This window comes from Argiope bruennichi, chromosome 6 (assembly GCF_947563725.1).
Source record: "Argiope bruennichi chromosome 6, qqArgBrue1.1, whole genome shotgun sequence".
Classification (NCBI taxonomy): domain Eukaryota; kingdom Metazoa; phylum Arthropoda; class Arachnida; order Araneae; family Araneidae; genus Argiope; species Argiope bruennichi.
Genome location: NC_079156.1, coordinates 116,252,285 through 116,324,373, shown reverse-complemented (window position 1 = coordinate 116,324,373; position 72,089 = coordinate 116,252,285). Strand labels below are relative to the sequence as shown.

The window sequence follows — 72,089 nt, the reverse complement described above, 5'->3', positions numbered from 1 at the left end:
ATTTGATACCTTATAGAAATCGGAAAAGATTTATATCTTCTATATGAATTAATTTTTGACCCGAGACGGTCCTCTTGTAAACTATGTTCCAGCAAACAATCTCAGTCCACGAGTCGTGAACATAAAAAAAATATCCCAAAAAATAAAGATGGATATAATTGCAACAAGTGGATTATTCTCCTTAAAACTATCTCTCATCCTTTTGATTAAAGGTGTTATCTCTCCTCTCCTTGCATAAAATTGTCGACTTTGAGCAATCCCATAAAGGCCAAGAGGACTTAAAATTTTAGTTCGATATACCTCAAGCTTGATAGTTGCAGGCTTCGTAATGTAGTAAAGAAAAACAAATATATATTTAACACCTACTTTTTCGACCAATTAAAACCAAAATTTGAAATCGACTTACAACTAGAGCATAACCCCGGGGGGGGGGTACCTTGAAAAGAGGAATGAGAAGTTTCCGGTATGATGTTTGGATCACCCCACCCTGGAGGGTACACAAAAAGGTGGGGGATCTGGCTCCTCCTATCGATGACGGGACGTACTTTCTTCAGGAAGGGTTGTACCGTGGCCGGTGATGGCCCTTACGATTCAACCACAGTTCCCGCTTTTGTTGCTGTTGCAGCTGTCCGGTCATTCAGCTTTCTTTATCCGTGTGCTTTCGGGCGAGGCAGAGTCAGTGATATGAACTTACAACTACAGCATCAAAATGAAATATAAATTTAAATTATTGAAGTCGTTGTATTTTTGAGTTATCACGAAAATAGACTGATAGACAATAAATTCTTTGACGGATATACTTTGATGCTGTTGGGTATCTGAAATATGATAAGAAAGTTTATTTTACAGTCTAAAACTGTGTATCAAATTTTATTTAACCAAGTTGTTGTAGTTTCTAATTAGAGGTCGGTTTTACATATATGTAAAAGTACAAACCCACACACTGTCAATACTTTTAGGAATGTGGTTCCAAATTTGAGGCGAAATTATATATTAAATACTAAATTAGCAAATTTTATTCATTAGGATCTTTACATTTTGTATTTTTTTGTGATCTCTATTGAGCTAGCAGACACACATACAGATGTACGCTGAATGGATTTTATTTGATAGAAATTTACAAATTTGGTACAATTTTATTCATTGGTGCTAAATGTGTTTGTGTAATCGTGTTCACAATCAAATCGAGTAACAAAAACATATAATTCCAAGAATGTGTTTTTCGAATTAAGGGAGATCTAAAATAAAAGAAGATAAAGAAAAGAAGAGAGAAGAAAAAGTTATTTTTCGGATTAAGCTTAATCTGAAACATAGATTTCTCAAAATCTCGAGATATATATGTAAAAGACTGAATGAAGAAAATCCAAGCATGAATACAGTTTGTTTCCTTTCTATTTTCCAGATGAAAATATCCGTTCTATCCTGAAGTTTTTCTGAAGCAAGGTTCAGCAATGTTTCTTCAAATACTCGCTGTTCGGCTAGAGCTGTTGCTGATTCTATTCTTGATTAACATCTCCATGGGGCAAAGTAAGTCGGCTTCATATCTTTTTTTTTTCTCTATTATTACAAAATGATCAATAACATTGTTACGATATCTTCACTATATTGTCCAACATTCATGCTAAACAAGATTAATATCCATAGCAACATAAAAAAACAATACTTTGTTGTAATAATATAATATTTTGCAATACTTTGTTCTAATAATATAATAAAATATTGTAATTGGATTTGTTTAATCTGTTTCTAGAATTCTATGTAAAGAGAAGAAACTTTCAATCCAATATCCGTCATTTTAATAATTCTAATGGAAGTTAAATCTTGTGAATTAAATTACGATATATTTAGGAAGTTAGATCTCGACTTAGATTCTATATTTTATAACTCATTATAGTTCAAACTATAAGAATTATCCCAAGAATGCCGTAATAGAATTTCTAAACAAAATATTCATTAATCAAATGAATGTCTAGAATGAGAATTTCTGCTACGAAATTTAACAAAATTTACAAAGAACAAAGAAATTTAAGTCGCAATTTTAATGAGAAAATGGATGGTCTTTACGATCATTTAAATTTCCTTAGATAGGATTTGAAATAAAAAGTCAAAATATCGCAGAATATTATACATAAATAATACGTTGAGTATTAAAAATTAATTTTTAATAAAATCCCATGATTTAAAAATTAATTTCGAAATTATTTTTTGATTATTTGAATTAGGCTTGGTGCTCAAAAAGACGCATATTCCTACCCCGTTTCTCTAAAAAATCATTATGTATGTGTTTTTAAATTACATCGGAACTTTTTTTTTGCCCCTCAAAAAATTCTCATACAAGAGTTCGAAGAATAAGCAGCAAAATGTGTTTTCAAGATTTAATAAATCAAAAGTCTCGGCATGTCTGAACATTATTTAACCAAATGTTTTTTATGCTCAAATCATATCGATTTTCAAGTTCTCACAACGGTACGAATAGCAGAAAACATATATTGCTCTTAAATATTTTTTCCCGAATTTGGATGGTTTTTGTATCAAACTTTTGTTGTAGCAATTGTATGTTTCCATTGGTGACTGTTTTAAATTAGTTTTTAAAAAAAAAACGTCGTTATGCAATGAGTCTCGTTTTTATCAAGTCATTTTATAAGCCGCTCTCAAATTGACAAGATGTATTATTTACTATGCAATTTCTTACAATAATTCGTATTTTCTAATAGATGATTGTCCTATATTGGTTCCAGAATTTTAATATTCGCCATAATAACCAATTGATGATGATGACAGGTCCGCGTTACCACGGAAAGGGGATGCAGTAGCTTTTGAGGGTAAAGACCCCTGAGCACCCGAGGGCAGAAGTCTGACTTCTAGCTCATATGAAGATGACACACATTCGCTTGCCCAACCCCTTTTTACAGGGGGGCACATTCACACACCTCACAGATAGAACACAGATGAAGAACAACCATGCCTGAACCGGGATTCGAACTCGGGACGCCCAGATCACGGGGAAGATGCGTTACCCCTATGCCAGGACGCCGGCTAATAACCGATTCATTTAAATTAATGAATCGGTATTCTTTCAAACTATCACTTGAATATTTAATTTAAATAACGGCCCAAATTTCTTGAATTTTTTTTTAATGTATTGAATTTCAAATTTTAGTGCTCATATTTTCCGTTAACTAAAAACGTATGAAATTTGAAGTATTCAGACATGTAGAATTTCAAAAATTTGGCATTATGTTGAGTTTATAAATTTTTAAATTTTAAGTCATAGTTCATTTAGAGGCTGTCTTAGAAACTTGCATTACGGGTTTAAAATAAATTTCCCATGATGTCAACATAAATTCTCGAGAACATGGCAGCAATTAACCTATGGAAACCAAAATATTTTATTAATCTTTCTTCGTAAATACTGACGAGAAAAAGTTTTCTATGGTACATACTGACATGATCAATAACATGCTCATTTGAAAAGTGTGCTCCCATTGCATATAGAAACCAGCTTAGTTTTCCGACTTATTTTCGCATATAGCGGTGATGGTGGGACATTTTAAGAACTAAGATTTCATGTTAAGAGGTACCAGATTAATTCACGATTTCTTATTTTTATTCAGTCCGATTGTCTTGAAACAAATATTCCGATTTCCATTGGCCTTAAAATATTTCCGATTTCATTCTACCTATGCGAAAGCTTAATTAATGATTATTGCTGAATTAATGTTTAAAAATATTTTCTAGTTGTATTCGAAAACAATAGTGAACTTTCTCCTGGTGATAACTGCATGACTCCAGATTTAGAGAGAGGGACATGCCTACGTTGGACACAGTGTCTATCTCTGAGTCAAAAAACAGAAGACTGGGATCAGCTCAGGCAATATATGTGTGGTTTTGCCGGCGATGAGCCGATCATTTGCTGTCCCTTTTCTCTGCAATCAAATATATCTAGTACACCTACAGATAGAATTTCTCCAACAACCAACAGCACTAGAACTACTAATACTTCTTCTGAGCATGTACCAGTTCATTATATACCTAAGACCAATCCTTCTGGATCTCCAGGCTACAGATTAGGAAAGCCAGTCTTCTTACCAGATGGTAAGTACATAATTTGTCTTTATAATAAGACTTCTGAAACTGGGATATGACCAGAAGGAAGCATAATTAGTCAAATACTTTGATAACGAACATTTTAGCAATACTTCAGCAACATTTAGCAATATGTGGTGAAAGCTTATAAGCCAGTTAACAGTTACGCTTCACGGGCAATTGCTTTTGTATTGTGTTCATATTACTGGGCTGCGAACCACAAAGTTCCAGATTATATACTCACTCATAAAAATCCGCCACATTGGTGACCCGGACGTGATCACATTGGTGATCTCGGACGATGGACCTTCAACCTTCGTACAACTGTTGTGGCGCCATCTACCCACAGCAAACCGAAGTCGTCAGATTCACTTGACGCAGCAACACAAAGCCGTCGGACTCACTTGACGCAGCAACACAAAGCCGTCGGACTCACTTGACGCAGCAACACAAAGCCGTCGGACTCACTTGACGCAACAGCTACTACTTACCCATACACGATCGCCAAAATGTTTGGCGCTGCTCAAATGGGTACGGGCGCATTATACACAACAGCTAATACATCACCACTCAACAACCATATCGTTCTTCTCACCTCCGACTCACTGGAGGGAGAGTCTGTGGTGGAAGCTTATAAGCCAGTAAACAGCTACGCTACACGGGCAATTGCTTTTGTATTGTGTTCATGTTACTGGGCTGCGAACCACAAGGTCCCAGGTTCTATCCTCACTCATAACAAACCCCCACAAATACATATATATTTTTTTTATAGACAGAAATCAAAAATACTTATAAAAAATGATTTGATGAATGAAATGATTACTAATGGTACTTCCATACTTAATAAGATATTAAAGAATAAATTTTTGTTTTCATATGTATTCATAAGTTATTAATATATAAATATATTATATTATTTTCCAGTCTTGATGTGAAGAGTAATGAAAATTTCTGATAAAAATTATATTACGAAAATACACCAGTACGCAAAACTTCAGCAACAAATTAATTTTTCATCGTAAAGCTAAAAAACTGTTGAAAAGAAAACATGAAAAACAAGCTTCCCAGAAAGTTGATAAGTACGCGAATATAAAAACTAAGACGTTACAGACGACACAGGGACACGCAAAACGCGGAAAACTAGCGAGTGCAGTGCAATGCAATTTAGAAAGAAAAAAAAAAGATCGTCGTATTTTCAAACATTCGCTGCAAGTAAAAGTGAAATCATGTGATCAAAATAGCTGTCAGAAACTATAAAAATTATTTTGCATGAGATAAAATGTTCAAAAAAGGGTATGGTGCGCAGTTTATCGAATGATGCCAAAAATCTGGTTGTTGTTTCTCACGCTTAGAAATCGATTCAAATTACAAACACAACTACAAGAAAGGTTGCTAGTGGACCTCCAAGGAAACAATAGCGAAAGATGATAGATATATTATCATGCTGACTAAAAGAGACCGAAACCAGACGATGGCCACCACTACTAAGCACTTACGAAGGGATGTCCCACTTTATTCTGATTAGACGATTGCATAAAAGTGGTCTATTTGTCCGGAATTCGGCACGTTATGTAGCTTTAATAGAACATCAGTGGAGCGGATTTTTGTAGTATAACAAATACAAACACTGGATATCTTTTCAATGGAGTAATGCCCTCTTTCCTTAGTTCACATAAAAGATTCTCGCCATTCTCGTCTTAATATGGAAATAGGTAGGAACATATTGTCATCTATTACTAGGGAAAGAGATCTTTAGGGCGATTTTAATGTCTTAAGAGGCCTAACTATGAATGGGTGAAGAGTGAATGATGAATGGGAAAAAGGAATTGTTGCGAAGAGGCATAATGTCGAATGAGAAAAATAAGTCTTTTGAGTTTTCGACAAAGGTTCAATGACCGGAGTCGTTACTGCGATGAAATTACGTTCCTCCAGATGCTTCCATTCCGACGTGCTATATGTTCAGACTTGGTATTTATGAAGGATTACACATGATCACAAAAAGGTATTTTGTGATCATGAACGTACGTTCCTCCAGGTGCTTCCATTCCGAGGTGCCATATTACCAGAATTTGTGTTTATGACTGATTACACACTATCACAAAAAGGTATTTTATTGTCAGGAGCTTCAATAAATGAATATATCTATCAAATAGATTGGCAAACGTTCTTCGCTGACTTACATCCCATTGTTTATGTTTCGAGTGCTTTACGGAGATATCTGTAGAGATACTGTTGTATCCTCCGGAGATCAACAGGTAACTATACAGGCGCTCATTGGCGAAAAACACGGACCCTATTGCGCCAAAAATTGCTGGATAATTTTTTAAATAGAAGCAGATGATATCTATCACACAGCCATTTTAATTATAGAAAGTTAAAAACATTATGAATGAGCGTATGTTTTTCTTTCATCTTCACGTCCAAACACTCTTTTGGAACTTCACCATTTTGTCTATAACCCCACCCCACCCTTTTTTTTTTTTTTTTTGCTATGTTTCCTAATATATGCGTTCTATTCATTTCTTTCCATTTTTATTACATTGTGTCTTTGTAATATGAATTTCGTCTATGTTTCCATCTAGTTTATATTTTGCGCGGCAAGATCGTAAGAATTGCTTTAATTTTACGGACTAGTAAATATTCTATCTAAAATGCTGCAACATTTAAAATTTGTTAAAGCTCGTAGTAAATATATATTCCCAAAGAACATCTTAATTTATATTGAATTCTTAAAAAAATATTTAATAATCACAATACAGTTTTAATTAAAAAAAAAAACTTTTTTCTCTTTAAGTCACTCTATATGACATATACAGAATCCAATAAAATGTTTCTTTTCTACAGGAATCAATTAGTTAACATTAGTTTATACCTATCATTTGTGAGTCTTGTCACTCAGTTCAGTCGATAAAGGTTTTGAACAGAAAAAAATTAGTGTAAATCTGAAATTTACTCCATTGATAAGCCACTACTTGAAAGGCTACTACAAAATCCCCTTGGGGCTTCTCCTTTCAGATTCCCGTCAAAATATTGTTACGAATCTGGGATGCTGCTTCCCAGCATAGATGGCTCCATCATCAGAAAGACTGTTTTACAGTAATCTGTATTGGACGGAGTCCGGGTGTCGCGTCGGAGGTCCTAGAGATTGGCGACAAACTTGACGACCCTTTGGCGACTTGGCGATGAATTTGGTGACTTTGACACCAAAATAGACTATACCCGAAACATCGAGAATTTTCCCGTCCGTCCATTGGGAACCGAGATACGCCTTAAAAGTTCCTGATTGGTTGAGAGGCTTCTAGCCCCGCCTCCTGAGACCTATAAAAGGAGGCAGTCTGCAGCTGCCGGGGTTGTAGTCAGAATCGACGGTAAACAACGGGTCTTTCAGAGATTAGCAGAGCAGCGACGGAGTTAAGCTAGTGCTGAACTAAGCTGTGCGCTACTGTCTGCAGTAGAGTCTTGTTGTGTGCTGCTGTGAGCACGTCTCGGCTAAAAATAATAGTCTTCTCTATGCTGTATATAGTTGCCGTCTTTGTGCTGTCCTGTGTGTCGTAGTGTCAATAAACGTGTTGTGTATTCATCTACTGAAAGGACTGATCATTGTGTTGTGTTATCTTCACACCATACACAACCACTAAATACACACAAGTAAACGAACACGACGGATTGATAGTGATAGAGGGAAATCCGTAACAATATGTTTTGATCATCGAAGACATTTGCATTAACATTGCACAAAACTTATAAAATGATTGAGAATTGTAGCATATACGATTGATCCAATTGTGAGACTACACCTATATTTGCAATTTCTACTTTCTGGTACATTTATGTTCGGATTTGCAAATTTCAGTTATAAAAGAATTTTGAAACCGTTCTTTAACTGTTTGACACATTAAAGTTCTGAAATATATAACAATTACATACTCTCTGTAGCATTAAAATACAACAGAAAATAATTATCAATGCATGTATTTTATTTAACCTACTTTTTATTCATAACAAAAGGCACCAATCTGTCAAAGATTGGAGAAAAAATAAAAAGCTCCTTTGTATATGTGTATAATAAAGAATTATGAATTAGAAACTTCAATTTTTTAAAAAAATTGAAAACCTTTTAAAGCCCATTTTTTTATTCTTCTTATAGATCAAATTTATTTCAAATTTTTTCAGTTTGTGGTGAACATTTAGAGACTGTTTCAAATTCCGTTACTGGCAGTCGGATAATAGGTGGTCAAGAAGCCGAGAAAGGGAACTGGCCGTTTATGGTGAGTACATGTTAAATTTTAAAGTTACAATTTTTCATTCTGAATGGCAACATATTGTGAAAATCAAAAACTCATTCCATTAAAAATTGTTTGTGCGAAACTTGTTACAATCAATAATTATATTAGGAATAAAATACGAAGAACAATACACCTGAAATGTTCAAGTTTTACCTCAGTTTTAACAAATGTAATGCATGAGCTGTTTCGACATATAAGAATAAGCTCCCGCATTTTAAAATTTGAAAAGATTCTCTAAAAAAGTGCTTTCTAAAACAACATAAATTAAATTTCACAATAAACATTGTCTATTTTTAATTGGAATATTTTTTCTCAACATATGGCTCTTTTGGAGTTTTTCTTTTTCTTCAGAGAAATTGTTGAAGAACAAAGCTCCGTTCACTCTTCTGTTTACGGATAGCATGATGCTTATTCCATATTTTTTTTTCTGTCTTTCCTTGTCATATGGTATAACGCTTCAAAAAATCTATCTAATTCAAAATCTTATTTTTTAAACCTCTCTGTTTTAATCACTTGATTGGTCGTTTTATTTTCCCGTTCTCTTCGACCAACATTTGTTGGATAGTTTGATTGATAAAGGGGGAAATAATCTGTGAGAAGTAGGGGATATATAGCGGATATATCTTTAAAAGAATTTAAATCACTGATCAGATTTTTCGTAAAAATGCTGATAGTGAAAATCATTTGAATCTTTACTCATCTTTGGGGAAAAGAAAATATTTTTATAACACGAAAGTTAGTACAGTGCATTAAACAGACGAAAGATACGACTAAGAAATTTCTTACATAAATTAACTTCACTTATTAATTTGCGTAAAAACATTTTGTTCAATTTCTCTATGCAGGCGGTGGTTTTCGAGATCAAAAGAAGCGGCCTGAAGATTTTCCAATGCGGTGGAGCCCTGGTGACTGCGAGGCACGTGATCACGGCTGCTCACTGCTTGGTGAAACGAAATGCCATTACACCGTGAGTATCGCTTTGGCTGACTTTGATAAGAGGGTATGATACTGCAGTTGATCGCTCTGCCATTACTTAGTAATCATCAATGAAAAATGAGGAAATGCTTTTGAAACTTGAATTGTTGAAAGAACAGCCAATAATGAAATGAATGATCTGTAGACATAATTAAAAAAAATCTATTAAGATAATCAAATTGATATTTACATAACTAAATTCTCTCACGATCTCTGCCATCCATTCATTAAAGATTGAAGGTACTGGTCTAATTCATTCCCTCTAAAATCTGCTCTCACAGTCTTTCTTTTATATTACATCTGTGGTGAACCTTATAAACCAGATAACAGCTACGGGACACGAGTAATTACTTTTGCCTTGTGGTCTTGTTATTAGGCTGCGAACCACAAGGTCCCAGGTTCTATCCTCGCTCATAACAATCCGCTACACATCCAGAATTAATTTATTGCTGTTGAATGGCATATTTGCTTCTAATCTTTCATTTGAATATGTATTATTAAAGAGCTTTCATCTGTTCCGAATTCTGAATTAAGTATTAAGTCAGAATATGGCTCAAGAACATGACTCGGATGAAAAACGTCGAAAGTCTAGTGACTAGAGTCTCCTAGAATGTCTAATCTAATACAACCATCGATCAAATATACTTTAACAATAACATTTTCTATGAGCGAGTTTGTTGACAAAGATTTCTCTCCAAACTAAACACAAGTATAAACTTGTTTGTCAATAATTTTTCAAAGAAAGCAAGCTATCCCTTTAATTAGGCATAGCGAACAGACTTGCAACGGGAATATGGATGCTCAGGGGATCAATCTTACAGGCATCATGGAGATGAACTTTTAGTGTCTGTATGCACTTTTCAAACAGAAATGTCATAAGGTAGTGAAAAGGCAATGAGATACATCGGACGCTAAGTGCTGTTCCTAAATCGTTGATGACACCTGGGAACAAAAAAACTAATATTATAAAACTAATATATTAATATTATATTATTATGTCAAATAATAGTTATTTGATTATTAGATAATCCAGCACTTCATTTTCACAAGCCCGTGATTCATTGAGTTAATATATTAACAATTAACTTAATTGAAAGCATCATAGATTTCTGGAAAGGATTTCTACATTAAGAAAAAACGAGCGTAAGATAACTGTAAAAGAAATCTTCATTTCTATAATTATTTTTTGTTTGAGGTTCCAACTTGAAATAATATAAAAGTAGTTTGCAAATATGTATTAAAAACTTTAATGTATATCCAAAAACCCATATGGAATTAGATCATTATAGCAATATGACAATACTCAACTCAATTATAATAAGGTTATTTCGTAAAACTAATCGTCAGGGAACATTGTAATGGTTAATTGTCAATTTCCAAGATAATCTATCGTTGCCAACAGTGTGAGCGATCCTTGCGTTTTCTCTATAAGTAACACACTCTTCATGAATTCAGGGTGAAGATATTGTCAAAAGAATATAGAAATAATTTAATGTAGTCGTACATATGCTATATGGTTTCTTCGGAGACATTTGGATTTTAACGGATAATCGTGCCTCTATACAGCTTCTTTCTCATTGAACGAAAGTGAGGGACAAGATTAGTATGGATATCTTAAACCGTATTGTCAGGCTCTCCGCTGAACACTCTATACACTTTCAATGGGCCCCTTCACATGTTGGTTTAAATGGTAATGAGATTGCAGATAACTTAGCTAAGACTGCCTCAGCTGACTTATTTCATGGTGATGCTACACTAACTTATTCTGAAATCTCCTCTATCAAAAAGATGGAGTCGAGTGCACTTTGGAGAGTTCCACCTGTTCACTCTTGGTACTTTGGTAAGAGTCCTGGTTGGTGTCACCACCTGAATATCTCTAGAAAACAGCAAACGGCTCTCTCTCGTTTCTTTGAGTGGACCCTGCAAATCTCTCGCCTTCCAACACGGACGAAGGATCTTTGCTGAATGTCCTTGGTGCACGGCAGATCAAGCCTCCCTCAATTACACTCTTAAATGTTTAAATTTTACGATTTTTGAGATTTTAAGGGATCCGCTATTGTTTATGGACTTTTTAGAGATCTTTGGTTTCATGGAGGTAGTATAGCGCAGCTATAACACCTGGGATTATAAACAACAGATATGACAACAACAGCAACAACAACATTTTCTATATTTATGAAAAAGTAATGTTACTGAGTACATGTTCCTTTTAATCATTTCAAGATAATTACTGCAAAGTGCAATATAATTGGGACTCGTCTTTTATAATTTAATTTTTTTTAATAAACAAAGATTTTTTTGTCTCCCCCAGACTAAATCTTTATTTCTCTAATCTTATTCATTTTTTTTTCTCTTAAACAGCCTGGATCCTAAGCAACTCATGGTCAGGTTGGGTGCTCTCAACCTGAGCACTGTAAACGAGCCCGGTACCATCGATGTCGGGGTGAATGTCGTTCGAATTCACGAAAGGTACGACATTAGAACTCATACGGACGACATTGCAGTCCTCCAACTCAGTCAACGTGTCCCGTTCTCGAGTAGCATCATTCCCGTCTGCCTTCCTTACGACAGCCTGAGAGATACTAATCTCTCCGGGAGACGCTGTGCTGTCACAGGATTCGGACTGACATCCGTAAGTAAGTTTACACGTGTGTGTGTGTGTGTGTGTGTGTGTGTGTGTGTGTGTGTGTGTGTGTGTGTGTGTGTGTGTGTGTGTGTGTGTGTGTGTGTGTGTGTGTGTGCGCGTGCGTGCGTCTTAACTTGTATTCCACAAAGCTCATGAGCATAAATGAATCATTCACTCTCACAAAATCAATCAATTCTTTTGATCGTGATTGCACGTCCTTCAAAGATTATACTTTTTGAACAATTGCAATTTCGGTTGAGTAATTGCAGTTTAAACAGTAAGGTTCTCTTCAAAACTGGTACCACATTAATTGTTTTACAGCTCGTTAATGGCATTATATTTGATGGCGAAACATATCATTTTGTGAAATTTTTTTTCATAAAGAGAATCTAGTTAGCTCTGTTTTTTATTGTTTCACGTAAATATCAGGGGTTTTGTGAAGGTCAGACATTACAAGAGCAATAGCTTTTGTCCTTGTGATAGTTTGTTCAATTATTTATATTTTTGTGTTCAGATTTAAAAGAACAAATTTTAATTGAATTTTTTGACACTTTTACGAACATGAATTTCAAAGAATTGTGCAGAAAAAGTCTCTTTTTTTAAAATTCATATTTATTTATAATATAAACGCCCAGCGAAATCTGTAGCATATAACAGAATTTAAAGTGTCCCCATCCCTTGTTCCACCACCAACATTGTATGTGAAAATCCTAACTTTTTTTGTGACAAGCAAATCAGACATTTGGCAATCATTTCATTTCGCTGTCACATTAATTTAGTTAAGTTTATGAAGACCTTCAATGTCTCTCATCTGCGTCTTAAAAAATTACATTACAAATTATATGCTTAAAATCTTGTAAGAAACAGAAAACCATCTAATATACTATTAAAATTTATTAAATCAGAAATTTTATTTTACATTTACGCTATGAGTTGTTATGAATTTCAAACAGAAAGTCTAAATGTTTGAGTAGATATTTTTAGAGAAAATCTCACAGCTTGGAAACGAATTCTAGCACGACAGAGAGAAATGGACAATGAAGAGTAATAGCCAAGATACAGTAAAATAGATCTGAAATATTGTTGACACGATAATAGGCCATCTACTAATCAAAATTTCTAGTTTATCAGAATAAAATAATCAAAAAATGGCATTTTTGTCATTTAATTGTAATTAGAAAACTCTAAATTCATAATATCTACTGATATCTATGTTGATATTTAGTAATTAATATCAGATAAAAATTATATTAACAGATATTATCGTTGAAATAATTCTTGTCGTAGTTAAAATATTTTTTTCCACTACAGTGAATGCCAAAGAGAAATTTGTGAAATACAACACTTTGCTGGAGGTAGAAGCGCTACTTTTTTCCCAACAAAATTGAACTTTTAGATCTTATTCATTTGTAAACAAAATATTTGTATATAGTCTAATTCTTTTTTATGGATCAAAATATCTATTTTTTTACTGTCAAAATATCAATTTTCTGTTCTTATTAACTGCAAACATTTCCATCTCTCTCTCTCTCTCTCTCTCTCTCTCTCTCTCTCTCTATCTCTCTATCTCTCTATCTCTCTATCTCTCTATCTCTCTCTCTATCTCTCTATCTCTCTCTCTATCTCTCTATCTCTCTCTCTCTCTCTATCTCTCTCTCTCTCTCTATCTCTATCTCTCTCTCTCTCTATCTCTCTATCTCTCTCTCTATCTCTATCTCTCTTCAAATAGGTCCATTGCCTTGAACAAAAGTCAAAAACACATGTTCTCAACTAAACCATAGTCTTTGAATTATTGGGAGTATAGAATATAATCATGAACGGAATTCCATTAGATGAATATAATCATTCCTCTAATGGAAGTTGGTTAAATAATAAATTATATTGGGAAAACGAATCGTGTAGAACATGATTTGCTATGTTATTATAAATACATATAAATTATAGAATTGTTTTCAATTTCATACGATCACTTTAAATTGAATGATTGACTACTTAAGCAAAATTTACCCCCATTTTCCTCAGTTACCCTTTTGACCGCGGTTGGCAACCAGCTAGTTTTCTAGTACTGGTTATTTAAAATTTCAGTCTAATCTTTTGCACGTAACTTAGTCTTAAATGCTTCATTTAAGACTAAGGCAAAACAATTTTAAATTTCTCAGTTTGACAGTCATATTACTCGCACCATTTAACAAATTTCATTGAATAACTAATATTCGTTTTGCAATATATCTCTTTAATTTTTGTCGTGTCAAAAATTTGAAATTTAATTTTATGCTAGAAGCGATTTATTTTGAAGTAGTCCATTTGCATGTTTGGTGATTAGGAGCAGGTTTGTTAGAAACGTACGGATGGAGAGAAGAACCTTCGACATTAAAATTTTGTTTTTAACTACCGAATATATTGAGAGATTTGCATAATGTATCAAAGAATTATTCAACAAAAAATGCTCTTTTTTCATTTAGAAAAAGGCTTAACATACCAAATAACACACTAAACATAACATACTAAAATAAGGAAGAGAAAGCAGAAGCAATTTCAAAATATTCAAGAATTTTATTAAAAACATTCTTTAAATGTGAAAATAAGCCGGATATTAATATCTTAATATAATCAATGGAAGAAAAAAACAGGTTGAAATATTAATAGCTACAATGAAAATATTGATTTTGCAATTATATATTTCATGTTGAATTATAGTTGTAATCTATGTTTAATTTTTTTTAAATTCCATTAAAAATAAGAAAAAATTAAACAACAAAGTTTAGTATCATTGAAAAGACAGTTTTTGAATTTTAAAACAATGTAAAAATTATGTGTACTCTGTCAAAATAATAAATTAATTCAAATTCCTAATTTTTATTTAACTAACATTCTTAATCTTGAAATAATTAAAAATCCAATTAAAATAGTAAAGTAGTAACTCCGAACGATACTTTCCAAAGTATATATATGCCATGCTTAGTTATTCTAGATTAAACAACGAACTAGAATGCAGTGCAACACATACAAACGCGCATGCCCACGCCGTTATCATCTGTATATACGCTTTTCTTATTATTTGTGAAGATAAGTGTCAAAAACTGTCGCTTCTTCCATGCTAATATCTGGAGAATATTTTGAAATTTTCTTTACTGTTGTACATTTAATTCAGCAGCATGAACATATCGTGGAAATCTTAGTTCACTCAAACCAATGCATTCAAACTAAGATGTATATCACAATAATGCATTATGTTTTTTTCTCTTCACTTCATTTATGAGCCTTTACTCTATAGAATATGATTCTAGTTTTACAAAATCTAAATGAAATCCTTTGTATAAAAGTAGTATTATCAGACTAAGTCCATTTATCTCTTTTAAAATACTTTCAGATGGCTCTTACAGCGACGTTTTGATGGAGGCCAGTTTTTACATTCAAAATCAAGAAGTGTGCAGGAAGTCGTATGTACGCGATCTTCGAATTACTGATAAACAATTGTGCGCCGGAACGCTTGATGGCTCCAAAGATGCATGTGTGGTAATAACGTGTATTTTTTTTTACGGTCTTCATTATTATGTATTTTCTCATGATTGCTTTGAGATATTCTCATTATTTCATTTTTCAACAGCAAAGTTTGGAAAAGAAGAAAAAAAATTGAATTTCATTTTAATTTTAGTAAATTTTTGTCTATGCCAAATATTGAACATTTTCAATAGAATATTCCTCAGTATGCATTGGAATTCTAGAAGGATTTAATATATGTTGGAAACTAGAGGTTGTATGCTCCTTATGTAAAATTATTGGGATTTTTCAATGCTGGGGAAAGTATAACGATTGCATTCAATTAGCTATTTTTCACCACTAAATGTGTTTTAGGATTTTTAAATAATTTTATATCACTGTCCAAAAGGTTTTCCGAAAATATCTTATGAGAGGAATTGGATTCCACAAGAAATCAGGCAGTGGCCATTTTCGTTTGTTTAATTATTGAGGTCCATGGCGTCTGAAAACATAAACATGCTCTTGCAAACAGACTATAGATATGTTCGAATTAAAAATCGTGTTCTTTGAAGATTCATTAAAATTATATTTTGGTGATCCAGGCTTTGCCAGTTTGTATCAAAAGGATGTGGTCCTGCTCATAAAAGTTTTTCATTTAAAATTCTCGACAATAGTCCTGTTATGTCTTGACAATATTGTGAAGTATTGAAACATTACTCAATATCGTTCGCGATTAATTGACTTCACAATGCCAACAATATATCAAGAATACTTTATGAAGTACTTCATGGTAGTCATTACCTGTCATTGAAGGGGCAGATAATGTCGTTCACATTATCTTCAACTTCATTATTGAGGTCAGTAACATCTAAGCAGTCAAAGATGTCCATACGGGCAAAGAACCAATTCGAATAATTCGAATTAAAAACCATATTGATGGGATTCATTAGAGTTACATTTTGAGTGTTTGTACCGCAGAATTTAATATCGAAACGATATGGGACCACCATAACCTTCTTTATACAAAATTCTCAACAATATTCCTGTTGAATCTTTACAACATTGACAAGCATTTTAAGCATTTCTTAATATCATGTTTGATTCACTGCTTACAGAATGTTAGGTATGCACCTAGAATAACTTATGGAAGGCATTACCTTCCACAAGAGATCAAATAGTGGCCAATTTCGTTTGCTTAATTATTGAGATCAGTTGCCTGTGTAGATACAAATTTGCTCTTCCAGAGAAACTACAGATAATGTTCAAATTAAAAACTTCATTAATTAAAGACTCACTAAATCTATTTTTGAGGTCCATGCTTATGAATTTGGAACCAAACGGATGTGGCGTTGAAATCGCAGAATAGTTCTTTAGAATAGGAATCTTCCACAATACGTGGGCATAAGTACTTTCTTCCAGGCCTATTTGTATGACAAAGTTGAATTTTTTGGAAATATTGTAGATATTGATTTGAAATTTTTATTATTTAATGTATAATATCGAAAATTTCGCTTATATTTTTAAAAAAATTAAAATATTTTTCCATATTTCTTTCATTCTTAAAAAATATTCTTTCAAGTTTTCTTTAAAAAATTATTTATGATCTAATTAAAAAAATTTTGTGTTTGTCACCTAATTTTTAGAGGATTTTTAAACACCTATAAAATTTCTATTTAAAATTTCCCCTTCAAATTAACAGCCTTTTTTTTTATTTAAATGATGGTTCAAATTTCCTAAAATTGATGGTTCAAATTTCCTAACGCTTTAACTTGTCTAATCCCGCTGGTGTGGCATGGTGTGGAGAGGGGGTTGCCAGCTCAGGTGTTGTCCTCGTCATCTGACCGCGGTTCAAAATTACGAGGTCCATCCCAAAGTATCCCTAGCTTTGCTTTAAAGTAGGACGTTAATATAACTAAACTTAACTTGTCTAATACCCAGAAGCAAATGTAATGACCCATTCTAAAATTTAGAATAGTAAAACTGTTTTTACATATTTTATTCACATTTGATACTTCACCTCATAATGTTACTATATTAAATTGCAAATATTTGCACAGAGTTATACCACAGGATGATTTTTTAACCTCTCAAAAAAGAGAAACTTGTTACAAATTGTAATTGATTCAGTTTTGCAATGCAAATAATTACTATAACAACAAATAGTTACTGTAGTTGTTAACTTGAAATTCGAAAAATGATAGTGGTTCAGCTTAATCAAATCTGGTCCCTTTACTAATAAACCGCAGTAAACCAGTCAAACAACAAAAATAATAGTGCTTGATTCCTTTTTTGCAAAAATGCACTAAGTATCAATCGACATGTGAGGTTTATTTCATTTACGAAAGTAAAGTGATTAAAAATGCTTCAATCTTACATGAAAAAGCAGCTGGAATCCTATTTACCGTAATCACTGTATTTAAGCATTTTCACATTCAAGATTTCTGCCAATTTTTTTTTCTTAGGGTGATTCTGGAGGCCCCCTGGTGACCATAGGAAAAGGAGAACTATACTATCTAGTTGGAATAGTTTCCTTTGGGAAGAAATGCGCACTCTCTGGCTACCCTGGTGTTTACACCAGAATTACAGAATACCTAGACTGGTTAACGCTCAACCTCGCTGACTGAATTTATAAAGGGATGAAGATGTGTCAATCTACAACATATCTTCCACTACTTTTGAGCAAGAAGAAATTTCCACTTGAAAGGAAATGACAAGAAAATTTTGACAATCTATTTATTATTTATATATTTCAATTGTAATTATCATTGGTGAATTTATGTTTTATTTTAATAAACTTTCAGTTCTATTTTTAAAAATTTGTTTATTCAATTGGACCTCGAATTCTGTTCTTTTCCTTAATCCTTAGTCCTAGAATTCATTCAGAGGAAGTAAATAGCTTCCTTTGGAAAGAAATGCGCATTCTTTAGCTATTCTGGCATTTGCGCCGAAGTATACTGCGTTCTTGGACTGGATGACATTTTATCCTACTAACTAAAAATGTGAGATGATGAAAATGCCTGATATTTCTGAGAATCTATTTATTATTTATAGGGTTCAGTTTTAATTATCATTGGTGAACTTATGTTGTAATTTAAATAAACTTTCAATTCATTTTATAAACATTTCTTTCAGTTAGTCCTCGATTTTTTTACCGTTTCCTTAATGTTTTGTCTTAAAATTCATTTACAGAAAGAAAATTCAACATTTTCTAAGTTCTTCATACTAAATATGCAGAAATTTACTGAAAATAGAGAATATAAAACTGAAAGGACTAGTATGTCTTATCCCCAATCATTCGTACACTTTTTACTGCATCTTAAGATACTTAGTATTTCAAAAGCTTTAATGCAAATAAAAAAAAACATTGTAAGACGACTGCCAAAATTATATCCTTTCATTTTTAGAATACATTTAAATTTTTATTTAACTTCTAAGCAAAGATGGAATTAATATTTTATTTAATTCGTCTTGTAACTGAAATGACGCCGGCTTTCTGGCCTAGGGGTAGCGCGTCTTCCCCTTGATCTGGCGTCCCGGGTTCGGGCATAGTTGTTTCTTCACCCTGCGTTCTATTTGTGAGGTGTGAAAGACCCCCCCCCCCCTTGTAAAAAAGGGTTGTGCAAGCGAGTGTGTGAGTGTCATCTTGCAATCTTGCAAAGTTAACGGAGTACCCACCCGTAATGGGCTACCTCCGATCCTGGCGGTTGTTGTAGGTGACGCTGCTGCGATAAGCCGCGGTCCAACGGCCGGATGGTCTTCACAGATGTGGTCATAAAACTGTCACCCTTCCTTCGTGGTGCCACCCCCGCCTGTGGCAGCGGACCCACGACCAGAGAAATCTTCAGACGGCACACGTTCCCCTTTCGACTGCTCAAAACCCTCAGTTTCTTTGACTCCCTTCCCCCCCCCCATAGCCCAAACAAAATTTCCGGCTCTTTGATGTTTATCCATCTACCGACATTTTGCGGGAAACTACAGGCGTACTACAGGCGTACCGCGGGCGACGGGGGAGTGTGGTCCCCTAGTGGGTTGGATGTCAGATTCATGACCAAATCCGTGAGGTCGCAGGTCGTTGGACCGTCGCTATAGACTGCCCTGGTCTGTTTCCTCCTCGTGGTGGTATTGAGGGGTGAGTGATGTTGTAAGAAACTGCTTTCCATTGACTGCTGTTGGAGGAGTGAAATGGACGTTTAATTCTATACCTGATTTCTAAAGTATTAAAATTTAAATTAATTTGCATTCATTGTTTGAGAAGTTGCATTAACAAAAACGAATAATTTGGACATAGGTCTTTGGCATTTTTCATTTCTTTAATCTTGCGAATAGTTGTGGGATTTCAGTGAACAGTTTTTTAATCTTATTAATGGCTTCAAAAAGTTCAGTGATTTCGGTAACTGGGTTATTAGTGTTTACATTTGGACGGTTGTGATTTATTCGTGACTCAGTCTGTTGGGGTTAATTGGGTTTTATTGCTGGTGCATAGGACAAATTTGGTCTAGTACAGTTAATTTTGAATAGATTAAAATCGTTTCTATTTAAATGATTATTTTGGGAATTTAGGGCAACCTCTGTATGCAGCTGTATGGCCTTCCTGTTCGCAATTAATACAAGTTTGGGTTTTTAATTTTTTCCTCGTTAGAGCACCCTCGCGTTTGAGCTTCACCCTTCCATTTAATACCTCTAGGTTTCATGGCACAATTTTCTGATCTTTGGCCAAAGTTATTGCAGTTATAGCATTGTGAGATTGTATTTCTTCCTCTGAATTGTTCTATAGTTACTTTTAAGTAGTCCATTGAATTAACTTTATAAATTTGATCCACTATACTATTTTTATTTAGTTCGACAAGTAAAAATGGGAGAAGTTTTCGCGTTTTTAACTGTGTTTATCTAACTATTTTATTTACAGAGAAATCACGATTATTCGGTTCTGTTTCGAGTACTTCATTAATATAGTCCATGTTTAATCCTTTAAAAACAACTTTAACGGGTCTCGGTATTTTTGAGCGGATGACATAAAATTCTAAACATTGTTCTCTGCAATACTCCTGCAGCTTCCTGTGCATTTCTATGTCTTTAGGGAAAACTTTGATCAATCCATTTCCTAGAATATTATTAGTAATTCCGAATTCAGAGCGTAATTTTTCAAGTACTTTAATAAAATCCTTAGTGCATTTTAGTATTATTGGTGATACTTTTTCTTCATTTTTATCTGTATCTACTTCATTTTCGTTTTGATCATTCACTAGTGGTTCAAATCTACTTTTTAACTCTATATTAGTGTTAGTTTGGGTATTAGTAACTTGTTTAGCAGATTTCCTTTTAGAGGGGAGTTTAAATTTCTAAACTTGTTCCATTTCTAGGCAGCCATGGGGTTTAAGACAGTAAATTAACTCATGCTCTACCTTCAGGTGCGCCAATTCCTCCATGGATATTTTCCTCTGTTCAATGTGTTGATGGTAGTCAGGGTGAGTCTCATAGTCGCCAAATCTGAAGTTCGCCATTTTCGTACATGTCTATCATTCCTGTTAAGTATCTCAATTGATGCTCAGTCCTTACAATCTGATTCCCGATCACTCCCTTTCTTTTACAATTAGTGTAATAGCATATACCTTCTGAGCTGACGGATTCAGTTTTCATGTCTGCAGGTCTGGGGTGAGTGCATTACCTTTTCGCCGTAACGCTCTTTTCAGACATTTTCTTCCGTTACTGAGTGTCATCTTCATATGAGCTAGAAATCAGATCTCTGCCTTCGATTGCTCAGGGGTCTTTAACTTAAGAAGCTATTGCACCCACCTTTTCGTGGTAATGTGATCATGACATCATCATCACTGAAATGACGTGTTCTGCACCTTCCAAATAACATTGAAATATTTTAACATTTTCAGTCTTGTCTTTTGATCTGTTATTTTCATTTAAATTTTGATTAATATGATTGGTGCTGGTTTTTAGTAAATATGAGAAAAGTATTTATTTTAGGGTTCTATAGTATTTATGATAATGAACTATCTCATTTTTCTATTTTTCTATCAAATTATCCTTTTGGATAATTTGGTAGACAAATATAAAAATGAAATAATTTATTAATGTATTTGAATAAATATATATTTTTTTTACTGAAATTGTGGATTGCAAAATAATATGATAAATGAATACGGTGTAGTTGTGACACTGATTCGAGCATCTTTTAAAAACAAATTTATCAACAAATGGCACTAGTTCTCTGGAATTGTACAATTCATTTTTATTTTAATCGATTTTATATTTTAATCAATTTTTTATTTAATGGACTTCAGTTCCTTAGTTTCAGTTTTATCCTAGAGTATTTCTGGAATAATTAGGATTCAAATGTGGAACGTATACTGTTCATGAATTTTCTAAATAACACATTTTTTGTGTTATTTTGTACATTAAATGGCGCAATCGTTAAGTGTAATTATCGTCAAGTCTTTTTAAAGACGGGGAAAAAATCTACTTATGTTTTTGAAGTCTATGTTGCTTTCATTCAAAATAAAATTTTTAGGCAGGCTTTCAATACGTCATCGCGACTCGATGAGCGCAAAAAATTTATTTCTGAACTTTCCAAGATTTTGAGCTGGTGCCCTGATAACTTTTTATGAATTGTTTATAAGCTTCACATGCCGAATAGACAAGGATTTTTTTAAAGAAGTTAAATCCTTGTCTATTCAGCATTTAAAGAAGAAATCTTTCATTTCTTTTTTTACGGGAAGTCAATAGTTTTGTTATTATTTTTACTTCCCTTTTTTGTATACGAAGTATAAAGAAAGTACAATAATAAAAAAAATGACACTCAAGATTTTAATGAATCTCTACAGCATCTACTTCCGTTCGAAAAATATATTTTTTGGCATTATGTTCGTCTGTCTATCTGTGACTCACGTAACTCAAAAATTCTTTAACCTAGACAGAGGAAATTAGATCTATGATTTTTACACGAAATTTGTGGAATTCTCTCAGATTCTATTCAGAAATCTAGCTGTTCAAATATAAGTTAACATGATAATTAAAGCGCGAAGAGAGCTATATGGATAAAATTCCGTACACAGATTTAGCATCTATATTTTAAACACTTATTAAATTTTATATCGAATTCAACTAGGGGATAGTCAGCCATCAGACTCTCCGATCCGCCACAAAGGCACACGGATTTAAACCATAAGAACTGAATGACCGGACCGCCGCAACAGCAACATTGGCGAGAACTGTGGTTGAGTCCTAAGGGCCCGGACACGGTAAAACCCTCCCCGAAGGAAGTACGTCCCGTCATCGATTGGAGGAGTCAGATCCCCCACCTATTAGTGTACCCTCCAGGGTGGCGAGATCCAAACACCATGTCGGAAGCATCTCATCCTCATTCTGAGGTGCCCCTCCCGGGAGGATCAAATAGGGGATAAATGTCTTCAACTTTGTGTATTTTCAGAAACATTTAAACGTGATAACTCAAAAACTCAATGACTTAATTTTATCAAGTTTATTATGCAATTTAATGACTGCAATTTCTTTGTTTCAATTGGTTGAGTAAAAATGTGTCTAAAACACAAATTTACCTTTATTAGAGAATATACGAGAAAGTTTTGGGAAGACTACTCCCGCTGATTTCGCTTTGTTGGTTTGTGCTCATTTGTAGGACCAGTTACTCTGGGTTAACGAAAGATAAAACTCTTCATTTCAGACTGTATTGTCGTATGAGTTGGTAGACAAACGCTCATCTACTAAGCAAAGGACGAAATTATCTACTAATCGAGCGTGTCACTTAATTTTATAATTGTAATCAACAATTTCATTACTCTTTTAATTATTTAGTGTGCATTTGGCAAGTCATATTTTGATAAACATTTCTTGAATTTTTAACAAACGATTATAAAAACAAGTGCAGTGCACTTCAATTAATTTGCTACTGACATCGATCCCTTGTTTTAATTCCTAACATCAGATATGAAACCCATTTCCAAATATCCGTTGTATATACGGACCTGGTGACTAGCCTGTAGCACCATATTGTGTGATATATTATAATATTAAATTTTTTACAGTATTACGTATATTGTTTACTGCCATACAATATTGTGCAATCTATATGCATTACTAAGAAATATGCCAAATGAACGACTGGACTTGGAACATGTTTATTAAATAAATGTGTCTGTGGGTTTAATGCTGAACGAATGTTCTTTAACTTCGTTTTTCTTAGATCAGGCTTATGAAAGGAAACAGGGATGTATCGAGCATCTCAGTTTCGAATGGTTGTGAAACAAAAAATTAGTGACGAAAGTTATCGACTTAAAAAACAACAAATATTTTCGCGATGTCTCCTTCACAATCGTGCTCTAAAATATATATATATATATATAAATATATAATATAAAGTGTAACTTAAAAGATCTTGATACTAAATGTAGTTTTGTGTCTAGTTTTCGTTTCAATCAATCCACAAAAGTGCATAATATGAAACACAAAAAAACTCATATGCGAAGTTTGTATGCTGCGAATTAAAAACAGAAAGAGAAAAAAAATCAAATTTTTTTCATTAATCCAAGTTAATATCCTAAAAAGGAAAGTTTTTTTTTCGTAATTTAAATATTGAAAATTGATTATATTGGTAAAAGCACAGTTGCATATTTTGACGAAACGAAAAAAAGGGTTGAAATTTTCACATTAAAATATTTTTAAATATTGTGCATTAAATTAATTTTTTTAAAAATTATTTATTTAAATTAATTAACTATTTTACGAAAATGAAATTCGTGTGACAGGAAATATTTCTTAAATTTTAAGAATATATAAAAATCAATTTTGTGAGGTAATATTTTCAGAAAAGTAAGACAAGTAAAACATTCTGAAAAGTTTTACTAGTCTATACTTACTAGAAAGATGTTTTTATTAAAAGGTTCTTAGTAGGGATTGCAATACCGGACCAAAATTTCAATACCGGTATTCGGTATTTTTTAAATCTTAATACCGGGATACCGGTTTTAATACCGGTATTAGAAATTTTAGAAAAAAAATGAAAACAGGTGTTTCTTTGTTTTATTTGCCAGTTTTGTTAGAGGGTGTAATTATCACAAAAAATAATTTGTAACTTATAAATTATAACAGTATATAATCACAAAAAAGTAAAGAAACATCTTATTTATTTAAATCACACAAAAGTGTAAATATCTCTATTCAGTGTGTGGTACTATTACAAATTTTTGAAATGTGATCTTAAAAAACATAATGCATCAATTGTACTCCCGTTAAGCCTGAAAAGTAATTTTGTGTAAAAATGACCCAGCTGTCTAAAGCGCTCTTTCTGCATCGACGCTAACTGGTGGTACTGTTAGCAATGCGCGATATATTTTTTGCAAGTATTTACCTCTAAATCCCTCATCTTCAAATAAATCAATTTCTCGCCGGATGATTTTGGATGTAGCTGATTTCTGTATTGCATTTTGGTTCGTTGAAATTTTTTTTTATTTATCGCTAATTTTTATTTTTGTTTAAGAGACAATTTCTTTTCACTATCGACAGTAGTGACATCATAATCTTCGATAATTGAACCAAATTCTTCTGAATGTGGACAGGTTTGTGGGTAAAAAATTTTAAGGAAACTTACTCTAAACTTAATCAGATTTGAATTGGTTATTTTTTTTCTTCTTCTTTTTCATTTTCAAAATCATTATAATTATGTAAATACCATAAGACATTTTCTCTTTCGGTATGCCTTTCTTCTGTGCGATTTTTCAATGTAATATATAATTCTTTAGATAGTGATGTGTGCTGTTATTTCAGTAACTGCAACATGAAATTTATTGTTGCATTAGCTGTTAATAAATTAGAATCTCTCCGACATAATGTCTCAATAGTCAGTTTTATTTGAAATAGTGCTGATATAGTTCTGGATATTAAGTCGAATTCACTGTCTGAAAAATTAATTTACAGGTTTAAGCCGATTAATGCTGTTTGGATTGGATTTCTCAGTTTCAAATATCGTTCCATCATTAGGAGTAAACTATTCCAACGTGTTTTAGAATCTAATATTAACATGTATTCTGTTTCCTTTTCAGTTAGTATATATTTTAGTAATATATCCTTTTTTATAGGGGAACGTTTAAATATCTTAACAATTTTTAGAACTTTATAAATTATAGGAAGCAATTCTTGATGGGTTAATATTTCATCCTCATTAGCAATATCTTCTTCAACAATTACATTGTTATTATCTTCATTGTCAATATCACTCTCACTCTTACTCCCTTCAAAGTTGGAATCCGAAGTTTCTATATCCACAGTATTTGGATTCTTCTGTTCTTTATATTTTTGGTATAATACATCTATTACTCCTAATTGAATTCCATGTGCATAGCACAACTGCTGATTTGCACCAACCAACTTTCCAACTTTTTTCATAATTGGTTCTCCATCAGTCGCTATGGATACAATATTTTCTTTCAGGAATAATCCATGTTTCGCTTATTTAGATTTAAGCACTTAATTAAGTCATTAATTAATTAGTTAATTAATTTCGCCCGTTATTGAGACATAAAAACAAAAACGTATACTATTTTGCTATGTTCGCAATCCCTGAACATATAATGGAGATAATTTTAAAAATTTCTATTAAATACCGAAAAACCGGTATTTAAACTTGTGAATACCGGTATTAAAAATTGTACAAATGGCTCAAAATACCGGTATTCGGTATACCGGTATTGCAATCCCTAGTTCTTAGTATTTAATGAACTTATATTTTAACAAACTTTTGAACTTTAAAAAATTGACATGGTCTTTCTCTTGTTTTGAAAAACACACGCATCTTAATATATTAAGACTGAACAAAAATTATATTCGTATGAGGAGCACACATACAAGCAGATTATTTTAACATTCTTCATGCTGATGTTTTTATAAATTTCTTTTCACGCCCGTATTTTTGATAAATAAATTTCTTCTTTTTAATGCATAATCAAAAGGTAATTTTTAAATTTGTTTTATTATTTAATGTTTACCATTTTTCAAAATCCCTTAATGATAGATAATATTTAATAATACTTTGATATTCATAGCCAAATGGCGGTAATCCTTCAAATTAAAATTAAATAAATATTAATCTATTATTCGATAGCTGAATTCCAAACATATTACAGTAATGTATAGTGTAACATAAAATATAGCTGTAAATCATCTCGGAATCTAATATATGACGAATTAATTGAAAAATAAATTACAATATTCCATATTCAAGCATTAAATACGAGTAAAAATTAAATAATTTGTTTCAACAAATTTTTCACACTAATTTTCATAAAAAAAGTAAATTTATCAAAGCTCAATTATACTTCGTATTAAATGCACCTAACGACATATTTGTAGTGACTAAATGGAATGAGCCTGAATAAAACATTGTTCTTTTAGTTGCATCACCTTTACTCTTAAAATTATTACACATTTAACATGAAAAAGATACACAATCAATAAAAAACTTTGTTGATTATTCTAAATGATATTTTTGATTCTATTTTATTTCGAAAATTAAGGGAATTGGGACGCTCCGAACAGTGAAAATAGCCAAAATTCCAGTTGTAAATAAAAAATTTTGCAGGGCGCAAAAAAATGAAATCTTTAATAAAATTTTTTAGATATGCAAAACGGACGATTTATTTTAATTATAAAATATGTATGTATATATTGTGATATATATATATGTATATATGTATTGTGATTCGATAAGTTTCAAGTTCATAACCCCAAATCGGTACAGTCAGAAATATTCTGATTCATTCTGACTAAAATCACTGCAAAGAATTATAATACATCAGCCAGCGTCCTGACATAGGGGTAGCGCGTCTTCCCCGTGACCTAGGCGTCCTGGGTTCGAGTCCCGGTTCGGGCATAGTTGTTCTTCCTGTTCTATCTGTGAGAGGTGTGAATGTGCCCCCCTGTAAAAAGGGGTTGTGCAAGCGAATGTGATGCGTGAGTAGCTAAGACGTACTCTCGGCCCTAGTTGGCGCTACTAAAACAAGAGACGCTCCCTTGGCTTAAAATCGCCGATTTCGTCAGCGAGCTTGTCCATGGCAAGTGCCATTATAAACAACAATAATACATGAAAATAGGTCTTATAATTACAGTAATTTTTTTTATATTCAAGCATCCTAATAATAAAAGTTTCAAAAAATAATGAATGTAGTGTAATTTGAAAATTAAAAAATATATATATGATATTTTGCGTGATAAATAACCTTTAAATATTAAACAGGTTGCGTGGAAAAAATAAAAATATATTTAACAGATTCATAATATATGTAAATATTGTTGCATAAAATTCCATCCGATTGTAATGAATAAAATGTACTCTATATGTGCCAAAATTTTAAGAAAACGAATTTCGAGGAAAAGTAAAAAATTCTTTCTATCTAATATAGGACTCCTATCAAATTCATTGTTAAATGATAATTTATAAAATTTTCAAATCTATACAAATTTTACATTTCTCTAATCAGTGAAATACCCCCTTTTTACTAGACTAGAAAAATCATTTATTTGAAGGTACAAATGTTTGCAATGAAAAGGAATGGTGAACTTAAGACAATATTTTTGAAACTAGAAATGACATTTTATTTAAATTACAAAACAAAATCTCCAACGACAGTTGCAACTGACTATACCGATAAAAAAATTCGTGGAAATATCATGTGATTTCCAGTTAGTCGGAAGTTTCTGGTTAATTGGTCGTAAACAGATGATAGATGTAAGGGTTTGATGATAGATGTTTATGTAAGATGGCTTGTAAAGGGACCCATCTCCATCATCTTGCAACTTCAGTTAGCTAGATTAAGAGTTAACCAGTCCAGGAACTCTGTAACTCTAGTGTAAACACCTGGGTAACCAGGGAGCGCGCACTTCTTCCCGAAGGAAACGATTCCAATAAGATAGTAACGCTTTCTCTTTCCAAATGTCACCAGAGGGCCACCAGAATCGCCCTAAAAATAAATATTGATTTATAGAAAAATAATGCAAAAGGTACTTAAATGCAGTAGTGTTACAATATAATGTTTAATAAGCATAGGATCCATTTGTTCTTTTAAACCTTAGTAGGGTATATTTTAACACATTTGTATACTTTTTGTTGTATACAACCGACCACCTCACTACCACTGAATGAAACAGTATCGATAGGATTAGTTTGTCGCCGACTACTGTTGTCTATAACATTGACCAGTTCATCAAACTGGCATCTTTTACTAGGTGGTTGACCCCTAGCAACTAAGTGGCCAATCTCTGGCCTTCCTCCTCATCTTTACTAATACCTATCATACTACCACCATTAAAAGACATATACTAAGGCCACCTACCTATACTACCACACTACCTATTTATATTACCACACTATCTATGGCAAGGCCACCTACTTGTACTATCATACTACCTATACTATGACCTCCTACCTATACTAAGGCCATCTACCTGTACTACCATACCATCTGTATTATGGCCACCTATCTATACTAAGGCCACCTACATATATAGCCACACTACCTATACTAAGGCCACCTACATATATTACCACACTACCTATACTAAGGCCACCTACATATATTACCACACTACCTATACTAAGGCCACCTACATATATTACCACACTACCTATACTAAGGCCACCTACATATATTACCACACTACCTATACTAAGGCCGCCACTTTGAGAAAATCATAAAAGGCTCTATATTCCTCCAAATGTGCATCCCACAACAAAAGAAGGGCAAACACTTTTATACTTTTAAATCATTGGAAAAAAATTGTCACTTTTCGACATGATATTTTTCAATGCTTTAAGACACTTTTTTTGTATCCGTAAAGGGAATAATCCATACTCAGCTTAGACAAGTGGCCCGCTTCTCCACTAATAATAGCGAGGAATGTTAGTGTATCGGCGTGTGTTATGTATGTTGGGGCTCTGTAGGCCAGAGTGTTTGCCCAGTGCTAAAAAAATATGGCAAATATGTACATTAGAAGGTGGGAATGTGCATATCAAAATAGTTATTTTTTTTATATTTTAATTTTAATGAACTGAGCATTAAACAGAAGTTTGAGGTTTTTTTCCCGGGTAACTTCTGAGTTTATTATTGCACAAAAATAATTTTTACACTGTTTCAAAATTTAAAAAATTGTTCGTTTAAATAATAATAGTTTAATAATCATGCAAATTTTTCTTGGATTTTGGAGAAAAAAATTTCATATATTTCTGTGTTTAATTTTCAACAGATCACACTGTTGCCCTGAAATTCATATATTTGCCATTTTTTTATCAAATACTGAATGGTGTAATTTTCATCCATTGTTGCAAGCTAAGTACAGAGGATACTCTTTAATATTTGCATAGTTTACATGAAGAATAAACAAATAAAGTTAATAAAACAGCGAACATTATGATATCTTTGGATTTCTCTTTATTAGAATAGTTTACTGTGAGTAGACACATGTAAAACTACTGCACGAGACACTTTAGAATACTACAGACGGTTTGACAGTACCATGGGCATGACTTAGGTCTAAACCAGAGGTTCCCAAACTTTTTTTTCTCGTGGACCACTTTCAAAGTTTTGTGGTGGTAACATTATAAGCCAGATAACAACTTCCGGCGAAGAGAGTACTCTTTTGTCTAGTGGTTATGTTACTCGGCTATGAACCCTAACGTTGCGAGTTCGAACCTCAACCCGCACATTGGTGACCCTGGTTCTGAACAACCGCATCCTTCATTAAGCTGTCGTGGCTCCATCTAGCGGCAGCAACCACTCACACACGCTCGCCGTCGCCCGCCATAACACTTGGCGCGATATCAACGTTCGTCGCTCGCCATAACGCCTGGCGCGATAATCACGTTCGTCGCTCGCCATAACTGGCGCGATAAACTCTACCGACTCACTGGTGGGGGACTGTTGTGGTGGTAACATTATAAGCCAGATAACAACTTCTGGAGAAGAGAGTACTCTTTTGTCTAGTGGTTATGTTACTCGGCTATGAACCCTAACGTTGCGAGTTCGAACCTCAACCCGCACAGTTTTACTATTTTTGGTAGACCCCCTGCTGTTACATTTCTACTGCATTCCCAAAACTCCTAAAAAATATCACCCTAAATTGGGGGTGTTAAGAAGGAAAAAAAAGTAGCACATTTTCTTGTGTCCTATTTATTAAAATAATACTTGTAGTTATACAAAATTATAAACATTTATTATTACAAACAATCAACAATGAACACTGAAATGTAAATCAACAATAAAAAAATAGCCATACTTTTAATGAGACGTATGTACTTGATGAATTGACAGCAAATTATCAATATTTGGCTTCAGTTTTGCAAGAAGTTATCTCAAATCTCCCCGTTCTGTGATGTTCAATCTGCTCCTTTTTTTTTTGTTAATAGGTTGGTAACGGCACTAAAACTTCTTTCGACAAGATATGACAAGGGAAACGCTATCAAAAATTTTCTCGCAATTTCCCACAGCCCAGGATATTTTTCGGGGATTTCTGCCTACAGCCAAAAATGTTTGATAGCCTTTTTTAAATTTCACCTTCAGTACTTCGTTGGTGCTGAGCTCAAGTAGCTCCTCTTGTAATGCCACATTCGCCTCTTCCGTTTGATCAAATGGGGTTATGATACATGGTGGTATTTCCACCGTCAAAATATCTTCAAATCTATTTTTGAAGTCATCATGCAGGGTATTTAAATGTTGAGCGTATGTCTGAATATCCTCATCAAGACATTCTATCTGTGACAAGTGCGGAAACTGGGAGAATTCGCACCGACTAATATTTTGCTTCATTAATTTCAATTTACCAAGAAAAGCCGAAATTACAACCTTTGTTTTTATTAAATTAAGGCTGTTCCCTTGTAACTGCAAGTTAACGTCATTGAATTACGTTGATAGGTAAATCCAAGCCAAAATTTTTGTTCTTTATTATGAAAACCAGAAAATTTTTCGTGGACCCCCGTGTGGGCTCCTATGGACCCCTGGGGGTCCACCTGGACCACTTTGGTAACCTATGTTCTAAACAATTTATCAAAATCAAATCTAATCAATATCCTTTACAAGCCACTTGGTGACCAAAAGCGATTAGTATGAAATAAGGAACCAATCACCATTTTTTTTTTAAATTTTTAGTTAACTCTCCCAAACTGTAACAAAATGAGCATTGCGCTGCTCTAGGAAATGTAACAAACTGCAATTCATAACATTTTGACGAAGTCAAAATTACCATTAATAAATTACCAAATTGTATAACCGTTTGCTGTCATTTGCAATTGAAGATAAGGTCCATTTCAGGCATGTAATTTCGAAATAGTTTTTTGAGAATGCAGCAGCTATTGAAGCGTGTCATTACGGACTCATTAATGATGGACCGACAGCAAGAAACATTATTTTCTGCTGGAAATAATTAAAGAAGAAATTTTGATATTGGTTCGATCCTTCATACATAGATTGATCCTACATAAAGAAGAGATAGTTAGGCAGTTCCGATGTAATAACTACAATCTGGGTTACAAACAAATTTTATATTACCTCTCTTATGAGTATGCTATTCCGATTTTAGGGGGGAAATAGTTCATGCTTTACCCGATTGAAGGAGGATAAAGCTGCGGTTGTTGCTATTTCCTTAAAATTGGAAAATATTTGAAATTTTTTAGCCTATATAATCGTGCGTGAAGCAATATTTCGTTTAACTCATTTTTTTTTTTAATTTTGTGTTTTGTAAGTTTTTTTCTTTTCTTTTGGTAACATGAACGCACATGACAGTTTTATGATCCATATTATTATGCATTATGCACTGTCAATTAATGCAAATCAAGATTTGGTATATAGCAGTGAAAGCCAAGTATGGATTTTGCATTCAATAGAAATTAAAATTTTAATACAAAACTGCAATTTTAGTAATAAGAAAATCCACCAAAATTCATTCATTGAAGTCACTAGATTTTGAGTAATTGTATTCTTATGATCACAAATATACACACCGACAGTGGATCAAACCTTCGACGGATTTGATTCATAATTGGATACGTATCTATATTATGTATGCCAAAATTTTTGTACCAAATTTCATTTATTTATCTTTTTAGGTTTAATAATGTAGATAGGCAAACATTTTCTGTATAGATTTCATTTAAAATTTGGCAGAAATCTACAAGTTTGGTGTAAAACTGAGATACCAAGTTTCTTCTATCTAGTTGGAGAATTAACTGCCTTTTTTCAAAAAATAACTTTTTCAGATTCATAAAAAATTGGAGATAAATTTTTTTTTATGATTTCAACATTTTTTCTTTGCATATTTCATATATGAGAATCGTAACATTATTCTTTCTTGACACACCAGGGGATACGGTAAGACGTTCGTGCTGAATCTCCTGCTAGCCCAACTTCGCAATTACCGCAATATAGCTCTGGCTGTAGCTCCCTCGGGCATTGCTGCAAATTTGCTTAACGGTGGCCGGACTGCACATTCCGTTCCGTTTCCGTTTGCCGCTTAATCTTGCAAACGAAGATATCCCAACATGCAGCGTCACCAAAAACAGCGGTCCTTTTGCAGCAGTGCAAGTTAATATAATAGGACGAGAGCACAGGGGCGCACAGGCATACATTAGAGGCGTTCAACCGCAGCCTACAGGACATCCGCGGCAACCAGACGTTGATGGGCGGTGTGGTTTTGGTCGCAGGCGATTTTAGACAGATACTGATGCCTGCTGATCAGACTGTCAGTTCTCATAGATACACATCAAAATTTTCACGTGAACGAAGTCGCGGTTAATAGCTAGTATTTCATATATGAGAAAGGATAATGTTTATTGTAAAACAAACTTTTTATAAGACTTTTTTAGTCCAAATTCTTGACAAACACCCGAAAATCATGAAAATCGTCTAAAAACTTACTTACTTAGGTAATTAAGATGACGTATATGGTATCTTTTCTGTGAGAAGTAATGCTTGCCTTAAGTATTCACGCCACACCTTTGACACTGTGAAGCTAGCTATTTGAGAACTTAATCCGGCATCTAAAGTTTAGTCCCAATTCTTGACAAACAGCCAAAAATCATGAAAATCGTCTAAAAACTTACTTACTTAGGTAATTAAGATGACGTATATGGTATCTTCTCTGTGAGTAGTAATGCTTGCCTTAAGTATTCACACTACACCTTTGACACTGTGAAGCTAGCTATTTGAGAACGTAATCCTGCATCTAAAACGCTGCAAAAAACTATGAAATTCAGCTTCTATACCCATTCTTCAATCAAATCCAATTAATTTTACTCAGATACTGCTATTAAATTATTTAATTTTTTACACCATATTCAAAAGTGAGAAATTCGTCAGTCTATATATCTTACCCTTATATCTTTGTAGACAAAAATAAGAGTCACGTGCAAATCAATATATAACTATCTGGTAGCATCTATCATTTGAAAATACATTTAATCTTTTTTAAATATTTTTTTTGTTATTTGTCAAAGAAATAAAAGTACCTAACCCAAACTTTATTCATGAAGCACGTTTGCCTTTTTTCCCAAAATCCATAATTTAACCCTTTGCTGTCTAACATCGAATCTCATTCGGCATTCTGAAATTCTGAAATATGCATCGTTTTTTCACTTCCTTGTTAGATAATGATTGTTATAAAAGCCGTGTAATAGAAAAATTCTCCCACTAAATTTTAGAATTTATAATAAACCTATAACTATATTTTTGAGTTTTATAAGCACTTAAAGATTCTTTACACTCGAATATGTATAATTATCACCTTATTACTTTTCACATGGCAAAGAGTTAAGAATATATAAAGTTTTATAATAATGAGGATAATTCCTTGATTGCTTAAGAAATTACACTATAAAAAAGATATCTATTTACCTGACATGAATCTTTAGAGCCATCGAGAGTTCCAGCGCACAAATGCTCATTGGTAATTCGGAGATCGCTTGCATATGTCCTCCTGCACATTTCCTGATCTTGGATGTCAAAACTCACCTCCATCAAAACGTCGCTATAGGAGCCGTCTGAAAGACATTTTAAAAGTTAAAGGGAGCTCATTCAATGATTTCATTTCCACCAAATAAACTTTATTCGGTTCTTCCGAACCTGGATCGCTTATAATGCAGATAAAATTTGATAAAAGGAACAGAGAAAGTAAGATTACACAGAAATTTTCGGGTGAAAAATCGCTGTGAGTTAGTTCAGGTCAATAACCTAAGTTGTACTTCTATGAGAGCTAAGTATATGAGGAACCAAAATTTGGTTCCGCGTTTTCCACTACACAACAACAAATTAAACATAAGAAAAAGACCCACGCGCATTTTTCAAACGCACACAATAGTCAGAAATAAATATTTTCCACTGAGGAGTAAATAAGAGACATATTTTATGATTCTCTTCAAACTTCAAGCCAATTGGGTAAAAACGTGATTAAAAACTAAGTGTATTTTCGGTGAAATTTGATTCGATGGGAACTCGTTTTCCATACTATAGAGTTTAATGCATTATAGAGTACGCGCGTTAAGAGAAAAGGACATATACATGTTTTAATACTCTCAGTAATAGGGGATATATGTTTATCAGATTGAAGAGAAAAGAAACAGCAATTTTTGTAATATTGACATGCATATTGTTACGAAATTTCCCGGGGTTCGTTTGGATAGTGGGAGTTATATGGTGTGGAGAACACTCAATCAGCAGGCGGCAGTAGAAAATGAAACAACGACGTTTATTTACACAAAGACACACAGGACAGCACAAAGACGACAACTATATACAGTACAGAAGACGATTATCTTCAGCCTAGACGTGCAGCATACAACAAGACTGTACTGCAGACAGTAGCGTATAGCTTAGTTCAGCACTAGCTTGACTCCGTCGCTACTCTGCTTATCTCTGGAAGGCCAGTTCTTTATCGCCGATTCCGATTACAACTCGACTCAATTCACGACGACTCCCCGGCAGCTTCAGCTTCTTTTATAGGTCTCAGGTGGCGGGGCTAGAAGCCTTTCAACCAATCAGGAATGTTCGAGGCGTATCTCGGCTCCTACTGGATGGATAGGGAAAATTCTCCATGTTTCGGGTTTAATCTATTTTGGCGCCAAAATCACCAAATTTGTCGCCAAGCCGCCAAATGGTCGCCAAGTTCTGGGATCTCCTATGGAGCCAACTATGCTGGGAAGTTGCATCACAGATTCGTAACAATATAATAAAACATACTGGTCAAGGGAAACATTTGAAACACAATAAGACACGTAAACCCAAATTTGATGTTGTTTGCAATGTATGAAAATGATCGTTGTGTCACAGTTCAAGTGTTAATATAATGCTTTGATATATTATTGACGATTTTGATTCGTTTCTTTATGAATTATTTTGAACCAGATGAGAATTGAAAGAATATAATCATGGTATATCAAAATAGAAAAGAGACAAGAATTTGAACAATTCAGCACTAAGATAACATGTGACGTCACATCAATTTAAAACTAGCGTCACTTGCGGCATTCATATTCATAGAAAATACAGTCGAAATTAAAAAGAGAAATCTATTTAATTTTTAGAACAATGAAATTAGTTCTCGAAATCTGCAGAAAATGAGTAAAAAAGGTGCAGTAAAAAAGTATCTTTATTTTTAAATTGTGCAAGTACAAACCACCATCAGGTTCATCCGTTAGGAAGTTTTGAGATTTGCGTAGTTTGATGGATCAAATATCCTGAAATATCAAGAGTAGCTTTAAAAAGCACATAAAATAGACCGAATTACCAGCTTGTTGCTAAGGTAATTTCACTATCATCCCATTTATCCTTCGTATCTGCTACGAACTGCTCTACGAACCACCTTCATGGCAATGCGTACTTCAATACGGACGCTGTTGGAAAGTGTCCGATGAAAGACTTTATATGCTCTTATGAATGAATTTTATCTATGTCCGTGTCTACCCATAAAAAAGGACTTAAAGGGCCTGTAATATTTCTTATCAATTGACTCTGCACATAATGTTTCCCTAATAATAATTAACGTGTCTTGCTGAAAACTTCATTAAGAGATGAAGGGAGTTAAGGCTTTAATATGTCCTATAAGAATCAAGAACTGATTTATTTATAATGCAGTATCATATATTAGAAATGCTCACTTTCGGTTCTGAATGTTAGAAGAAACAAGGCAATGGATATAATTTACCAACGTTATATGCTACGTATCTACAAATAAAACAAGTTAAGTAAAAAAAAAACAGCCTTGTGGACTTACTGACGGACGTCAGTCCGAATCCAGTGACTGTAGAGCTTTTTCCGGAGAGGTCTTCATTCCGCAGACTGTCGTAAGGAAGGCAGACTGGAGAGGTGCTATTAGAGAACGGAGCGAGTTGGCTAAGGCGGATGACAGCAATGTCGTTTCTATGAACCCGTGGATCGTACCTTTCGTGGATTCGGACGGCATCAACACCGATATCGATGGCATCGGAATCATTGGCATTGCCCAAGTCGTGAACACCCAATCTGACCATGAGTCGTTTAGGATCAAGACTGCGGAAAAGAAATGTTTGAATAATATTAGTGGAAAGAACAGTTTATAACAGAATCACTGAGGCGGAAAATCTTTGGGAGTTGGTAATATTTCATTATTACAAGAAACATTTCAACTTTATTTCATTATTATAAGATATAAATTATCCATATAGAAACGAGGTTTTTTTTTGTATAGATGTGAGGTATAGATGATAATGTAATACCTCTGTACCATTTTGTCAATAACATCACTTCCAGAAATCGTACATCGTATAGGTAACAGAAAACAAAGAATTTTTAACCCTTTGAATAGCAATATACTGTTTTGGCAACTGAATATTATGCATAGCGACGTTTCCTAGGAATGAAATTTATGAGGTAACCTTGTTTGTAATGAATGTTTACAATCATGCAACCTTTGATTACCTCCACACAAGATACCAATTAGTGTAATATATCTGCTTAATCCACTAGCAGGTTATTTATTAACAGTCACATTTCACGCCCGACTTAACCGAATTCATTTCATTGTTTCCTTTCTGATTTGTATGACGAGTCAACACGTATTCCTAAGTTTCTACTCGCATATATTGCAATCAGACAGATTTTCATGTCCAAATACAGCCATTTAGTATTTTTCCTCTTTTTTTATTTTCGAGGTGTATATATGTATATATAACATTGTTTTATTACTGAGCGTATACACACGAGATTTGCGAAGATTTCAGATGCATATTTTATGTGCACGTGATTACTGTTTTAGACATGGCTATAATTCTAAAAGTATGAAAACGGTAGATAAATGAAATCTAAGCAAAGTTATGTATGATATTTCAGACTAAAAGTTCGAATATTCATTAACTGTTTTTATAAAAACTGTCTTCAGATCATTTACTTTATTATCGACTATCATATCCACTGCCAAAGCAACTAGTTGCGTCACATCGCTTATTATTCAATATTAATTAACGGGTGAACTAAATTTGGTAACTACACCACACTGCGCGTCGTTCATCATTAAGTGATGAATGAACTAAATGGACTTTTCATTTTCTATGCGAAATGAACAAAAGTTATACTCACGGTGTAATTGTATTTCTTTTCACAGCGCAATGGGCGGCCGTGATCACATGATTTGCAGTTACCAAGGCTCCACCACAATCGGAGCTTTTGAAGCCGCTTCTTTTGACTTGGAATATTACCACCTGCACAGAAAGATAGAACAGAACGTTATCACTCAAATTAACAAGAGAAATTCTTCCGCGTTTGATGAAAGAAACATTCGCCTCGTCCATACAAATTACCGTCTTTGGTGTTATAAAGATATTTTCTTTAACCTTTACACTGTAAGCGAAAGAAAAACTCAAAAACTTTTCACAGCTAGTATTTTTACGAAGAGATGTTAAATTGCTTCCCACTCTTTTTAAAAATAAATCAAATAAATTTTATTGGTTCTTTTTCGATCGTTTTAGAGTTATTGTCTTTTCTTCTCTCTTTAGCAACCAAACTACAGTACATTCTCGGGTATCCGTTTCGCGACTATCAGGCTCCCATATTATCCGGCCTAGTTTTCTTTCTGGTGAGGGAGAGAATTGAAGAGGGCAAGGCATTGCATTGGCAACATTGTCAAGGCATTGGAAACAAGCATCTGCAACGATCCTCCTACGTGTCGTATGCAAAATATTAGATTCGACAGAAAAAGAGCAGCGTTTTGCTCATTTTTCATTGTTTCGTCAGTGTGTAACAAACCTCAATTGTTGCCGCTGTTCCTGATTATAACTGTACTGTACATACAGGATTCGTAGATTGTTCTTGGGGTATCCTTAACACTTTTTTTAAATATACCAAAGTAAATGTACTGAATGTATGTTAAAACGAGAATAGTTTATATCCTTTAATTTACTTTTCCTCTAATAAATTCGTGAAATGTGCAGTGCAGTATATAAATGTATATAAACTACCAGTTCAGTGCCTTGTATTTTAACTCGACACGTTAACGGTAACTACTTCTATTATTTATTGGCTGCGATCACATTTCTACATGGCTTGAGATAAATGGAGGGTTTAGTACTCAATAAGAGGTGAGAAAATACTTAATATATCAGTAAGTTTTGGTGTGGTCTTCTGGTATTGGTGGGGAAAGAACTGAGTTCATAGAACTCCGGCCTATCTGGCATTTTAGTTATCCGGCCTGCCCTATCGCCATATTAGGCCGGATACTCGGGAGTGTACTTTATTCATCAAATGTAGGTGATGGCAGTATGCAAGCAAATGGAACCATCAATTAATGATTAAATCCGAAAGATTTCTCAAAAGAAGAAAGTGAAACCCTAACCGTTGTATCAACATTGTAACAACTTAGGAATTTAGTTAAAAATTATGCTTGTAAAAAAGGCATACCACTTGTAGGAAAAAAATTAAATGGCTCTTACTCGTTTAGTAATTTATTTAAAAATGGAAGAAAACTCCAAAAGCATTTATAGAAAAGGACGAAAATATGCTCCAGTTGAAGAAGTAAGATACTCATTGGCAAGATTTTTGTGGAAAAATGCATTTTAGAAAGCTTATGAAAATTTAAATTTGTCCTTTTGGAAGAGTTCTTTCCCCTATTTTGCTTTTTATTTCTACTTGCTGAAGCAATTTGTATATTTCGTTTGTCGTAAACGGTCTTATGAATTTTAATTAATTCTTATGTAATTTTCCACTTTTTAAATTTCATATATTTATTAAAAATGACGGCAATTTTTAATGTGACAATTTTTAAAAATCTATATTTGCATGCGAACAAAGAAAAGGAAATTTGAAATATTGAAATCTGCTCACCATCCACGGCCAACTTCCTTTCTCGGCTTTTCGGCCGCCGATAACTCGATTGTCTGTAAATGCGGATAAACCACAATCTGAAAGAAAAATTTTAAAACATTCTAGTAATTTCTTTAATGAAACGTCCCTGAAATTTTAAATAAATATTGTTACGGAATTTCCGGGGTTCGTTTGGATAGTGGAAGTTATATGGTGTGAAGAACGCTCAATCACCAGGCGGCAGTAGAAAATAAAACAACGATGTTTATTTACACGAAGATACGCAGGACAGCACAAAGATGACAACTATATACAGCACAGAAGACGTGCAGCATACAACAGCATACACAGCAGCATACAACAGACTCTACTGCAGGCAGTAGAACACAGCTTAGTTCAGCACTAGCTTCACTCCGTCGCTGCTCCGCTTATTTCTGGAAGGCCGGTTCGTCGTTTCCGACTACTCTTCGACTCCACTGGTCCACGACTCAATTCACCGTCCGTTCACCACTTGACTCACCACTCTTTTGCTTCCGACCACTCAATTCACCACGACGACTCTGGTTGACTCTACTCTGCCCTGCTCTGCTCAATTCACCGCCGACTCCCCGGCAGCTGCAGCTCGTTTTATAGGTCTTAGGAGGCGGGGCTAGAAGCCTCTCAACCAATCTGGAACGTTCGAGGCGTATCTCGGTTCCTACTGGACGGATCGGGAAAATTCTCGATGTTTCGGTTATAATCTATTTTGGATCCAAAGTCGCGAATTCGTCGCCAAGCTCTGGGACCTCCTATGCCATAGGACCTATGGAACTGATTATGCTGGGAAGTCGCCTCACAGATTCGTAACAATATATTTGTCGTTTCTTGAAATGCCGTATATGAAATGAGTAAATTAGGCATAAAATCTAGCTATGAAAAAACTTGATTTTAGTGCTAATTTTAATATTTTATAAGTAACATGCTAAGAATCCATTTAAAAACACGTAAAAAATTATATACAATATGCTTCCTTATCACTATATGATTCACAAACTACTTGTATTTTTCTTGAAATTTATTTTTTTAAGTCAAAATTTTGTAACGGTACAAATGAAACTGTAAACAATGTTTGACATTGGTGTATTAATGAAAAGCAATTATATACATGTTTGCTCCCTTAGCACTGTCTAATTCACAAGTCACTTATATTTTTCCTGAAAATTATTTTTTAAAAAAAATCAAAAATTGTGAAACAATAGAGAATGTATGACATTGGTACATTATTAAAAAGCAATTCATTGAAGGTAATATGAAATTTTCCAAATCCCCAAGTAAGACTTTCAACCAACCCAAGGAATCAAGCCAAGAGGAGGGAATACGATTCTAGAATTGAGACTTTCCAAATATTTTCCGCCTGCTCAACAGTTTGTTTCCAATGTTGAAGGACATACTTAACATTTTGTAATACTATTTACAATGCTAGGACCCTCATGGGGCAGGTAAAAACTGATTGAAACTATTGATTCTTGGAAGAAAGAATCAGTAAATCATACATCTGACTCTCCGACCCGCCTGAAGGTACACGGATAAAAATACTGAATGACCGGACCGCCGCAACAGCAACACTGGCGGGAACTGTAATTGAGTCCTAAGGGCCTTCACCGGCCACAGTACAACCCTCTCCAAAGGAAGTACGTCCCGTCATCTATGGGAGGAGTCAGATCCCCCACCTTTTTGTGTACCCTCCAGGGTGGCGAGATACAACCACCTTATCGGAAGCATATCATCCTGACTTCGAGGTGCCCCCCAAGGGGTCAGGAAGAATACAGTAAATTAAACTTCCTAGAGAAAAAGAACACAAGAGAAGAGAAAAAGAAAACCCTTTTCAAACATCTGTGATATTTTGCAACACAGTTCTTGATCGCAATGTTTCTGTGCAATGATCATTCGGTGACATTTCTGAAGAGATCAGCAATCAGACTAAGAGAAATCGGCCCTTTTAGAAATTTTGTTGTAAATATGTAGCTATTGGTATATTTAATGTTGTAATTGTTTTTTGCACAAAATATCTTTAGTGACATCATATTTATGTGAAAATATTTTGTTACTTCACTCCCCACCCCCTCCGAAATTAGAATGTAAGTAAAAAGCAATGTATATTAAGTGCTTATAAATCCGCAAAATAAGGAATTTAATTTCAAATGTTTGTTTAAAATATGAAAACATATCTACGTTTTCATTTCTTTAGTTAGGACCTTTTTTTTCTTGAAAAAAATTTCTGCTAAAGCCAATTGTTGTTATTTAGAGGAAATTTCTAAAAAATTACAAGATCAAACATTTTCATCAGAAATATCCTATCACAGTACAAGATTAAGCAAGCACTTTTTGAGTCATAATTTAGTTTCAGAAGCTCTACTATAACGTTAAATAAATTTAACGTATAATATAATGTATTATAATGCCTACATTTAACGTAATAAGATGCTTACCATCTGGCAAGAAGCTTGGCTTTCCATCTTTGTCTGAAGATTCAGAAGGGTTTGTCTTAGGTAAAGTGAGAATCGGCTTGTGTTCAGATGTGATGTTTTCTGTTCTTGAGTTGTTATTTACCGGAGATATCCTATCTAGAGGTGGACTAGAAATTTCTGGCGGAAAAATAGAGGGACAGCAAACATTTGGCTCAGTGCCGGCAAACCCACACAAAAAGGGTCTAAGCTGATCCCAAGTAAGTTTCTGATTTATGTTTATACACTTCGTCCAGCGTATGCAGTTACCTCTCCGTCCATCTGGAGTAAGGCAGCTCGCGTCAGATGAATGCGTGTTGCTGTTTTCGAACAGAACTGTAAAAGAGATTTTTTTTTTAATTATTCAGTAATTAAATTGTGCATAAAATACTGGAAAATGACCTATTACAAATAAGTAAAAAAAGAAACACTGATTTGAAGATAATATGTTAGTATGAAAAAATGATGGCAATAAGTAATCGCCATTTAATTGACTATTAATATTTTGTATTAAGAATAAAATATAAAGTAAAGAAGAAAATGGTATCTTTAAACGTGTCCCAAAAACAAAATAGTCGCCTCAAGCAAGTCAGACCATTTAGAAAAGAGATGAAAAATTAGTTATTACGAATGGTTCTATACTCTATTAAAATTATAGCATACATTATACAAAACATTCTCTCATCTCTACTGATAATAACAATAAACTTATAACAATAAATTTTAATTGGAACCAAACTGTTTGACTGATCTACCAAATTCGGCACAAGTATACTTTGAATAGTAAGAATGCGCATCTCAGAAAGAGATTCTTTTTTTAATTTTTAATTGAAAACTAAGCTAAATTTTGGTCATTTCCTTTGTTAATCTCTCAAAATATTATAGTATTAGGTTTTCAGTTTTTCATAGGCAATTTTTTCCAAAATTTGATGCTTTATTCTTAAAAACTGATTTCTTATTCATGGGTAAAAGTACTGTTGTTTACTGTTTGCTACTTTCTTCCGTCTTTTTGGCAATTGTCGCATATCATCTCGAAAAAATGATGCCCCTTTTGAGGTGATCTATGAACATAAGAATAAAATGCTTAACAGGCAGGCCATGTGCTATCGATCGAAACAAATGGTAATTGGAAGGAGCAATATCAAGTGAATACCTATTTTAGCGTTTCTAAGCATGTCTTAACCGGTCTTGAGACATGTAACGGAGCACTGTTATGTTAGATGATAACAGAATGTCGTATCTTTCTTGGTAATGTCGCCGTTTTTCCTTCAATGCTTGGCTCAAATGTATAAAATGAGATAGATACCGATGCCTCGCAATGGTTTCACTCAGTTTCAACTGGTTATAATATATCACACCAAGCTGGTTCCATCAAATACAAATCATAAATTTGGCACAGTGAACATTCTGTCAGAAGCACCGAAAGCACTCACGGCATGTCCTTTCACTAAGAGCCGTAAGTATTGAGAGCATTTGATGCGTCTCAGCAGCAGTTTTCTTCAAATGGAAACAGAAAATTAAAACTTCGCGCAAACTTCGAGAATTCGGTTCGAAAACTGTCATCTTCGATCGAGAATAAATTTATGATGCAAACACAAATTCACTAATGTTCTGTTATCGTTATTTTAACAGATGTCTAAGCTAAAGTGTGACATTTTCGATCTTGCGAACAACAAACAAATAGTGGAAGCAATGTTGCATACCTTGCATCTCGGCAGCAGCTTTCTTCAAATGGAAACAGAAAATTAGAACTTCAAGAACTGCGAGATTTCGGTACGAAAACTGTCATCTTCGATCGAGAATAAATTTTTGATGCAAACACAAATTCGCTAATGTGCTGTTATCGTTATTTAACAGATGTCTAAGCTAAAGTGTGACATTTTCGATCTTGCGAACAACAAACAAATAGTGGAAGCAATGTTGCATACCTTACAGAAAAATAACTTGAACATCACCTTAAAATGAAAAAAAAAAGATCCTTTCAGTGATAACAGTCTTAGCATATAATTTTGTCATTTTTTAAATAATTTTTAGAGTATTTTTAAGCCTACTTAGAAACAATACATTTCATTTTGAAGTGAAACTCAAGTCGTTGTCTTTTTTTTAACTAATATTTTATTGTAATTTTTTTTTTCATTTTAATTTATTTAAATTCTGTTCTGAATAGGTTTTTCTCAAAATTCGATAGAAATATTCAAATTTGATATAAATATTGTAAACTAAATTTCAACCGTCTAGCTCAAAACATTTTTGAATTATTTTTGTCACAGACAGATAGACTGACGGACAATTTCCAAAAATGTGTTTTTCGAACTCTAGGTGTTCTAAAACATGAAAATACGTCAAATTCGATCTCGATTTTTTTTTTATGATTACTATATTTTTCTATACTACATATACGAGAAAGTAAAAATCACAAGTTTTTAATGTGAATGACGATTATTTATAGTTGTACTATTCCACGTGAACTGTAATTATAATAATGCTATTAATATTTCTTTTCCTATAATTAATATGCTTTTCTTTTGGGCAGGTTTTTTTTTCTTTGAAATAAATTTATTTGTTCCATTGAAACAGTGTTGGATTCGAAAACACAAACTCTTGCTCTAGACATTGATTTTATGAGCTGACTATTCCATCTGAAGTGATGTGAGTACAATTTTGTAATACTCCTCGCAATATGAATCGAAGTTGGATGATTGTCCCACATCCCACAATCATAAATCCCATTATAATCCCACAATCAGAAAACAACACTTAGAGGATATTTGATGCCCCAAAAATTTAACATGTATTTGACTCACTTACATGGTTTATATTTGAAAGAAATTGTCTTCTTTTTTTCTTCAGAACTGCACCTAAAATGCTAGAATGCCAAAGGACGTTAAATTAATCCAGTGGTAGTAGTGATTGTGATATGTTAATATGAAACAAGAAATAGTGTTTACGTACCTTGTCCCAAGGAGATGTCAATCCAAAATGGAATCAGCGCAAACAGCACTTGAATAACCTGGTATTGCCAAAGCATGGTAGAGACTTGTTTTATCTAAAATTCGTTAAAAGACCGACATTACAATCTAGAAAGGAAAGTATATTTGATTCTTTAATTATTTATTTTCTCTTTCTTTTAACATTTGCTTCATATTCTCGCGAGGTTATGGGGGGGGGAGGGTTGTTTTTTTCTCTCTTGGTTGGAGTTAAGACAGAAAATACAAAACCAAGCTATTCCTTGAAATCTACCTTTTTAAAAGCGTTTACTGAAGAATTCATTGCATTGTTTCATTTTAATATGTTTTCTTGCTTGTAATTTAAAAAGTTTAAGCATCCTATCAAAACTAATGATATGAGACGTTGTGATTTAATGGCATACTTCTATTGCAACTGCTGTATCTGCTCCAAACTTTCAGTAGGTTCCACTGTCTTAAATGCTCTGAAGTTTTACATACTGTAAAAGGTTATTGTTTTTTCTATTTTATGAATCAAATAAAAATATAATATGGTGTTTTTAAAAAAGGTTTAGCACTCATACGAAATAAATATTTAAAACAATAGTGTAAATTCTGTTATTCTATTTAATTTTATTATTTTTCATTTAACTTACACAGTTACAGATTCACTAATAAAGTAAACCAAAAGTATTATATTTAGTAAGCCAAAATGTAGTTATCAATACATTTTTTAAACTATAATTTAATTGAAACTACTAATATGTGTAAGAAAATTTGGAGAATATTATATCATTAGTATCGAGAAAGAGAATAAAAGAGATGAAACTAATTCAAAAAAGGAAGAAGAAAGTTTAGCTGAAGGGATTATTAATAACTAGCAATATTAAGACTACAATCTAATTTTATCATGAAGGTTATTAAAGGCAATTATTACCATCAATTATATTTATATAAGAATATAAATATAGTATTTTAATGGTAATAATGAAAACAACCGTGTTCATATTTCTGCTTCCAAATAAAGGAAAAGAAGGAAAAAGAAAACTGAAGTACTTCATCAATATAAACAAAAATTGTATTGTATAAAATAATATTTTCGATTTTCACAAATGAAAAGGTTAATGATTAATAACTTATAAGATTGTATTAACATTACACCCTAATTTTTTTTTCTGATTCCTCTGCCTTTTTTGTTCGAAACATTATGTCTTCCAAAGAAAACTCTATGTGTATTTACTAATAAATGGAACGTAAAAAAAGAAAAACAGTAATTAATTATATACAAAAAATAAGAAGCTTTATAAATTTATTAGCAGAAATTTATATTAAATGCGTTTGGATCATTGGTATAACACGGAGTTTGGGTGACTCAGATGTGGGGCGTAAAAGTCCATATTAAAAGTTCACTTCGAGATCCTTGCCAAATAGACTTGCATTACTTCAAAAGGGAAGTTATTAAAACTAAACTAAACTCGCAAAAATTTTATAAAAAATATTTTAATTTATGATATTTTCTAGATTAATGTTGCGAATTATTATTTTGATATTAATATAAACAATTCAAAGTTCTGCTACTTCAAATCAAGACTTGTAGTTGAAAAATTACAAGTTATCCCATATTATTTAATTGCTAATATTTGTCCTTTCCGTAACTTTCTCTCACTTACCAGAAGTGATCAGGTTTTAAATCACTTGGTTGTATATATTGACGATAGAATCATAAATGCTAGTTAGAGTGCAAGAAAGGCATGAAATAAAATCCAATAAATAAATAAAATTGGTAAAGAAAATAGGATGATTAGCTTTAAGGATAATTTAGAAAAAGAAGTAAAAATTAATGCATTAAGAATAGTATAAATAAAATATTTTTATATTGTTTTTATTATTTTTCCATCTAACATCGGTCACGTTAAGTAGTTCCTATTTTATATATAGTAAAAATTTGAAACAAGATTTCTTTAGAAGCCGAAATTTTAATTAATAATATTTTTTAATAACAGCTATTTAATAATAAATATAAAATAGGAATCCATGGATTTTTTATTCAAATACATGGCACGCTTCCAATCTAGAGACCATTTTCTATGTTTGCGCCATTCTTGGATAAACTGCACCAGACTTTCGTTGAATTCAAATAAAATGCTAGGAAAAAATTTAATTTAAAAACAACAAAGATATTTTAACACACTAGAGTGCACATGGAACTGTTACTTTTGAAAGGAAATAAATGTAAGCCAAGAAAAATGATAAAAGGTGTTAGATGCTGACCATTTTCTAGGAGAGACAAATAGTTGAAACTCAGAACAGTTCCGACTAATCAAGTAAGTTTGTCATTTCACGTGCGTAGCTAAATTCAGAATAGATAATCCGCTTTTACTTCATTTCTATTTTTTTTTAAAAATGTCGATTTATGTCAGATTGGTTTTTTTAAATGAACTCTTTTTTTTTTATATGAACTACTTATTTATAAGTAAAATCGGGAATTTTCAATTTATATAGCAGGTGAATTCTGGAAACGCTTGCAATCAGGAATAAAAAATCGAAGTGAGAGTAATTCGGCTAATCTGGAATTTGTCATCAGTTTAATTTAGTTGGTGTCTCATTTTAGTGTATTTATTCTCAGTGTTCAATGCGATGCTATTGCATAGCAATATTCACGGATTACTACACAATGGATAAATATTTTATACTGTATGAAACTTTTCATTTTATGAGAATTTAGAATATTCAATTTAAATTGTAGATAAATTCTGGAGACGCTTGTAATCTGGAATAAGAAAATCGAAATGCGAGTAATTCTGCTAATCTGGTGTTTGTCATCAATTTAATTTAGCACTTGGGGTTTCATTTGAGGGCATTTATTCCCAGTATTCAATGCGATGTTATTACATAGCAATATTCATTAATTACTACACAATGGATAAATATTATATGCTGTATGAAACTGCCCAGCTTACAAAATCTTCAGAAACTAAATCATTAGCATTAAATTACTCCTTTTTGAAATAAAGCAAAGAGAAAGTCATGTACTTACCAAAACAGCACGATTGAGAAAGGCGACTCTTTCATTCCATATTCCGGTTTCCACCTGTTCATTGAAAAAGCCCCCCTCGTGACGTCATGAGCAACTAGCGATTGGTATTACGTATTGCCTGCCCTCCTGCCATCTATTTCATGAAAGACGAGTTTTCATCAAGGCCTGGTGTGTTTCGGACAAGTAGCACATCGCTGAGCAGAATTCTTTGATTAATATTCAGTTTCTTGATTCATTGCACTTAAGAATGAAATTGTTCCTAATTCTCTTTTTCTTGGAGGATTTTAACCACCCATTTGCGTCTTTTTATTTTTCTTAATTACGGTCAGTCACACAATTGCCATAAAACTAAGTAGTATAAATAGTCCTTAAACCCACTTGCATCTAATGGCGAAATATTCAGCAAATATTCCTGCCTGAATTTGGACTCTTCGAATGGCTGAAATCCAGACTCCTTCAAAATAGTGATTAAATCCATTTGCACTATTTGGTCTTATCCATAAATAGATAAAATATCCATATCAACTGCAGCAACTTTAAGACATTAGCATCCAATGGTGGATGATTCGGCAAATTTATCTTTTTCCTTATTTCGAAATATTTATTATACCACAAGGTAGTATTTTAAGTGTTGTTTTATTTATTATTAAAATTAATGGAATTATGGAAAAACTTCCACCATATGTTCATGGGTCATTATTTGTAGACGATTTTCTAATCCATTGCTCAAGCACTCACATGCCCTTTATCGAACGACAATTGCAAGCTGCTGTCAAATCTATAACGGAATGGTCTGATAAAAATAGTTTCGTTCTTTCTACTGAAAAAACAAAGTGCACTCATTTTTGAAGAGTTTGTGGCTTGCACCCCGACCCTGAAATTCAGTTAAAAGGCATAGCCATTCCCGTTGTGTCGGTCGCTAAATTTTTAGGCCTCTTATTTGATTCTAAACTAACATTCCGTTCTCATATTCTTCATCTAAAGAAAAAATTTGGTTAGTCTTTAAATATTCTTGAAGTTTTGTCAAATGCAACGTGGGGTTGCAATACTTCAACTCTATTAAAAATTTACAGAAGTGTGATTTTATCAAAACTAGACTATGGTAGCGGGATTTAAGACTCAGCAGCAAAGTCTATTCTGCACCAGCTTGACGCAATACATCATCAGATGCTTTTAGAACTTCTTCTGTTCAAAACTTATATATAATAACTAAAGAGCCAGGTTTACAATTACGACGCCAGATATTTTCTCTCAAATACTTTTTTGAAATAAATCAGAATCCATCACATTCTTTATATGACAGAATCGTGAATCCGATTTATGGATAGTTATACGAGAAAAAGATTTCATTTATTTTACCATTTGGTTTTAGAATCCGCCCTCTTTTAGATAGTTTTACCTAAAGGACATTAAAATTTTAACTAAAGAAGACGAAGTTTCCTCTTGGACATGCAAAAGCATTCTTATCGATGATTTTAATAAGCTGCCAAAATCTACAACTGCGCCATCTGTTTGCATACAAATTTTTTGTGATCATAGCCAATCGTTTGAAAAATACGGCTATGCTTTTACAGGTGGTTCCAAAATCGGTGACCATGTTGGCTCAGCTGTAATATTTGACCACATTGTGCTTTCCAGGAAGCTAAACAAACATTGTTCTGTTTTTACCTCGGAGATTTTTGCCATTTATACTGCTTTAAGAGCGATAAGACTATTATCTGAGAAAGATTGGATTATATATACCGACTCAAAAAGTTCAATTGAAGCAATTTTGAACTCATCCAGACAAAGCCATCCTTTGGTGCACAGAACAGTAAAAGTATATTTCAAATTGCTGGATCGTAATTTTAATATTCTATTTTGTTGGATTCCAGGACACGTTGGTATCCCTAGGAACGATCAAGCTGATGTTGCCGCAAAAAGAGCTAATTCAAATGAAGAAACCTTTGTTCCGCTTCAAGACTTAAATCAAATTTTAAAGCAATGTTCTCTCCGTATTTGGCAGAGTACTTGGGACTCGCAACTTGATAATAAATTGCATTCCATCCAACCATTTATATCTGAGTTTAAGAATGACTCTCTCAGCCGTAGAATGAGTGTTATGTTAGCAAGGCTTCGCATAGGTCATACTGATTTTACTCACAAACATTTACTTCATTCAGGCACAGCTCCAATTTGCGCAAAATGTAGTACTATAATTTCAGTTCGGCATATCCTATGTGAATGCCCTAAATACCTCTTTCTAAGAATAAAATACTTCGGTAGTGATTATCCAAATTTGAAATATATAATCGGCGAACCTTACCATATTAATGTATTTTCATTTTTACTTGACATCAATTTCATGCATTATATCTAATTTCTATTTTAACTTTGTTATTTTAACTTGACATCTCCATACTGTAATGAGTATATTTTTTGTATTTAAGTTAACTCGAGTTTGACACAGCTTAACCAGTATTGGCTCTTGTGCCATAAAAAAAAACCCACGATCAAATCAAATCAACCTTATTTCGAATGGCTGAAATTCGGGTTCCTCGAAAACGGTGATTTAGTTCATTTGCACTATTTGGTTTTTTTCTATAAATACATAAAATATCCATACGCATAAATCTAAAAAATGTGTTTTATACTGCCTATCTGTATTTATTTACATGTAAACCATTTTATTGCATCGTAGATGGGATGACTTGTATTTACTTTGAACACATTTTATAAATTTTATATACTTTAAAATTTTTAATGCTTCAAAGATATTTTAACAATTTTTAAGGTTCTGACACATCTCGTGGACCAGGCGTGTACACCTTAGATTTCAGATAACCCCAGAACCAGAAATCCATAGGAGTGAGTCGGGGGATCGCAGTAGCTACGAACTGCAAAGTTACTAGAGATGACTCTATCACCAAAGTGTTGTTGCAACACTGGTTGAACACATTGGGCGACGTGTGGAGGAGCCCCATCTTGCATCCATATAATGTCCCTAATGACATTTCGTTCCAGCAATTCTGGAATAACGGAATTCTGCAACTGTGTCAGAATTGCAAGATGCCATAACAGGTGAAGTTATGCAGATTCCTCCTTTCATGTTACGTTCGGCATTGTTGTCCACAATCTCCCGAATGCAATGCGTTGTCGCCTGCGAAAGTGAACACGTTGAAAACCTGTAATTATAACTTTCCATTCCAATAAAACCTTTTTTCTCTTTCCTCTCTGTGTTGTCATTAGTCCTTTATAATGTTCTTCTTTGCAAATGCTTTACGGCGGCAATTTTCGTCACACGCTAATCGTTCCAACGCTATTTGTGGTTTTTCAATACGCTGATCAATTTGCGCAAGAAAAAAGTGGATGTTGCCATTCGAAAATTTCGAAATTCTCCCACTGTAACCGTAACTGTGAGCTCTGCGTTGTTTAGAATCATCACAATCTCCAGCGCATACCTTCAAACAACCATGTCTGAAATTTTGGTTCGATTGGTTGAGCGGATAGGCCGCTAGGGTTTCATATATAGGGGAAGTTTTTCTTTGACCATCCTGTATATTTTTACAAAATGTGATATCCTTATGAATACAAAATCGAATGAAGACATTTTTGGAAAATAATTAGAAAAAGGCATATAAATGATATCCATTTAAGTTTTTCACCCCACGTTAACGTGAGAATGACGACAACTATTGTCACAAAGTTGGTGTCTGGTTATAGTAAAGTGATTATGCATTACAGAGCCAGACTAAGCCGTAGCGGCAAACGGCAAATAATGGATTTAGCTTTTCGCCTTTTTCTCCCCAATAATTGAACAGAAAAGCAGAAAGCGCTTCCTTAGCTTAAATTATAAGTCATATCCATTTGGTTGTTGGTTTAAAAAGTTCATTGCATGGCCTTTGATTAATTAAAACTATTTATCAAGTAGGTTTACAGACATTAAAATTTGACATTTATATTATGTTTATTGTAATATTCAAATATCCCTTTCTATAATTTCTTATCTTAGTATAAAGTAGGGTTATTTCTTCCAAATAAAATATATACATAGATTTTTGTAATATGTGATTAAAGAATAACCGAAGTAGAATGACTTTATATATATTTTAATAACTGAATGAGTGATTATATTTCTTAAGAAAAGCATTGTCCTTCTTTATTGAAATAGAGAAAAAAAAGGCATAAGTGTATCTAAAAACCATTTAATAATCATGAATAAATACATAAATATATTTAGTTAATATATTATCAATGTCAGTTTCATTCATAAATAGTATGACATAAATTTTGCTTAATAATAATACAAATATATAATCAAAAGAGATCCGCAAATTCTTCTATTAATATTCAGGTAACTTATATTCCATTTTATCTCTTGCGAAACAAAATATGTGTGGGACCAACTTAAAAATAAGATCCAGTTGCTAAAGTAGTTTTTAATGATTTTTTTTTAGATTTAGTAATCTAAATTAGTGGGCTTTTGGTTGACAGGATTTTAACATATATGCTGAGAATATAATTATAAAATTCAATGTCCACTGACGATTTTTAAAAAGCATTGCCAGAAAACTATTTTGAAGTCTGAGCTATAATGTATATAGTAATGAAATAAAAAATAGACAAACTTATAAAAGAATTAAAATTTTAATTTAAAAGTTTCTTGTTTGTTATCTATAAAAGCTAGCAAATAAAAAAACAAAAGCTATTATCTTTCTTTTACGAACCTGTTGCAAACTAATAAATGATCCGTACTTTTTTGGCTTTATTCAGATGAAGTTTTAACAAGATTAATTAGAAAACAAGATTAATTAATTTTGGGGTACTCGGTAAACCTTGAAAAGAAATTTGATAACATATAGAATAAAATGTGAAAATCTCAGTATATGTGAAAATCTCAGTTTTCGCAAGGTAAATATTTCGGGATTGTTAATTCGGTTAATTGGTTTATTGACATGAACTTGCCCAATTGTTTTATTGCTGTAGATACTAATTTTAAAATGGTACAGTTATAAATAGTTACAAGAAGTGCCGAATTTTTTTCGGGGAGTTAATTTTTAATTTAACTCTTCACTGTGCATGAAGAATTAAATTAAAAATTAGCTTCACAATTCCGTCTTTAAAAAATATAAAACATATCAAAATAAAAAAAAATGGAAGAATTTCTTTTCAACAATTCTTCTACACTCATTTCTATCAAAAAATTAAGGTATCAGAACTCATATTAGATGTTCATAAAAGCAGAAATAATGTGAATGAATGGATTTTGAAAAATTGATTCTCTCTAAATTAATCTATTTTTTAGAATATTCAACTTGAAGGATAAAAGGTGCACAACCAATAAGGAGTTTCGAATATCATTCATTTAATTCCTTCAAGCAATTTTTCAAGTTTAAATTAAGAAAAGAAATAGAAATCAGCTGAATTGTAAAAGAAAGTAATTTAAAATATAAATGATAATTTTGTTAAATTACAAAACAAATTCACCAATGACAGTTCCATACAAATATAAAAATGATAAATATTTTTTCATTAAAACTTAAATTTCTTCCAGTCAGTAATAAGTAGAAGATTTGTAGATAGACACATTTCCAACATCTTATAATTTTCAGTCAGCAAGTCTAGGAGTTAACCAATCCAGGTACTCGGTAACTCTGGTGTAAACACCAGGATAACCAGAAAGTGCGCACTTCTTTCCAAAGGAGACGATTCCAACAAGATAGTAACGTTTTTCCTTTCCGACAGCCACCAGAGGGCCTCCAGAATCGCCCTAGGAATAGGAATAGATGTTTATTGATCGAAATCTTTGAATTCAAGTGTGTTATTTACAGCATTTAATATGTTCCAAATATTCTTTTAAATTATATTAGGTTATTTTTTTTAACATATTTGCATTCATAAACAAGTAAAATATATAAGATGGCATTAATTAGACATATTTTAGGATTAAAGGATCAATCTTTTTATTTGGATTTTGAGTTAACTAGTACAGATTGTACCAAAGTGTATGCTGTTTCCTGTGCAAAACTGAGAAGATTATAATTTGTAGTATGCTTCATTTTTTTTTTTTTTTTGGAGAAATGAACCTACTGCCATGTAATAGAATGTACTCAGCAATTTGGGCCAAACTTGAATATGTTCAATAGTTTTAATACCTCAAAATAGTTTTAAGAGAAAAAGGATTTTATTAATATACTAGTCTCTTCAGGAGAGCAACTGGTCCTCTGAAAATAATAGTTATATTTGAATTTATGTAAATCCTTTAGATATAATTCATGTCGATGAGTCTGCCAAATTGTTTGACATTAAAGCCTGTTATTACTTAATTTCTGTATTACTTAAATTATGTTTATTGCGTACATGGACCTTTCTAATGGAGACAGTCCCATAACCTCATAAAACTATTAAAAACATAAATATCCTATTCGTGTATCACATTTCCCGATATCGTAACTACATATTTTTATTTGTTTTGTAAATTACTCAGATATTAAAAATAATCCTTCGTTAGTTCTCAACAATGGAAAAAAAATCACGCGATTAAACATTTGTTGAAACAAATGGAGCGATTTGAATTTTAGGGTTACAATGTAATTCATTGTCTGAAAATAGACAAAAAAAATTTTTAAGAAATTGCTAAACTTCAGCAAAATTGCAAACGATTATTAAATTGTCGTCATTTAAAATACAATTTCATAAATTTTTAAATGGTGTTGAATTCTTTTTTTCAATCACATTTTTAGATGTTATCGCAGCAGTGATATTCAGGTTAGTTTTTAACTAATTAAAATTTCATACCCAACATTTGGATTTTTTTTTATTTTGAAAAATGTTATATAATTATTTCTAATCTTTCTAATAATAATGACATACATATATCTCATGTTATTTTTCAGATAAGATATTTTGCTTTAAAACAGAAATTTATAATACTTAAAATATGACTGAAAGGCATAAAAAATCATTAAGTTAAAAACTTTAACACAAGTATGTGACAGTAGTCGCCTGAGAAAGTGTGTCTCTTAGAGCTTCTGATGCAAAAATCCATATTCCCATTTTCGCTGCTGTTATTATTTTAGGTTTAATGGGCCAAGCACCCCATTTGACCTTTCCATTGTCCTACTAATTGCATTTTTGAGTTGTTGTTTTTTTAAATTTTGTTATTTAAGAATGTACTCACTTATATAATTAAGGGAATAAATCGATAAATGCTCAAGAAATTACAGGATCATCAAGACAACAAAAAAAGGCCCTGTTTACCTGGCATGAATCTTTAGAGCCATCGAGAGTTCCAGCACATAAATGTCCATCGGTAATTCGAAGATCGTCTTCATATGCCATTCTACAAGTTTCCTGGTCTTGGATGTCAAAACTCACCTCCATCAAAACGTCGCTGTAAGAGCCGTCTGAAAGACATTTACAAAACGAAATGGAGTCCATTCAGCAATATCATTCCTATTTAATCAAGTTTATTTTAATTTTGTATGGTTAAGATCGCATTCCATAGAAATAAGTCTCGATAAAATAAGCGGGAAAAGTAAGATTATACAATTTGATGCACAGGAATGTTCGGGAAACAATTCGCTTCAAGTTAGTACACGTCAATAACTTTAATCCTGCTGGAATGTGAATAAGGTATATAATGTTACAACCTGTAATTTGGCTTCCCAGCAAGACTAGTGTCATCGTAAAAAAAACCGTTGTAAGATCTGTCCTGTGTGTGCTGAGCTTGGCGTCAAACTTGGCGACCATTTGATGACTTGGCGACTTGGGGATGAATTTGGCGACTTTGGCGACAAAATGGATCATACTGGAAAGTTCGAGAAGTTTCACGATCCATCCAGTAGGAACCGAGATACACGCAGAGACGTCCTGATTGGTCTGGGAGATTCTAGCCCCGCCTCCCGAAACTATAAAAGACAGGCACTCTGAAGCTGCAAAGAAGTCGGGTGTATCATCAGAAGTCGGGTGTGAGAGGAGTCGGAGTCGCCGACAAGTAAAGATTTTGGAGGATTAGACAGCAAGGAAGCTACTGAACTAGAGATTAAATGCGCTGCGATTGATTGGCGGTATTTGTAGTAAAAAATTTTGTAACAATAATGAGTGAAATTTATTTCAATGGTACCAAATTTATCACGGTATCAACACACAGCTGTAAATTAAAGAAAGGAGAGCAATTAAAAGAGTATTTTAAAATCTCAATAGTAAGCAATTAATACTTCCCCCACTGAAGAATGAAAGAAATAACGACATTTATTATATTAATTGAAAATAAACCATCGGAAGGGGTCTCCCGGAATCTGTCAAGCATTTTCTACAATTAAGGTTCCCGTCTTGCGGCATAAAATTGTGGGAGTAGAGCCAGGACCATGGTATTGTCGAACAATAGTTACTAGATATTTGGCGTGAATCTGGCTTTTTTATTAAATCTATTGTGAGAATATGCACTTTGGAATCTTTAGAGATCAATTGAAACCAAATTTTACTCAAAACCACAGTTATGATCACAAGATCCCATGCTGATGCAAATGACTTACGTCAATGTTTTCATGGATTGTTGATTTATATGCATACGGAAATTTTACTAAAAGAAAGAACTTTTACTAAATATATCATACGAATATGCATTTTAGAGATTTGTTTTGGTCTAATTGAAACCAAATTTGGCATAAAACCACAGTTGTTATCACAGGATCACATGTCGAATACTATTAAGTTAATATGTGCATGAGTTATAGCACAATATGCAAGACGACATACGGCCAACACTTTGACATATTTGCTTCAAAACTGGATAAGAATCTACGTTTTAAATGTTATTAAATTTTATCTGTTTAAATCTTTAAGTTTCGTAGTTACCGGTTTCACTTGTTCTATTCGAGTACAAGTAAACCCGATTTAAATTAATAATTTTAGATAATAATTAATAAGTTGATAAATTAATATGCATAGCTTACAGACAAAGAGTAAAAAAAAAAAAAACCAAGAAATCTCCTTTATTTCAAAACTGTACAAGGACAAATTACTGCCAAGTAAGCCTTTACGGGATTTTCCAAATTTATAACGTTTAAAATCCTAATTTCTAGAAATAAAAAAGTATACAACTTTATGTATGAAACCCTCATTTAGAGATTGTATAGGTCTTTAATTTTTCAAAACCTAATTATTGTACCGTCCTAAAATGTCAGAATAGGCACACACAAAAACTATCAATTTTACCAATGTTAACTATAATTATCTACTTCTGAATAAAGTTAATTCAGTCATAAACTACCTGCATGAACTTACTGACGGACGTCAGTCCGAATCCAGTGACTGTAGAGCTTTTTCCAGAGAGGTCCTCATTCCGTAGACTATCGTAAGGAAGGCAAACTGGAGAGGTGCTATTAGAGAATGGTACCGGTTGGCTAAGACGGAGGACAGCAATATCGTTGGCACGAATTCGAGAATCGTACCTTTCGTGAATTCGGACTTCATCGACAGAAACATCACTGGCATATGGATCGTTATCATTGCTCAAGTCATAAACTCCCAACCTGACTATCAGTCTATCAGGGTCAAGGCTATCCAAAAGAGAGAAATATATGAATAATGTTTCATGAAAAACATTTTTAATATCGTTATGTAAAAATTAATTCTGGAAGAGGCATCAAAGTGATATTACTTTGTTATAACTATTTCCTTGATATCAGAAAAATACACATGCATGCACATTGATTTTTTACCAATACGTGGCATTTATGCAACAAGAATGAAACATTTGAATATTATTGTAGAAATATCGTCATTCAAAGGGCAAAAGGTCGTATCTCCTATAAAGTTAAATAAGACATTTGACCAATAGAACTTTTAGTGATAAATGTCAAAATTATTTTATCACATATGATTTCTTAAAATCAAAGGACTGTATAAAATTTAGGTTTCATAATTTTTAAAGTAATATTTATTGATCAAAATGAAATGAAATATTATTATTTATATCGAAAAAATCCTTTTGAAAACAAATTTAAAAACGGAATTTTCTGATGAATCAGAAAAATTTTTATTCGATAATCCTTTTAGATTTTACAGGAATTATAAATATTCTGTATTATACATAACACATGAGTGGAAATAATTCTATTTTCTTTACTCATATTTTTTTTAAACGTTTGTTTTCCTAAAAATGTTTTTTGAAAAACAACATATTTAGAAATTTAATTTGGTATTAGAAATTTAATCATTCCAATTTGAAATTAAAGGCCAAACTTTTGAAGAGCTGAGAAAAAAATAAGGCATAGCAAGACAAACAGAAAGACGTAAGGCTTCTAAAATTGTGAGAATGATATATGTATGAAAAAGCTGAAAAATATTTTGCTGAAGGAGCCATTTAGACCAAGTTATATAAAATATTTAATTATGTAGTAAATGGCCAACAAAGGTAACTTTTAAAAATATTTTAACATATATTTTCAACAATATTTGTCATTTATTTTGTTACTGCTTTTATACCTGTGGAGTTGCAACTTTTATGTCTAACACAAAAAATATGCAAAGTCAACTAGAATGATACTCACGGTGTGATGGTATTTCGTTTCACCACGCAATGGGCGGCCGTGATGACATGTCTTGCTGTCACTAAGGATCCACCGCATTCAGAGCTCTTGGAGCCACTTCTTTTAATCTCGAAAATTACAGCCTGCAAAAAAACATCAGACAAAGTATAATCATGCAAATTAATTGTTTGTCATCATTTCATGTTTAATGAAATCAAAGAGGGGTGGTCTTGCTGAAACGTTCTTGCATACTCTCCAATAATAATCTTATCTCTATCACGTCGTCCCGCACAAATTGGGGACCTTGGGTAAGACTGCCAATGGTTAGATTGTCACTGGCAAAAAATAGAGCGAAATGTCGAATTTTAGGGTGAATTTCGCATTCTTTTATGAATTGTGCGAATATGTATCTTTTTTTTCAACCGATCATTATCAAAATATGGCAGGAAATTATAGTTATAGTCATTAGATAGCATATTAAATTTAATTGATTTAATGTCTGTTTTTGATTTATTGCGTTTACATGTATGCAAAGATGGCCAACCTTTGACAGGTTTGTTTCGAATTGAATTATTGTCTTATTTCGTGATCCAATTCCACTTTCGGTTTTAATTAATTCCTTTGTAAAAATGATGCGCCATCAGTACTACGCATTGAGTGAAAGTGATACTTCTGTTGCCCTTCTCAAGGTCGACACATGTATTGATGTGGCATGTGGCCGTAAATCCCATGTTATATAAGACTAGTGATCATTTGTTCGTCCCTTCTTTCTTAGTTCTAAGAGAATAAAACGAAATTAAAAATACTAAGTCTCTTCCATGTCTTCAAGCCTGCCTTCTGCTGCAAACAAATGATATTACACACACACACACACACATACACACACACAAATATATATAAATATATAATACGAATTTTTTTTGAGGTCACAGTATGGTCTTTATACATTGTATATGAGAAAATAAAAATTTCTTTGTTGCGTCCTTCGATTCTATATCATGCAATTTACAGCCTTGGATGTAATAAAAACTTTCTCTGACTACAAGAAAGAATAAAATATTCTACTTTTAAGATTCTAACACAGAAATAAAGAAAGCACTTCCCCCTCTTTCCAAGATCAGTTATGCAGTTTTTCCTCCACCACCTGTGGAATTCTTATTTTCCTTTTTAGCAACCAGATTGCCCATTAAACAGTAATAACTGAATCGAATAGACGAATAATATGATCAGTTAAGTAATTAAAATACAAGAAGACTTTTAAAAATGGAGGAGCATATTGACATCCTAATCATCTCTTACTGCAGCTGAAAGCAAGTAAAGGCAAGCATTCTGTATAAGAAGCATCTGTAATGCCCTACTAGAAATTTACATGACGACTAGACGAATTCCTCAGCAGTTTTTTCTGGGAAGTAAGTGGTAACGGCAAACTTTAATGTATAGATTTTTTTATTGTCATTTAGCATAAATAAAAATGTAATTTGAAAATTTAACTTTTACTTACCATCCATGGCCAACTTCCTCTTTCCGCCTTCTGACCACCGATTACTCGATTATGAGTAAAGATCGACGAACCACAATCTAAAAGAAGTTTGAAAGTGAAGTGAGAAATTAAAGAATCCTTTAATTTTTATTTTTACTACTTTGCGTTCTTTAATGAAAGCTTTAATTCCTTGTTGCATATACAATTTAACTTCGTAAACGATTAGATAAAACCCTTTGTAATAGATCACGGAGAGGGCATTTAGCGGTCCATCTTATTTACATAAAGCTGATAATGATTTGCAATTTTCATCAAAGGTTTTCTTTGATGTGAGCAGCACTTTTATGTCTTTCTTTAAAATAGCACGTATATTCGAGAAGATGTAAAAGTTTTTCTTAAATTCTCTTTAATGAAAGCTTTAATTCCTTGTTGCATATACTATTTAACTTCGTAAACGATTAGATAAAACCCTTTGTAATAGATCACGGAGAGGGCATTTAGCGGTCCATCTTATTTACATAAAGCTGATAATGATTTGCAATTTTCATCAAAGGTTTTCTTTGATGTGAGCAGCACTTTTATGTCTTTCTTTAAAATAGCACGTATATTCGAGAAGATGTAAAAGTTTTTCTTAAATTCTCTTTAATGAAAGCTTTAATTCCTTGTTGCATATACAATTTAACTTCGTAAACGATTAGATAAAACCCTTTGTAATAGATCACGGAGAGGGCATTTAGCGGTCCATCTTATTTACATAAAGCTGATAATGATTTGCAATTTTCATCAAAGGTTTTCTTTGATGTGAGCAGCACTTTTATATCTTTCTTTAAAATAGCACGTATATTCGAGAAGATGTAAAAGTTTTTCTTAAATTCTCACATTTTTTGAATGGTTATAAATTGCGAAGTTTTCATTCAAATTGTATTAAACTTATTAACTGTGTGACAATATTTGAAGGAAATAGACTAGATAGGGTTCATCACTTCAGGTACCTCCATCAATAGATTATCACTGCTCAATAAATTGATTATTGAAGCATTTTTATCATGCAGCGAATGAATCTCGCCAAACCGATTTCACTATGCCTTTCCAAGTAACCGGAAGACAGCTGTTACAAAAACATGACTTTTCAATGACTTTCAGTAACTCTTAAAAACAAAAGCTTCAAAGAGTAGATTATACTTTCAAGATGTTATATTTACGTAGGGATAATGTTAAGGGTGGTTTTTTTCCCAAGAATTATGACATCTAACAATATTTTTGTTTAATTTGCCTTAAATAAAAATATGTGAAAAACGATTGGGAATGATAGAGAAGAATACAATTTTGAATGATCTCAATAATTAAAGTGTTATAACGTCCCCATTTTCTCCGCATCGCAAACTTTATGAGGAATTACATACATGAGCATTTTGTGTTTCAAAGCGTAAAGAAGAAAATGAATATGTATTTTTGTTGTCTCTTTATCCAAAAGATGGAATCCAATATTAACACAGAACTCTAGTAATGTCAAACATATGTCAAATTTCATTTATTTTAATCTCTGCGCTTTTGAGATACCCAGTTTACATGCATGTGGCAAGTCATTGGCAAATTTTGTTAAAGAATGTTTATACAGATCTGTAATTTAAATGATAAAATTGTATTCATCTGGAACTTATCGTTTTGTAATTGTCAAGTTCATTTGCGTTTGGACAGATAGGCATACAAACTTCCACAAAATATGTTATTTTTTTTAATTTGGAATAAAGACCACATGCCAAAACTCCCTCTTCATCATTCAAAACATTTTAGAACTATCGTATTCACAGGCAAACATAATTCGATAAATATTTTTAGGTTTCAAGGAGGTCTAAAATGTTAAAATTTGTCATAATCTCGATTTCGAATTTCCTAGTAATTCAAATACTTTCCCTCGGTACATTTCTTATACGAGGATAAAAACATTAAGATGATTGTAATCTAACATCAAATATTACATACAAGGAGGTTTTGCAAATTTTAAGTCATTTCACATCTATAAATTCTCTTTGATATTAAATACCCTTTAAATGAAATTCTAAAATATCTGGTCACCAATAATCTCTTCTAATAATAAAGATGAATGTATGTGCATTTTTTTTCTAATTACTTAATTTCTACTTTCTTGAATTGCGGCAGAAATTTAAAGAATTTCTACTTTCTTTTTACATAAAAAAATAATAATTGGAAGAAGTAACAATTAACGATTTCGTTATTACAGCATTTGGCAAAGCAACCAACTTTCGGGTCATAGCCCAGCTTCAAAAGCTCTGCTATAAAACGAAATAAATTTGAAACTTACCATCTGGCAAGAAGATGGGCTTTTCATTGCTGATATCCGAGGAACCAGCGGGTTTGGTCTTAGGTATGGAGAGGATCGGAGTTCTGGAATGGTTCATTGTTGGAGAAATTCTCTCTCTAGAAGAACCAGAGTTATCTGGTTGCAGAGATGATGGGCAACATACTTTTGGCTCAGTGCCAGCAAAACCACACAAATAAGGTCTCAACTGATCCCAGCCGCTGATTCTTTGACTCAGAGATAGACATTGTGTCCAGCGTACGCAATTCCCTCTTTCTCTATCAGGAGTCGCGCAGCTGGCAACAGGTGAACGTCTGCTATTGTTCTCGAAAACAACTGAAAAATATTTTTATACAATACTTCAGTAATAGTTATTAAATAAATTTTTGTACAGTAAATAAAATATTAAGAGAAGAAACTACGGGTATTCCTAAAAATGACCCCAAAATGGTACACTCGCCTCATGCTAATGAGCCTATATAGGAAAATGATGAAAATAAGCAATACTATACTATTTTATACCTTTCTTTAAACGAATTCTCATCACTTTCTAAACAAGCTAGAAATCCATGTCAATTATATTTTCGATTTGCAATGCGATCATGGTCTTTTATCTTCTTATATGGTACTAGTTGATCTTCGCAGTACATCCTATGAAAAATATTCTTTCATCACCACTGTCAATAAAATATTTTGGTTTGGTACTATTGCTGCATACGAATCCCTCTCATATCATCATAGCCTGTCTATAATTCTATGATTTTGGGTAGTCAATACGAACGGCAAACAACGAATTTTTTCACTCTCTGATTCATATTTATTAGACAGTCTATGAGTACTCATCTCAAAATACACTGTGACTTAAGAATCGAAGCTGTTACAAATGTTTAGGAACTGTAAAGTTCCTAAATATACTTTCTAACTAAATATTCCTAACTAAACATTCCTAAACTAAACATTCTTAGACTAAACATTCCAAAAACATCAAAATATCTAGTCATCAATCACCTCTTCTAATAATAAAAATGAATGTGTATGTTTGTTTGTTTGTTTTTCTAATTGCTAAATTACTACTTCCTTCGTTTCAGGCAGAAAATTAAATAATGTCTCTTTTATAAAAAAAAATGGAAGAAATAACAGCTAACAGCCTTTTAACATTTTTTGCTATTATTAATAAAATAAGTACATTAGTTGGACAAAAAAGCGTTTATTTTTTTAATGGATAAACATTTAAATAAAAGATTGACTCTAAAATGGATTAAGACAAAGATTAATGAATCCTGTTCAATAAACACACCTATTATGATTATTAAGTTCAGCGATTAATTGGAATTTTTCATTTATATCGGGAGGATATTAGGCATCAGTTATAACAAAAATAATCATTCATCATAGTGGTTTTGAAATGAATAAGTGAATGATTCGTTATTAGACTTAAATAATATCCATATAAAATTGTAAATTTCCCTCAATGCTGCTTAGACTGTCGATATCTCAGTAAAATAGGCAATTGAGAAACATTTAGAGTTTCATAACCGATAAGTCATAGAATAATCAAAAATTCCGACTTCTTTTAAGATTGCAGACATTTGCACTGCACTAGGCAAATCCTGAAACGACTTAAGCCAGTGGGATTGGTCTCCACGAAACGTTCCCGCATACTTTCTAATAAAGGCCTTCTGCAGCTTCCTCAGGATTAAATTGTGGATGTACTGAATGTCAATAGTGAATAATAGTTGGGAAATACTGATCGTCGGCATAATCTAATATTTTTACCAGATCTATTGCAAGAATATGTATTTTGACATCTTTTTGCCAATAGATTGACACTAAAATTTGACATGAAACTACAACTGTAGCCGCAAAATCATCTACCGAATTTTATTCAGTTGCATCATTGCGTTTATGAAAGGGTTTATGCAAAAACCGACTTTTTGAAAAATCGGTTTTTTCCAAGTTCACTTACATAGTGGATATTCGTCAGGAACATTTCCTTCCTTGCATCAGAAGTGCACTTGATGAGTCCTAAAGGGCCAAATGTAGATTGAAGCAATTAAGTGGTAGTAGTGGATTTAATATGCTAATATAAAACAAAAAATGAAACCTACATACTTTGTCCCACAGAAGCGTCGATCCAAAATGGACTCAGTAACAATACCGGCCAAAAGGCTCGGATTTGCAAGAGCATAGTGGTGAACTTGGTTTCGTTCAGAATTCAGGAAACGACAAACATTATCATCTGTAAAAGAGAAAATGTGTGTTAATGTTCAAATTTTTAATGCCTCCTTTTCAATTTTAATTCATCTTTGTTTTCCAATTTAGAAAGCCTGCTCTTTTTAGTACTTGATTTGGTAGAAAACTCTTTCTACTTCTTTGGTAGAAACAGACCATGCCATCTTTCGCTTTAAGAGCATTCACATGATGATCGGATTAATTACTTAGTTTTTGTACAAACAGTGTAAAGAATTTTTAAGACTGAGTTTATAACATTAAATTATAACAAGTATACATTATATAAATTATATGTTATTATATAAATTATATTATGTTATGTATTATACAAATTATAACATTATAACAAGTAATTGTATTTTCTAACAATTACTTGTAACAAGGAGTTTTATTACAGGGATCAAATCACATGTTCGATTTACTTTATGGAACTCTTTCTAAAAGAACGCTTCAAAACTGTTTGGGTAGTCACAGTGTCTTCAAAATAACACCCTTTTAGCTCCACTTTAAATTTTGGAAATTAAGAGAAGTATCTAGGTGCTAAATCAGCTGAATGCGGTGGTTGATTCAACACGAGGATACTACTTTTTGTCAAAATTCCTTATTCTTCTAATGATTTGTAATTATGAATTAAGTACAGATTTTTGTTTTGCCCAACTATTCATGTAAGACGATTTAAATAGTTTCTGTATTGATATTCAAATATTTCCATCGTTATTTGTGAAGCACAATTATGGTTTTCCACGAAAGCACACATTTTATCAATAATCATAGTTTTTCTTGATGAGCTAAGTCTTCTTATATGTTTATCATCGTCTAGAGCCTGTCTTTCGCCAAAAACTTTTTGGGGCAGGGGAAATATTAGATATATTTAAGCAAAACTTGTCGTAAATTTGTTTCATCACCACTTTTTCCAAGTTTTGCATGAAATTTAATTACGATTCTTTAATATGGAAAATATTTATTTCAATTTTTAGTATTTATTGGTAAGATTGAATAATATGAATTTATTAGTATCAGTTTACTATAAATTTCAGATTCCAGATTAAGAAAATGTACATACTATAAAATAAAAGCGGTAATAAAAGCCCTATCTCCAAGTTAAAATGCCCCAAAAAATTCAATTTTTTATTTTTATTTTAACATTGGGAATTGGCACGCAATTGAATGGTTTGATGGAAAATGAAATTGGTGTGGATTACGTTATAACAATAAAGACTTAACAGATACTGTATTAAAAAGACGTGGTTTTGTAGAAAAAATTTTACAAAATTAAAACTGACATCATTAAAAGGGAATTTATTGAGTTTTCAAGAAGTGAAAAGATGAAATGAAATGATAAAAGTAGCATAAAAGTAGCTGAAATTTAATTTTGATGGATTTCACTGAGAAACACAAAACAACCTTACATTTTTATTACATTTTGGTTTTGAAAAAATGGCAGTGATCTTCCTTTTGACTTGAAGAGCAAGAATACCAAATTTCTTTAACATCGAACGATAAGTGTAGATTTTTATGCATGTGTAATGTAATATATATATATATATATATATAGTAACCAATCTAAAGTAAGAAAAAGTTTGAAAACGAAACTAAAATGAAAACGAAACAAAACAGTTTCGAAATCGCAACTAAAATTTATTACCTATTTAAACTAAAACCAAAAAGGAACTTCATAGTATTTAGAGAGCGCAATTGCAGCTACTTCTAAAACACAGATGAATTGATACAAAAGTATTAGAATCAAGTTAATAGGAAAAACAAAAACCAAATAAAAATTAAACCAAAAAAAATTATTAAAAAATATTAAAAAAGAATCCGGCCTGAAGACTTTTTCAAGGGTCACCCTCAGGCAGGGATTCAAATAAAGGGATTTTTTCTGTGAGGACATACAGACATTAAGTCTAATAATGATTCCTCGTGACCCGAAAATCCCCCGAAATTATGCTCAAGAGATATACCATTTTAACAGAAAGGAAATACAAAATAACAAATTAGAAAAAAACCACAAAGTAAAAATACAATAAAAACAATAACAATAAAAACAAAAACAGCATTAAAATTAAAATTAAAAACGAAAAGGCCAAGACATACCATCCAACAGTGAACGAAACTTTAAGCAATCGATTGTGATTTCCTGTTTTTGAAAGTTAACGGTAAATTATGTAAACAGAGGTAGGCACCCAGCGCCATCTATTGAGTGATCCAATATGCAAGTAAATTTCTATTTTTATTTAAGCCAAAAGATTAATCCCAAACCATACCTTGTTTAATTAAAAAATTGACATTACAGTAATTTCTAGGAAAATCATTTTTAATTAAATTTTTAAGGAGGATATTTGATGCTTCAATATAAGAATTTTTATTATTGCAAACCCTTTTGATCCTGTTAACTTGTGAGAAAATAAGATTTTTGAAAATTTTAGAGTTTAGATTGGAATGGTAGTTACATAGTTTTGTTATTTTAAAGTTGAAATCATCCCTTTTATCGTATATACCAACTATTGTTTTATCATTAGCAATTTCGATTTTTAAATCTAGAAAGGTAGCCTCAAGTTGATTTATATTTGTATCTTTTAGAATTAAATCTTTTGGATAGCAATTAGTAATAATATTAGTATTGTCGAAGTTAATCAAAAGTAGGTCATCAATATATCTCCACCCGTTTATTAAATTATATTTAATTATTTTTTTCTCATAGTAATGCAGGAAAATATTAGCTAAAGCACTTGAGAAAGCTGTCCCCATTGGAATGCCCTTGACTTGTTTATAAAAATTAATACCATTAAACACGTAATTTTCAGTAATATTAAAATTACATAACTCAAGCCAGTTATTTTTAGGAATGATATTTTCATTTAAATATTCGTCATATATAAAAGTGCAGACCTTTAATTATTTTTCATGAGGTAGATTAGTGTATAAATTTTCGAAATCAAAAGTATTAAGTTTATTAATGTTGTTATCTTTAAGAAAATCCAATACTTCTTTGTTACTAGAAATAATAAAGTTGTCTTCATTTTTTATTTTGTCCAGGATAATTTTTAAGTATTTAAAGAAATGTTTACCCGTATAGTAATTATAACTACCAGTGCTACAGGTTACGAATCTGAATTTTAATGGATTTTTATGAAATTTAACTGTTGGGAATAAATAAGGATAGTTAAGAGAGCAAGTCTTAGTTTTGGTTTTTTTTGCGAAAGCTAGCATTCTTTTATCTAATTCCTTTTTCCCGGTGTTCTTTAACATATAAGTTGCATTAGAGTTATATTCATTAATTAAAAGTTCTTTATAATAATATTTACAAATTAAACAGAAATTATTTGCTGATTTATCTATTACTGTAATGACAAATTTTTCTTTTAAATTTTTTATTTCATTTTTTAATGTTTTACTAAAATAAATCCCACGTTCTTTAGATCTGTCAAAATCAGTATTCAATTTTATTTTAATTTCCTTTATTTCTTTTTCCTTATTCCTTCCCTTTCCTTTTTCCCGGATTCTTTTTTAATATTTTTTAATAATTTTTTTTGGTTTAATTTTTATTTGGTTTTTGTTTTTCCTATTAACTTGATTCTAATACTTTTGTATATATATATATATATATATATATATATATATATATATATATATATATATATATATGTGTGTGTGTGTGTGTTTCAATTGTTTCAATTTTATTTTTTTATTTTTAAATGAGAGAGAGAGAGAGAGAGAGGACCAAAATGTTTCCTCATTAAAATTATTTATTCAAATATTTCTAAATATGGTGAAATGTCTTTGAAACGAAGTTATTTAGAACACAATTGTTTCGATCCAAAAGGAGTAATATAAGACAAATAGAGGATTTAAAAAAGACCTACCTTCTTGTTTTCTTTTCCTGCGTCTTTCAAAATTTTCTTAAAACCAAAAGAAATATCCAAGGATAACTACGGATTAATGGGGGAAAAATAAAGAAACAATTAATGATATACAAGTAAAAACTAGCTTTATGCATTTATTTGCAAAGTTTTATAAAAGTTGATTTAAATTAAGATTGTTTCTTGGGTCATTCTTATTACATAATAATTTTAAAATTCAAACACATAAATTCGTTCGATATTTTTATTGTCTCAGTTAGAATCGAGGCTTAGAGTTTTAAAAACACTTCTCTTCTATATTATTTAATTGCGAACATTTGTTTTCGTTTATAACTCAGTTTTATTTAGTTTAAGTGATACGGTTTATTAAATAAATCGTCTGCTTTGGAGACCGAGAACACGACACAAGTCGCTAGCTACTTAGTTCCAAAATGAAAGAAGAGAAGAAGTAGAAAGAATCAAATAAACATAAAATAATTTGCTACTAATTTTACTAGTTTTTCTTCAGGCTGTTTTTTTTATAAAGGTCAAGTTAAGGATACCTTACTTAATAAATATAAGTTTATTAAGCAAGAAGTTTCAGAAGTAAGTTTATTAAGAATTCTTTAAAAGCTATCATTTCAATATGTGATATCAAGTTAATAGTTTTATAACATGAACTATCTACTAACACGTATAAAACGGAACACTTCGGGCCATTTAATTCAAATACGGGGCACTTCCAGAAAATTTTTCCGGGAAATCTGGGAAATTTTTGAATTCCAGAATCTAACAGAGGGAAATAAAAAACAAAAGTATCGCGGTTGATTGGGTATACCAAGTCCCTTTATATGTATAGAGAAAACCGAAATATATAAATTCAAATTTTTGTATACTTTTCTTTAACCTATCTAGCTTTAATTTCTTCGACAATATTGGTTATATTTAATTTCATAACATCATGATTTTTTTTCAGCGAAGATTTTTAAACTTTAAATTCATTCTAGCTCTACTATTTTAGAAGCATTACATGGATTCTGTTTATGGCATATATCAGTTTCCCTGACGGAGTCAAATCAAAAGACTTCATATTTGCTTGGAAACGAATATGCCTTATCTATCATCAAATTGCACACTGTCTAAGACGATAATTTAAATTTCTTACATGAAATATACAAAATAACAGTTTGCGTTTTACTTGTATTATATGTGCAAGTCAAGTTGCATATTAGGATAATTAAAACATGGTGATAAGAAAACTGAAGAATAAACAATGTAATCTTTCAGCATATCACTTTTTAAATATCTTAGAAGATTTTGTCAATATATTATAAAAAAATTGAAACAATAAATAAAGAAAGAATAAACTTATAAAAACACTGCCAGAGAATGCGAAAATGAACAGAATTTTTATTCCTTAAATTTCAAAAATGGAAGATGAGAAGAGATTAAATGTCTTTGCAATGCAAAAAAAATATGTTTATTCAAATATTGCATCTTTAATAATGTAAATATCATTTTATATTAAAAAACTAATAAAAAATAGCAAAAAAATTCATATTACTAAAATTATAGTTTTTTTTTTTTTTTTTTAAGATAGTGAAAAATCGTGTTTGTTTTATAATCCTTCCAAAAGATATCAACGAAAAACACCAAAGCTTTTACAATTTTTAATTAACTGAAATTTTAAAAAAATCAAACATTCCACTCTTTAAAAATATTATCACTAAATTATGTGAATTAAGGTTTAGCAGAGTGGCAATATTTATTTGTATTAATCATAGAGTTCAATAATAATTGAATTTGATTATTTTGATTATTTTTGGTCAAATGCTTGTAATTCTTTTTTATATGAAGGAGTTGCTTATAATTAATATCCTGAATTTTCCATTCAAATTGAAAATAAATCTGAGAATAAAGACTAAATTCCGGATGATTAAAAAGATCTAAGACATACTTTCATTTTAATTTTACGCTTGGTGTTTTATTTGGGATTATCTATTTTCAACGTTCAACACGTTCTTTTTGTGACGCAATATTCATCGATTGCCAAATAATAAGTACATTTCGCAAACTGTTCTGAATTGATTAATCTTTCAAAATATTTAGAATGTAAGTAAAATGCTTCTTTTTAAAAAAAACAGCAAAGTAAAGATCAGAGACTTACCAGAAAAGCAGAGTGCGACTCGCTCGTTCTGCGTTCCGGTTTACACTGGTTCATTGAAAAGCCCTCTAGTGACGTCGCTTGAAATTAGTAATCAGAATCACATATTACCAACTTTCATGTCCTCCTGTTAGTAGAAGACGAGTTTTTTTTACCAAGGTCTCATAAATTTCGAGTAGATAAGACATAGCATTTCATAACTTTACAGAGGAAATATATTCCTTGAGTAGTGTCCCGCTCATTTCAGTACGTTGAACTGAGAAATAAAATTTCGTTCTTTGTTTTTGTGTATATTTATTATTTGTTTATAGTGAGGAATTATTCAGAAGATTTGCAATGGTCATATCTCGGATGTCAGAATATCCCTCTAAAATAATGTTTAAACCCACCCGCATCATTTGGCTTATAATAGGAATGGGTTTTTTATCAAGAAAAATATCCTGATGGATATTAAGTATCTTTATTTTAATGAAATATTCTTTCATCTTTGGTACAGCTGATGGAAATTTCGTGGAATGATCTGCCATTGAAAGCAAATTGGTTAATTGCTTTAACTATCGACTGATTTTTTTCAGATTTCACAGTTATATCGAATGTTTATCTTTTAAAACGTGTAACTAAATTTGGAAGATTCAATGAAGCTATAATCCGATACAGATACTACGTAGGGTTCATAGGTAAGGTACGTAGGTTATATCGAATTTTCATTTTTTTAAAATTGTAACTAAAGTTGAAACATTCAATGAAGCTACAGTCCAATACAGATATTACGTAGGGTTCATAGGTAGGATACGTAGGTTTCACAATTATATCGAATTTTCATTTTTTAAAAATTGTAACTAAAGTTGAAACATTCAATGAAGCTACAATCCGATACAGATGTTACGTAGGGTTCATAGGTAGGATACGTAGGTTTCACAGTTATATCGAATTTTCATTTTTTAAAAATTGTAACTAAAGTTCAAAGATTCAATGAAGCTACAATCCGATACAGATATTACGTAGGGTTCATAGGTAGGATACGTAGGTTTCACAATTATATCGAATTTTCATTTTTTAAAAATTGTAACTAAAGATTCAATGAAGCTACAATCCGATACAGATATTACGTAGGGTTCATAGGTAGGATACGTAGATTTCACAGTTATATCGAATTTTCATTTTTAAAAAATTGTAACTAAAGTTGAAAGATTCAATGAAGCTACAATCCGATACAGATATTACGTAGGGTTCATAGGTAGGATACGTAGGTTTCACAATTATATCGAATTTTCATTTTTAAAAAATTGTAAC

General features: G+C 32.3%; 2 protein-coding genes across 3 annotated transcripts in view; one reads left to right on the top strand and one right to left on the bottom strand.

The window, feature by feature from the left end:
- Positions 1-18,215, top strand: part of LOC129972903 (proclotting enzyme-like) — a 21,898-nt gene extending 3,683 nt beyond the window's left edge. The window contains exons 3-9 of one of the 2 annotated variants that reach the window (XR_008784911.1): positions 1,403-1,527; positions 3,739-4,095; positions 8,260-8,354; positions 9,218-9,339; positions 11,709-11,979; positions 15,344-15,489; positions 17,916-18,048. Coding sequence is in view for 1 of the 2 variants with exons in the window: in XM_056087212.1 (XP_055943187.1) it covers positions 1,452-1,527; positions 3,739-4,095; positions 8,260-8,354; positions 9,218-9,339; positions 11,709-11,983; positions 15,344-15,489; positions 17,916-18,077 (1,233 nt within the window). In the remaining variant the exon portion in view is untranslated. Of the gene's footprint in view, positions 1-1,402; positions 1,528-3,738; positions 4,096-8,259; positions 8,355-9,217; positions 9,340-11,708; positions 11,984-15,343; positions 15,490-17,915 lie in introns of both variants that reach the window. The other variant, XM_056087212.1, reaches the window with a different exon arrangement.
- A 9,826-nt stretch (positions 18,216-28,041) lies between these two features.
- LOC129971923 (uncharacterized) lies at positions 28,042-70,855 on the bottom strand. Its single transcript, XM_056085900.1, has 17 exons — positions 70,800-70,855; positions 68,657-68,722; positions 64,674-64,800; positions 62,565-62,897; positions 60,263-60,339; positions 58,783-58,904; positions 57,515-57,789; positions 55,487-55,632; positions 53,844-53,996; positions 48,248-48,331; positions 45,218-45,311; positions 42,251-42,601; positions 39,804-39,880; positions 38,064-38,185; positions 36,724-36,998; positions 34,350-34,495; positions 28,042-28,430 (listed from the first exon to the last, which is right to left on the bottom strand). Exons 3-17 carry the CDS (start codon positions 64,747-64,749, stop codon positions 28,269-28,271), a joined length of 2,493 nt encoding a protein of 830 aa, XP_055941875.1. The 5' UTR covers positions 64,750-64,800; positions 68,657-68,722; positions 70,800-70,855; the 3' UTR covers positions 28,042-28,268.
- Positions 70,856-72,089: the final 1,234 nt, after the last annotated feature.

Excerpts from the sequence above, each read along its gene's own strand:
- LOC129971923 (XM_056085900.1), bottom strand. The coding sequence starts at position 64,749 with ATGCTCTTGCAAATCCGAGCCTTTTGGCCGGTATTGTTACTGAGTCCA. Across the intron at positions 45,312-48,247 it reads TTCTCAATCGTGCTGTTTTG|ATAAAACAAGTCTCTACCAT; the intron begins GTAAGTACATGA and ends AACGAATTTTAG. Across the intron at positions 36,999-38,063 it reads AAAAGAAATACAATTACACC|TCTTGATCCTAAACGACTCA; the intron begins GTGAGTATAACT and ends TCTTTTCCGCAG.